The sequence below is a fragment of the Camelus bactrianus genome, chromosome 28 (assembly GCF_048773025.1).
Source record: "Camelus bactrianus isolate YW-2024 breed Bactrian camel chromosome 28, ASM4877302v1, whole genome shotgun sequence".
Classification (NCBI taxonomy): Eukaryota; Metazoa; Chordata; class Mammalia; order Artiodactyla; family Camelidae; genus Camelus; species Camelus bactrianus.
In genome coordinates, this window is record NC_133566.1 from 4,652,744 (window position 1) to 4,724,832 (window position 72,089).

Genomic DNA, 72,089 nt, shown 5'->3' on the forward strand with positions numbered 1-72,089 from the left:
GTTTTACAGTGAAAACTGCAGGAACTTCAAACCGTCACTAGGAACCATACTGAGAAACGAGAGTAAATGTTTCTCCTGCAACCCGTTCCCTTTGTGCTAGATGAACGAACGTCTCTCCACATGCTCAGTTCTGAGAGATAATTGTATGTGAAAGCCGTCCTTCACCAAGCTTTTTGGGAACACAAAGTTTCTCTTCAGTTGCAAACTCCATACCATACATATATATATGGGTAGGTACTAGCACCAACTCGGTTTTAAAGTGAAAACTGCAGGAACTTCAAACCGGCACTAGGAAACAGACTGAGAAACCAGAGTAAAAGTTTCTCCTGCAACCAGTTCCCTTTGTGCTAGATGAACGAACGTCTCTCCACATGCTCAGTTCTGACAGATAAGTGTGTGTTAAAGCCGTCCTTCACCTAGCTTGTTGGGAACACAAAGTTTCTCTTCAGTTGCAAACTACACTCCATACATTTATATGGGGAGGTACTAGCTCCAACTCGGTTTTACAGTGAAAACTGCAGGAACTTCAAACCGGCACTAGGAAACAGACTGAGAAACCAGAGTAAAAGTTTCTCCTGCACCCCGTTCCCTTTGTGCTAGATGAACGAACGTCTCTCCACATGCTCAGTTCTGAGAGATAAGTGTGTGTGAAAGCCGTCCTTCAACTATCTTGTTGGGAACACAAAGTTTCTCTTCAGTTGCAAACTCCACTCCATACATATATATGTGTAGGAACTAGCTCCAACTAGGTTTTACAATGAAAATTGGAGGAACTTCAAACCGGCACTAGGAAAAAGACTGAGAAACCAGAGTAAAAGTTTCTACTGCAACCCGTTCCCTTTGTGCTAGATGAACGATCGTCTCTCCACATGCTCAGTTCTGAGAGATAAGTGTGTGTGGAAGCCGTCCTTCACCTAGCTTGTTGGGAACACAAAGTTTCTCTTCAGATGCAAACTCCACTCCTTAAATATATATGGGGAAGTACTAGCTCCAACTCGGTTTTACAGTGAAAACTGCAGTAACTTCAAACCGGCACTAGGAAACAGACTGAGAAACCAGAGTAAAAGTTTCTCCTGCAACACATTCCCTTTGTGCTAGATGAACGAACGTCTCTCCACATGCTCAGTTCTGAGAGATAAGTGTGTGTTAAAGCCGTCCTTCACCTAACTTGTTGGGAACACAAAGTTTCTCTTCAGTTGCAAACTCCACTCCATACATATATATGGGGAGGTACTAGCTCCAAATCGGTTTTACAGTGAAAACTGCAGGAACTTCAAACCGGCACTAGGAAACAGACTGAGACACCAGAGCAAAAGTTTCTCCTGCAACCGTTTCCCTTTGTGCTAGATGAACGAAAGTCTCTCCACAATCTCAATTCGGAGAGATAAGTGTGTGTGAAAGCCGTCCTTCACCTTGCTTGTTGGGAACACAAAGTTTCTCTTCAGTTGCAAACTCCACTCCATACATATATACGGGAAGGTACAAGCTGCAACTCGGTTTTACAGTGAAAACTGCAGGAACTTCAAACCGGCAATAGGAATGAGACTGAGAAACCAGAGAAAAGTTTCTACTGCAACCCGTTCCCTTTGTGCTAGATGAACGAACGTCTCTCCACATGCTCAGTTCTGATATAAAAGGGTGTGTGAAAGCCTTCCTTCACCTAGCTTATTGGGAACACAAAATTTCTCTTCAGTTGTAAACTCCACTCCATACATATATATGGGGAGGTACTAGCTCCAACTCGGTTTTACAGTGAAAACTGGAGGAACTTCAAACCGGCACTAGGAAACAGCCTGAGAAACCAGAGTAAAAGTTTCTCCTGCAACCCGTTCCCTTTGTGCTAGATGAACGAACGTCTCTCCACATGCTCAGCTCTGAGAGATAAGTGTGTGTGAAAGCCTTCCTTCACCTAGCTTGTTGGGAACACAAAGTTTCTCTTCAGTTGTAAACTCCTCTCCATACATATATATGGGGAGGTACTAGCTCCAACTCGGTTTTACAGTGAAAACTGCAGGAACATCAAACAGGCACTAGGAAACAGACTGAGAAACCAGAGTAAAAGTTTCCCCTGCAACCCGTTCCCTTTGTGCTAGATGAACAAAAGTCTCTCCACATGCTCATTTCTGAGAGATAAGTGTGTGTGAAAGCCGTCCTTCAACTAGCTTGTTGGGAACACAAAGTTTCTCTTCAGTTGCAAAATCCACTCCATACATATATATGGGGAGGTACTAGCTCCAACTCGGTTTTACAGTGAAAACTGCAGGAACTTCAAGCCGGCACTAGGAAACAGACTGAGAAACCAGAGTAAAAGTTTCTCCTGCAACCCGTTCCCTTTGTGCTAGAAGAACGAACGTCTCTCCACATGCTCAGTTCTGAGTGATAATTGTGTGTGAAAGCCGTCCTTCACCTAGCTTGTTGGGAACAGAAAGATTCTCTTCAGTTGCAAACTCCTATCTATACATATATATGGGGAGATACTAGCTCCAACTCGGTTTTACAGTGAAAACTGCAGGAACTTCAAACCGGCACTAGGAAACAGACTGAGAAACCAGAGTAAAAGTTTTTCCAGCAACCCGTTCCCTTTTTGTTATATGAACGAATGTCTCTCCACATGCTAAGTTCTGAGAGATAAGTGTGTGTGAAAGCCGTCCTTCACCTAGCTTGTTGGGAACACAAAGTTTCTCTTCAGTTGCAAACTTCAGTCCATACATATATATGGGGAGGTACTAGCTCCAACTCGGTTTTACAGTGAAAACTGCAGGAACTTCAAACCGGCACTAGGAAACAGACAGAGAAACCGGAGTAAATGTTTCACCTGCAACCCGTTCCCTTTGTGCTAGATGAACGAACGTCTCTCCACAGGCTCAGTTCTGACAGATAAGTGTGTGTTAAAGCCGTCCTTCACCTAGCTTGTTGGGAACACAAAGTTTCTCTTCAGTTGCAAACGCCACTCCATACATATATATGGGGAGGTACAAGCTCCAACTCGGTTTTACAGTGAAAACTGAAGGAACTTCAAAACGACACTAGGAAACAGACTGAGAAAGCAGAGTAAAAGTTTCTCCTGCAACCCGTTCCCTTTGTGCTAGATGAACGAACGTCTCTCCACATGCTCAGTTCTGAGAGATAAGTGTGTGTGAAAGCCGTCCTTCACCTAGCTTGTTGGGAACACAAAGTTTCTCTTCAGTTGCAAACTCCACACCATTCATATATATGGGGAGGTACTAGCTCCAACTCGGTTTTACAGTGAAAACTGAAGGAACTTCAAACCGGCAGTAGGAAACAGACTTAGAAACCAGAGAAAAAGTTTCTCCTGCAACCCGTTCCCTTTGTGCTAGATGAACGAACGTCTCTCCACATGCTCAGTTCTGAGAGATAAGTGTGTGTGGAAGCCGTCCTTCACCTAGGTTGTTGGGAACACAAAGTTTCTCTTCAGTAGCAAAATCCACTCAATACATATATATGGGAGGTACGAACTCCAACTCGGTTTTACAGTGAAAACTGCAGGAACTTCAAACCGTCACTAGGAAACATACTGAGAAACCAGAGTAAATGTTTCTACTGCAACCCGTTCCCTTTGTGCTAGATGAACGAACGTCTCTCCACATGCTCAATTCTGACAGATAATTGTGTGTGAAAGCCGTCCTTCACCTAGCTTGTTGGGAACACAAAGTATCTCTTCAGTTTCAAACTCCATACCATACATATATATATGGGTAGGTACTAGCTCCAACTCGGATTTACAGTAAAAACTGCAGGAACTTCAAACCGGCACTAGGAAACAGACTGAGAAACCAGAGTAAAAGTTTCCCTGCAACCAGGTCCCTTTGTGCTAGATGAACGAACGTCTCTCCACATGCTCAGTTCTGAGAGATAAGTGTGTGTGAAAGCCGTCCTTCACCTAGCTTGTTGGGAACACAAAGTTTCTCTTCAGTTGCAATCTCCACTCCATACATATATATGGGGAGGTACGAGCTCCAACTCTGTTTTACAGTGAAAACTTCAGGAACTTCAAACCGGCACTAGGAAACAGACTGAGAAACCAGAGTAAAAGTTTCTCCTGCACCCCGTTCCCTTTGTGCTAGATGAACGAACGTCTCTCCACATGCTCAGTTCTGAGAGATAAGTGTGTGTGAAAGCCGTCCTTCAACTAGCTTGTTGGGAACACAAAGTTTCTCTTCAGTTGCAAACTCCACTCCATACATATATATGTGTAGGTACTAGCTCCAACTAGGTTTTACAATGAAAATTGGAGGAACTTCAAACCGGCACTAGGAAAAAGACTGAGAAACCAGAGTAAAAGTTTCTACTGCAACCCGTTCCCTTTGTGCTAGATGAACGAACGTCTCTCCACATGCTCAGTTCTGAGAGATAAGTGTGTGTGGAAGCCGTCCTTCACCTAGCTTGTTGGGAACACAAAGTTTCTCTTCAGTTGCAAACTCCACTCCATACATATATATGGGGAGGTACTAGCTCCAAATCGGTTTTACAGTGAAAACTGCAGGAACTTCAAACCGGCACTAGGAAACAGACTGAGACACCAGAGCAAAAGTTTCTCCTGCAACCGTTTCCCTTTGTGCTAGATGAACGAAAGTCTCTCCACAATCTCAATTCGGAGAGATAAGTGTGTGTGAAAGCCGTCCTTCACCTTGCTTGTTGGGAACACAAAGTTTCTCTTCAGTTGCAAACTCCACTCCATACATATATATGGGGAGGTACAAGCTGCAACTCGGTTTTACAGTGAAAACTGCAGGAACTTCAAACCGGCAATAGGAATGAGACTGAGAAACCAGAGAAAAGTTTCTACTGCAACCCGTTCCCTTTGCGCTAGATGAACGAACGTCTCTCCACATGCTCAGTTCTGATATAAAAGGGTGTGTGAAAGCCTTCCTTCACCTAGCTTATTGGGAACACAAAATTTCTCTTCAGTTGTAAACTCCACTCCATACATATATATGGGGAGGTACTAGCTCCAACTCGGTTTTACAGTGAAAACTGCAGGAACTTCAAACCGGCACTAGGAAACAGCCTGAGAAACCAGAGTAAAAGTTTCTCCTGCAACCCGTTCCCTTTGTGCTAGATGAACGAACGTCTCTCCACATGCTCAGCTCTGAGAGATAAGTGTGTGTGAAAGCCTTCCTTCACCTAGCTTGTTGGGAACACAAAGTTTCTCTTCAGTTGTAAACTCCTCTCCATACATATATATGGGGAGGTACTAGCTCCAACTCGGTTTTAAAGTGAAAACTGCAGGAACATCAAACAGGCACTAGGAAACAGACTGAGAAACCAGAGTAAAAGTTTCCCTGCAACCCGTTCCCTTTGTGCTAGATGAACAAAAGTCTCTCCACATGCTCATTTCTGAGAGATAAGTGTGTGTGAAAGCCGTCCTTCAACTAGCTTGTTGGGAACACAAAGTTTCTCTTCAGTTGCAAAATCCACTCCATACATATATATGGGGAGGTACTAGCTCCAACTCGGTTTTACAGTGAAAACTGCAGGAATTTCAAGCCGGCACTAGGAAACAGACTGAGAAACCAGAGTAAAAGTTTCTCCTGCAACCCGTTCCCTTTGTGCTAGAAGAACGAACGTCTCTCCACATGCTCAGTTCTGAGTGATAATTGTGTGTGAAAGCCGTCCTTCACCTAGCTTGTTGGGAACAGAAATATTCTCTTCTGTTGCAAACTCCTATCTATACATATATATGGGGAGGTACTAGCTCCAACTCGGTTTTACAGTGAAAACTGCAGGAACTTCAAACCGGCACTAGGAAACAGACTGAGAAACCAGAGTAAAAGTTTTTCCAGCAACCCGTTCCCTTTTTGTTATATGAACGAATGTCTCTCCACATGCTAAGTTCTGAGAGATAAGTGTGTGTGAAAGCCGTCCTTCACCTAGCTTGTTGGGAACACAAAGTTTCTCTTCAGTTGCAAACTTCACTCCATACATATATATGGGGAGGTACTAGCTCCAACTCGGTTTTACAGTGAAAACTGCAGGAACTTCAAACCGGCACTAGGAAACAGACTGAGAAACCGGAGTAAATGTTTCACCTGCAACCCGTTCCCTTTGTGCTAGATGAACGAACGTCTCTCCACAGGCTCAGTTCTGACAGATAAGTGTGTGTTAAAGCCGTCCTTCACCTAGCTTGTTGGGAACACAAAGTTTCTCTTCAGTTGCAAACGCCAATCCATACATATATATGGGGAGGTACAAGCTCCAACTCGGTTTTACAGTGAAAACTGAAGGAACTTCAAAACGACACTAGGAAACAGACTGAGAAAGCAGAGTAAAAGTTTCTCCTGCAACCCGTTCCCTTTGTGCTAGATGAACGAACGTCTCTCCACATGCTCAGTTCTGAGAGATAAGTGTGTGTGAAAGCCGTCCTTCACCTAGCTTGTTGGGAACACAAAGTTTCTCTTCAGTTGCAAACTCCACACCATTCATATATATGGGGAGGTACTAGCTCCAACTCGGTTTTACAGTGAAAACTGAAGGAACTTCAAACCGGCAGTAGGAAACAGACTTAGAAACCAGAGAAAAAGTTTCTCCTGCAACCCGTTCCCTTTGTGCTAGATGAACGAACGTCTCTCCACATGCTCAGTTCTGAGGGATAAGTGTGTGTGGAAGCCGTCCTTCACCTAGGTTGTTGGGAACACAAAGTTTCTCTTCAGTAGCAAAATCCACTCAATACATATATATGGGAGGTACGAACTCCAACTCGGTTTTACAGTGAAAACTGCAGGAACTTCAAACCGTCACTAGGAAACATACTGAGAAACCAGAGTAAATGTTTCTACTGCAACCCGTTCCCTTTGTGCTAGATGAACGAACGTCTCTCCACATGCTCAGTTCTGAGAGATAATTGTGTGTGAAAGCCGTCCTTCACCTAGCTTGTTGGGAACACAAAGTATCTCTTCAGTTTCAAACTCCATACCATACATATATATATGGGTAGGTACTAGCTCCAACTCGGATTTACAGTAAAAACTGCAGGAACTTCAATCCGGCACTAGGAAACAGACTGAGAAACCAGAGTAAAAGTTTCTCCTGCAACCAGGTCCCTTTGTGCTAGATGAACGAACGTCTCTCCACATGCTCAGTTCTGACAGATAAGTGTGTGTGAAAGCCGTCCTTCACCTAGCTTGTTGGGAACACAAAGTTTCTCTTCAGTTGCAATCTCCACTCCATACATATATATGGGGAGGTACGAGCTCCAACTCTGTTTTACAGTGAAAACTTCAGGAACTTCAAACCGGCACTAGGAAACAGACTGAGAAACCAGAGTAAAAGTTTCTCCTGCAACCCGTTCCCTTTGTGCTAGATGAACGAACGTCTATCCACATGCTCAGTTCTGACAGATAAGTGTGTGTGAAAGCCGTCCTTCACCTAGCTTTTTGGGAACACAAAGTTTCTCTTCAGTTGCAAACTCCACTCCATACATATATATGGGGAGGTACTAGCTCCAACTCGGTTTTACAGTGAAAACTGCAGGAACTTCAAGCCGGCACTAGGAAAAAGACTGAGAAACCAGAGTAAAAGTTTCTCCTGCAACCCTTTCCCTTTGTGCTAGAAGAAAGAACGTCTCTCCACATGCTCAGTTCTGAGTGATAATTGTGTGTGAAAGCCGTCCTTCACCTAGCTTGTTGGGAACAGAAAGATTCTCTTCAGTTGCAAACTCCTATCTATACATATATATGGGGAGGTACTAGCTCCAACTCGGTTTTACAGTGAAACTGCAGGAACTTAAAACCGGCACTAGGAAACAGACTGAGAAACCAGAGTAAAAGTTTTTCCAGCAACCCGTTCCCTTTTTGTTATATGAACGAACGTCTCTCCACATGCTAAGTTCTGAGAGATAAGTGTGTGTGAATGCCGTTCTTCACCTAGCTTGTTGGGAACACAAAGTTTCTCTTCAGTTGCAAACTTCACTCCATACATATATATGGGGAGGTACTAGCTCCAACTCGGTTTTACAGTGAAAACTGCAGGAACTTCAAACCGGCACTAGGAAACAGACTGAGAAACCGGAGTAAATGTTTCACCTGCAACCCGTTCCCTTTGTGCTAGATGAACGAACGTCTCTCCACAGGCTCAGTTCTGACAGATAAGTGTGTGTTAAAGCCGTCCTTCACCTAGCTTGTTGGGAACACAAAGTTTCTCTTCAGTTGCAAACGCCACTCCATACATATATATGGGGAGGTACAAGCTCCAACTCGGTTTTACAGTGAAAACTGAAGGAACTTCAAAACGGCACTAGGAAACAGACTGAGAAAGCAGAGTAAAAGTTTCTCCTGCAACCCGTTCCCTTTGTGCTAGATGAACGAACGTCTCTCCACATGCTCAGTTCTGAGAGATAAGTGTGTGTGAAAGCCGTCCTTCACCTAGCTTGTTGGGAACACAAAGTTTCTCTTCAGTTGCAAACTCAACTCCATACATATATATGGGGAGGTACTAGCTCCAACTCGGTTTTACAGTGAAAACTGCAGGAACTTCAAACCGGCACTAGGAAACAGACTGTGAAACCAGAGTAAAAGTTTCTCCTGCAACCCTTTCCCTTTGTGCTAGATGAACGAACGTCTCTCCACATGCTCAGTTCTGAGAGATATGTGTGTGTGAAAGCCGTCCTTCAACTAGCTTGTTGGGAACACAAAGTTTCTCTTCAGTTGCAAACTCCACTCCATACATATATATGGGGAGGTACTAGCTCCAACTCGGTTTTACAGTGAAAACTGCAGGAACTTCAAACCGGCACTAGGAAACAGACTGAGAAACCAGAGTAAAAGTTTCTACTGTAACCCGTTCCCTTTGTGCTAGATGAACGAACGTCTCTCCACATGCTCAGTTCTGAGAGATAGTTGTGTGTGGAAGCCGTCCTTCACCTAGCTTGTTGGGAACACAAAGTTTCTCTTAAGATGCAAACTCCACTCCATACATATATATGGGGAGGTACTAGCTCCAACTCGGTTTTACAGTGAAAACTGCAGGAACTTCAAACCGGCACTAGGAAACAGACTGAGAAACCAGAGTAAAAGTTTCTCCTGCAACCCTTTCCCTTTGTGCTAGATGAACGAACGTCTCTCCACATGCTCAGTTCTGAGAGATAAGTGTGTATGAAAGCCGTCCTTCACCTAGCTTGTTGGGAACACAAAGTTTCTCTTCAGTTGCAAACTCCACTCCATACATATATATGGGGAGGTACTAGCTCCAACACGGTTTTACAGTGAAAACTGCAGGAACTTCAAACCGGCACTAGGAAACAGACTGAGAAACCAGAGTAAAAGTTTCTCCTGCAACCCGTTCCCTTTTTGTTAGATGAACGAACGTCTCTCCACATGCTCAGTTCTGAGAGATAAGTGTGTGTGAAAGCCGTCCTTCACCTAGCTTGTTGGGAACACAAAGATTCTCTTCAGTTGCAAACTCCACTCCTTACATATATATGGGGAGGTACTAGCTGCAACTCGGTTTTACAGTGAAAACTGCAGGAACTTCAAACCGGCACTAGGAAACAGACTGAGAAACCAGCGTAAAAGTTTCACCTGCAACCCGTTCCCTTTGTGATAGAGGAACGAACGTCTCTCCACATGCTCAGTTCTGACAGATAAGTGTGTGTTAAAGCCGTCCTTCACCTAGCTTGTTGGGAACACAAAGTTTCTCTTCAGTTGCAAACGCCACTCCATACATATATATGGGGAGGTACAAGCTCCAACTCGGTTTTACAGTGAAAACTGAAGGAACTCCAAACCGGCACTAGGAAACAGACTGAGAAAGCAGAGTAAAAGTTTCTCCTGCAACCCGTTCCATTTGTGCTAGATGAACGAAAGTCTCTCCACATGCTCAGTTCTGAGAGATAAGTGTGTGTGAAAGCCGTCCTTCACCTAGCTTGTTGGGAACACAAAGTTTCTCTTCAGTTGCAAACTCCAAACCATTCATATATATGGGGAGGTACTAGCTCCAACTCGGTTTTACAGTGAAAACTGCAGGAACTTCAAACCGGCACTAGGAAACAGACTGAGAAACCAGAGTAAATGTTTCTCCTGCAACCCGTTCCCTTTGTGCTAGATGAACGAACGTCTCTCCACATGCTCGGTTCTGAGAGATAATTGTGTGTGAAAGCCGTCCTTCACGTAGCTTGTTGGGAACACAAAGTTTCTCTTCAGTTTCAAACTCCATACCATACATATATATATGGGTTGGTACTAGCTCCAACTCGGTTTTACAGTGAAAACTGCAGGAACTTCAAAACGTCACTAGGAAACATACTGAGAAACCAGAGTAAATGTTTCTCCTGCAACCCGTTCCCTTTGTGCTAGATGAACGAACGTCTCTCCACATGCTCGGTTCTGAGAGATAATTGTGTGTGAAAGCCGTCCTTCACGTAGCTTGTTGGGAACACAAAGTTTCTCTTCAGTTTCAAACTCCATACCATACATATATATATGGGTTGGTACTAGCTCCAACTCGGTTTTACAGTGAAAACTGCAGGAACTTCAAACCGGCACTAGGAAACAGACTGAGAAACCAGAGTAAAAGTTTCTCCTGCAATCCGTTCCCTTTGTGCTAGATGAACGAACGTCTCTCCACATGCTCAGTTCTGACAGATAAGTGTGTGTGAAAGCCGTCCTTCACCTAGCTTGTTGGGAACACAAAGTTTCTTTTCAGTTGCAAACTCCACTCCATACATATATATGGGGAAGTACAAGCTCCAACTCGGTTTTACAGTGAAAACTGCAGGAACTTCAAACCGGCACTAGGAAACAGACTGAGAAACCAGAGTAAATGTTTCTCCTGCACCCCGTTCCCTTTGTGCTAGATGAACGAACGTCTCTCCACATGCTCAGTTCTGAGAGATAAGTGTGTGTGAAAGCCGTCCTTCAACTAGCTTGTTGGGAACACAAAGTTTCTCTTCAGTTGCAAACTCCACTCCATACATATATATGGGGAGGTACTAGCTCGAACTCGGTTTTACAGTGAAAACTGCAGGAACTTCAAACCGGCACTAGGAAACAGACTGAGAAACCAGAGTAAAAGTTTCTCCTGCAACCCTTTCCCTTTGTGCTAGATGAACGAACGTCTCTCCACATGCTCAGTTCTGAGAGATAAGTGTGTGTGAAAGCCGTTCTTCACCTAGCTTGTTGGGAACACAAAGTTTCTCTTCAGTTGCAAACTCCACTCCATACATATATATGGGGAGGTACTAGCTCCAACTCGGTTTTACAGTGAAAAATTCAGGAACTTCAAACCGGCACTAGGAAACAGACTGAGAAACCAGAGTAAAAGTTTCTCCTGCACCCCGTTCCCTTTGTGCTAGATGAACGAACGTCTCTCCACATGCTCAATTCTGAGAGATAAGTGTGTGTGAAAGCCGTCCTTCACCTAGCTTGTTGGGAACACAAAGTTTCTCTTCAGTTGCAAACTCCACTCCATACATATATATGGGGAGGTACTAGCTCCAACTCGGTTTTACAGTGAAAACTGCAGGAACTTCAAACCGGCACTAGGAAACAGACTGAGAAACAAGAGTAAAAGTTTCTCCTGCAACCCGTTCCCTTTGTGCTAGATGAAGGAACGTCTCTCCACATGCTCAGTTCTGAGAGATAATTGTGTGTGAAAGCCGTACTTCACCTAGCTTGTTGGGAACACAAAGATTCTCTTCAGTTGCAAACTCCACTCCTTACATATATATGGGGAGGTACTAGCTGCAACTCGGTTTTACAGTGAAAACTGCAGGAACTTCAAACCGGCACTAGGAAACAGACTGAGAAACCAGAGTAAAAGTTTCTCCTGCAATCCGTTCCCTTTGTGCTAGATGAACGAACGTCTCTCCACATGCTCGGTTCTGAGAGATAATTGTGTGTGAAAGCCGTCCTTCACGTAGCTTGTTGGGAACACAAAGTTTCTCTTCAGTTTCAAACTCCATACCATACATATATATATGGGTTGGTACTAGCTCCAACTCGGTTTTACAGTGAAAACTGCAGGAACTTCAAACCGGCACTAGGAAACAGACTGAGAAACCAGAGTAAAAGTTTCTCCTGCAATCCGTTCCCTTTGTGCTAGATGAACGAACGTCTCTCCACATGCTCAGTTCTGACAGATAAGTGTGTGTGAAAGCCGTCCTTCACCTAGCTTGTTGGGAACACAAAGTTTCTTTTCAGTTGCAAACTCCACTCCATACATATATATGGGGAAGTACTAGCTCCAACTCGGTTTTACAGTGAAAACTGCAGGAACTTCAAACCGGCACTAGGAAACAGACTGAGAAACCAGAGTAAATGTTTCTCCTGCACCCCGTTCCCTTTGTGCTAGATGAACGAACGTCTCTCCACATGCTCAGTTCTGAGAGATAAGTGTGTGTGAAAGCCGTCCTTCAACTAGCTTGTTGGGAACACAAAGTTTCTCTTCAGTTGCAAACTCCACTCCATACATATATATGGGGAGGTACTAGCTCGAACTCGGTTTTACAGTGAAAACTGCAGGAACTTCAAACCGGCACTAGGAAACAGACTGAGAAACCAGAGTAAAAGTTTCTCCTGCAACCCTTTCCCTTTGTGCTAGATGAACGAACGTCTCTCCACATGCTCAGTTCTGAGAGATAAGTGTGTGTGAAAGCCGTTCTTCACCTAGCTTGTTGGGAACACAAAGTTTCTCTTCAGTTGCAAACTCCACTCCATACATATATATGGGGAGGTACTAGCTCCAACTCGGTTTTACAGTGAAAAATTCAGGAACTTCAAACCGGCACTAGGAAACAGACTGAGAAACCAGAGTAAAAGTTTCTCCTGCACCCCGTTCCCTTTGTGCTAGATGAACGAACGTCTCTCCACATGCTCAATTCTGAGAGATAAGTGTGTGTGAAAGCCGTCCTTCACCTAGCTTGTTGGGAACACAAAGTTTCTCTTCAGTTGCAAACTCCACTCCATACATATATATGGGGAGGTACTAGCTCCAACTCGGTTTTACAGTGAAAACTGCAGGAACTTCAAACCGGCACTAGGAAACAGACTGAGAAACAAGAGTAAAAGTTTCTCCTGCAACCCGTTCCCTTTGTGCTAGATGAAGGAACGTCTCTCCACATGCTCAGTTCTGAGAGATAAGTGTGTGTGAAAGCCGTCCTTCACCTAGCTTGTTGGGAACACAAAGATTCTCTTCAGTTGCAAACTCCACTCCTTACATATATATGGGGAGGTACTAGCTGCAACTCGGTTTTACAGTGAAAACTGCAGGAACTTCAAACCGGCACTAGGAAACAGACTGAGAAACCAGCGTAAAAGTTTCACCTGCAACCCGTTCCCTTTGTGATAGAGGAACGAACGTCTCTCCACATGCTCAGTTCTGACAGATAAGTGTGTGTTAAAGCCGTCCTTCACCTAGCTTGTTGGGAACACAAAGTTTCTCTTCAGTTGCAAACGCCACTCCATACATATATATGGGGAGGTACAAGCTCCAACTCGGTTTTACAGTGAAAACTGAAGGAACTCCAAACCGGCACTAGGAAACAGACTGAGAAAGCAGAGTAAAAGTTTCTCCTGCAACCCGTTCCATTTGTGCTAGATGAACGAAAGTCTCTCCACATGCTCAGTTCTGAGAGATAAGTGTGTGTGAAAGCCGTCCTTCACCTAGCTTGTTGGGAACACAAAGTTTCTCTTCAGTTGCAAACTCCACACCATTCATATATATGGGGAGGTACTAGCTCCAACTCGGTTTTACAGTGAAAACTGCAGGAACTTCAAACCGGCACTAGGAAACAGACTTAGAAACCAGAGTAAAAGTTTCTCCTGCAACCCGTTCCCTTTGTGCTAGATGAACGAACGTCTCTCCACATGCTCAGTTCTGAGAGCTAAGTGTGTGTGGAAGCCGTCCTTCACCTAGGATGTTGGGAACACAAAGTTTCTCTTCAGTAGCAAAATCCACTCAATACATATATATGGGAGGTACTAACTCCAACTCGGTTTTACAGTGAAAACTGCAGGAACTTCAAAACGTCACTAGGAAACAGACTGAGAAACCAGAGTAAATGTTTCTCCTGCAACCCGTTCCCTTTGTGCTAGATGAACGAACGTCTCTCCACATGCTCGGTTCTGAGAGATAATTGTGTGTGAAAGCCGTCCTTCACGTAGCTTGGTGGGAACACAAAGTTTCTCTTCAGTTTCAAACTCCATACCATACATATATATATGGGTTGGTACTAGCTCCAACTCGGTTTTACAGTGAAAACTGCAGGAACTTCAAACCGGCACTAGGAAACAGACTGAGAAACCAGAGTAAAAGTTTCTCCTGCAATCCGTTCCCTTTGTGCTAGATGAACGAACGTCTCTCCACATGCTCAGTTCTGACAGATAAGTGTGTGTGAAAGCCGTCCTTCACCTAGCTTGTTGGGAACACAAAGTTTCTTTTCAGTTGCAAACTCCACTCCATACATATATATGGGGAAGTACTAGCTCCAACTCGGTTTTACAGTGAAAACTGCAGGAACTTCAAACCGGCACTAGGAAACAGACTGAGAAACCAGAGTAAATATTTCTCCTGCACCCCGTTCCCTTTGTGCTAGATGAACGAACGTCTCTCCACATGCTCAGTTCTGAGAGATAAGTGTGTGTGAAAGCCGTCCTTCAACTAGCTTGTTGGGAACACAAAGTTTCTCTTCAGTTGCAAACTCCACTCCATACATATATATGGGGAGGTATTAGCTCGAACTCGGTTTTACAGTGAAAACTGCAGGAACTTCAAACCGGCACTAGGAAACAGACTGAGAAACCAGAGTAAAAGTTTCTCCTGCAACCCTTTCCCTTTGTGCTAGATGAACGAACGTCTCTCCACATGCTCAGTTCTGAGAGATAAGTGTGTGTGAAAGCCGTTCTTCACCTAGCTTGTTGGGAACACAAAGTTTCTCTTCAGTTGCAAACTCCACTCCATACATATATATGGGGAGGTACTAGCTCCAACTCGGTTTTACAGTGAAAAATTCAGGAACTTCAAACCGGCACTAGGAAACAGACTGAGAAACCAGAGTAAAAGTTTCTCCTGCACCCCGTTCCCTTTGTGCTAGATGAACGAACGTCTCTCCACATGCTCAATTCTGAGAGATAAGTGTGTGTGAAAGCCGTCCTTCACCTAGCTTGTTGGGAACACAAAGTTTCTCTTCAGTTGCAAACTCCACTCCATACATATATATGGGGAGGTACTAGCTCCAACTCGGTTTTACAGTGAAAACTGCAGGAACTTCAAACCGGCACTAGGAAACAGACTGAGAAACAAGAGTAAAAGTTTCTCCTGCAACCCGTTCCCTTTGTGCTAGATGAAGGAACGTCTCTCCACATGCTCAGTTCTGAGAGATAAGTGTGTGTGAAAGCCTTCCTTCACCTAGCTTGTTGGGAACACAAAGTTTCTCTTCAGTTGCAAACTCCACTCCATATATATATATTGGGAGGTACAAGCTCCAACTCGGTTTTACAGTGAAAACTGCAGGAACATCAAACCGGCAATAGGAAACAGACTGAGAAACCGGAGTAAATGTTTCACCTGCAACCCGTTCCCTTTGTGCTAGATGAACGAACGTCTCTCCACAGGCTCAGTTCTGACAGATAAGTGTGTGTTAAAGCCGTCCTTCACCTAGCTTGTTGGGAACACAAAGTTTCTCTTCAGTTGCAAACGCCACTCCATACATATATATGGGGAGGTACTAGCTCCAACTCGGTTTTACAGTGAAACTGCAGGAACTTAAAACCGGCACTAGGAAACAGACTGAGAAACCAGAGTAAAAGTTTTTCCAGCAACCCGTTCCCTTTTTGTTATATGAACGAACGTCTCTCCACATGCTAAGTTCTGAGAGATAAGTGTGTGTGAAAGCCGTCCTTCACCTAGGTTGTTGGGAACACAAAGTTTCTCTTCAGTAGCAAAATCCACTCAATACATATATATGGGAGGTACTAACTCCAACTCGGCTTTACAGTGAAAACTGCAGGAACTTCAAACCGTCACTAGGAAACATACTGAGAAACCAGAGTAAATGTTTCTACTGCAACCCGTTCCCTTTGTGCTAGATGAACGAACGTCTCTCCACATGCTCAGTTCTGAGAGATAATTGTGTGTGAAAGCCGTCCTTCACCTAGCTTGTTGGAAACACAAAGTATCTCTTCAGTTTCAAACTCCATACCATACATATATATATGGGTAGGTACTAGCTCCAACTCGGTTTTACAGTAAAAACTGCAGGAACTTCAAACCGGCACTAGGAAACAGACTGAGAAACCAGAGTAAAAGTTTCTCCTGCAACCAGGTCCCTTTGTGCTAGATGAACGAACGTCTCTCCACATGCTCAGTTCTGAGAGATAAGTGTGTGTGAAAGCCGTCCTTCACCTAGCTTGTTGGGAACACAAAGTTTCTCTTCAGTTGCAATCTCCACTCCATACATATATATGGGGAGGTACGAGCTCCAACTCTGTTTTACAGTGAAAACTTCAGGAACTTCAAACCGGCACTAGGAAACAGACTGAGAAACCAGAGTAAAAGTTTCTCCTGCAACCCGTTACCTTTGTGCTAGATGAACGAACGTCTATCCACATGCTCAGTTCTGACAGATAAGTGTGTGTGAAAGCCGTCCTTCACCTAGCTTGTTGGGAACACAAAGTTTCTCTTCAGTTGCAAACTCCACTCCATACATATATATGGGGAGGTACTAGCTCCAACTCGGTTTTACAGTGAAAACTGCAGGAACTTCAAACCGGCACTAGGAAACAGACTGAGAAACCAGAGTAAAAGTTTCTACTGCAACCCGTTCCCTTTGTGCTAGATGAACGAACGTCTCTCCACATGCTCAGTTCTGAGAGATAGTTGTGTGTGGAAGCCGTCCTTCACCTAGCTTGTTGGGAACACAAAGTTTCTCTTAAGATGCAAACTCCACTCCATACATATATATGGGGAGGTACTAGCTCCAACTCGGTTTTACAGTGAAAACTGCAGGAACTTCAAACCGGCACTAGGAAACAGACTGAGAAACCAGAGTAAAAGTTTCTCCTGCAACCCTTTCCCTTTGTGCTAGATGAACGAACGTCTCTCCACATGCTCAGTTCTGAGAGATAAGTGTGTATGAAAGCCGTCCTTCACCTAGCTTGTTGGGAACACAAAGTTTCTCTTCAGTTGCAAACTCCACTCCATACATATATATGGGGTGGTACTAGCTCCAACACGGTTTTACAGTGAAAACTGCAGGAACTTCAAACCGGCACTAGGAAACAGACTGAGAAACCAGAGTAAAAGTTTCTCCTGCAACCCGTTCCCTTTTTGTTAGATGAACGAACGTCTCTCCACATGCTCAGTTCTGAGAGATAAGTGTGTGTGAAAGCCTCCCTTCACCTAGCTTGTTGGGAACACAAAGTTTCTCTTCAGTTGCAAACTCCACTCCTTACATATATATGGGGAGGTACTAGCTGCAACTCGGTTTTACAGTGAAAACTGCAGGAACTTCAAACCGGCACTAGGAAACAGACTGAGAAACCAGCGTAAAAGTTTCACCTGCAACCCGTTCCCTTTGTTATAGAGGAACGAACGTCTCTCCACATGCTCAGTTCTGACAGATAAGTGTGTGTTAAAGCCGTCCTTCACCTAGCTTGTTGGGAACACAAAGTTTCTCTTCAGTTGCAAACGCCACTCCATACATATATATGGGGAGGTACAAGCTCCAACTCGGTTTTACAGTGAAAACTGAAGGAACTCCAAACCGGCACTAGGAAACAGACTGAGAAAGCAGAGTAAAAGTTTCTCCTGCAACCCGTTCCATTTGTGCTAGATGAACGAAAGTCTCTCCACATGCTCAGTTCTGAGAGATAAGTGTGTGTGAAAGCCGTCCTTCACCTAGCTTGTTGGGAACACAAAGTATCTCTTCAGTTGCAAACACCACACCATTCATATATATGGGGAGGTACTAGCTCCAACACGGTTTTACAGTGAAAACTGCAGGAACTTCATACCGGCACTAGGAAACAGACTTAGAAACCAGAGTAAAAGTTTCTCCTGCAACCCGATCCCTTTGTGCTAGATGAACGAACGTCTCTCCACATGCTCAGTTCTGAGAGATAAGTGTGTGTGGAAGCCGTCCTTCACCTAGGATGTTGGGAACACAAAGTTTCTCTTCAGTAGCAAAATCCACTCAATACATATATATGGGAGGTAGTAACTCCAACTCGGTTTTACAGTGAAAACTGCAGGAACTTCAAACCGTCACTAGGAAACATACTGAGAAACCAGAGTAAATGTTTCTCCTGCAACCCCTTCCCTATTTGCTAGATGAACGAATGTCTCTCCACATGCTCGGTTCTGAGAGATAAGTGTGTGTGAAAGCCGTCCTTCACCTAGCTTGTTGGGAACACAAAGTTTCTCTTCAGTTTCAAACTCCATACCATACATATATATATGGGTAGGTACTAGCTCCAACTCGGTTTTACAGTGAAAACTGCAGGAACTTCAAACCGGCACTAGGAAACAGACTGAGAAACCAGAGTAAAAGTTTCTCCTGCAATCCGTTCCCTTTGTGCTAGATGAACGAACGTCTCTCCACATGCTCAGTTCTGACAGATAAGTGTGTGTGAAAGCCGTCCTTCACCTAGCTTGTTGGGAACACAAAGTTTCTCTTCAGTTGCAAACTCCACTCCATACATATATATGGGGAAGTACTAGCTCCAACTCGGTTTTACAGTGAAAACTGCAGGAACTTCAAACCGGCACTAGGAAACAGACTGAGAAACCAGAGTAAATGTTTCTCCTGCACCCCGTTCCCTTTGTGCTAGATGAACGAACGTCTCTCCACATGCTCAGTTCTGAGAGATAATTGTGTGTGAAAGCCGTCCTTCAACTAGCTTGTTGGGAACACAAAGTTTCTCTTCAGTTGCAAACTCCACTCCATACATATATATGGGGAGGTACTAGCTCCAACTCGGTTTTACAGTGAAAACTGCAGGAACTTCAAACCGGCACTAGGAAACAGACTGAGAAACCAGAGTAAAAGTTTCTACTGCAACCCGTTCCCTTTGTGCTAGATGAACGTACCTCTCTCCACATGCTCAGTTCTGAGTGATAATTGTGTGTGAAAGCCGTCCTTCACCTAGCTTGTTGGGAACAGAAAGATTCTCTTCAGTTGCAAACTCCTATCTATACATATATATGGGGAGGTACTAGCTCCAACTCGGTTTTACAGTGAAACTGCAGGAACTTAAAACCGGCACTAGGAAACAGACTGAGAAACCAGAGTAAAAGTTTTTCCAGCAACCCGTTCACTTTTTGTTATATGAACGAAAGTCTCTCCACATGCTAAGTTCTGAGAGATAAGTGTGTGTGAAAGCCGTCCTTCACCTAGGTTGTTGGGAACACAAAGTTTCTCTTCAGTAGCAAAATCCACTCAATACATATATATGGGAGGTACTAACTCCAACTCGGCTTTACAGTGAAAACTGCAGGAACTTCAAACCGGCACTAGGAAACAGACTGAGAAACCAGAGTAAAAGTTTCTACTGCAACCCGTTCCCTTTGTGCTAGATGAACGAACGTCTCTCCACATGCTCAGTTCTGAGAGATAAGTGTGTGTGAAAGCCGTCCTTCACCTAGCTTGTTGGGAACACAAAGTTTCTCTTCAGTTGCAAACTCCACTCCATACATATATATGGGGAGGTACTAGCTCCAACTCGGTTTTACAGTGAAAACTGCAGGAACTTCAAACCGGCACTAGGAAACAGACTGAGAAACCAGAGTAAAAGTTTCTCCTGCAACCCGTTCCCTTTGTGCTAGATGAAGGAACGTCTCTCCACATGCTCAGTTCTGAGAGATAAGTGTGTGTGAAAGCCTTCCTTCACCTAGCTTGTTGGGAACACAAAGTTTCTCTTCAGTTGCAAACTCCACTCCATATATATATATTGGGAGGTACAAGCTCCAACTCGGTTTTACAGTGAAAACTGCAGGAACTTCAAACCGGCAATAGGAAACAGACTGAGAAACCAGAGTAAAAGTTTCTCCTGCAACCCGTTCCCTTTGTGCTAGATGAACGTACGTCTCTCCACATGCTCAGTTCTGAGAGATAAGTGAGTGTGAAAGCCGTCCTTCACCTAGCTTGTTGGGAACACAAAGTTTCTTTTCAGTTGCAAACTCCACTCCATACATATATATGGGGAGGTACAAGCTCCAACACGGTTTTACAGTGAAAACTGCAGGAACTTCAAACCGGCACTAGGAAACAGACTGAGAAACCAGAGTAAAATTTTCTCCTGCAAACCGTTCCCTTTGTGCTAGATGAACGAAACTCTCTCCACATGCTCAGTTCTGAGAGATAAGTGTGTGTGAAAGCCGTCCTTCACATAGCTTGTTGGGAACACAAAGTTTCTCTTCAAATGAAAACTCCACTCCATACATATATATGGGGAGGTACTAGCTCCAACTCGGTTTTACAGTGAAAACTGCAGGAACTTCAAACCGGCACTAGGAAACAGACTGAGGAACCAGAGTAAAAGTTTCTCCTGCAACCCGTTCCCTTTTTGCTAGATGAACGAACGTCTCTCCACATGCACAGTTCTGAGAGATAAGTGAGAGTGAAAGCCGTCCTTCACCTAGCTTGTTGGGAACACAAAGTTTCTCTTCAGTTGCAAACTCCACTCAATACATATATATGGGGAGGTAGTAGCTCCAACTCGGTTTTACAGTTAAAACTGCAGGAATTTAAAACCGACACTAGGAAACATACTGAGAAACCAGAGTAAAATTTGTCCAGCATCCCGTTCCCTTTGTGCTAGATGAACGAACGTCTCTCCACATGCTCAGTTCTGAGAGATAAGTGTGTGTGAAAGCCGTCCTTCACATACCTTGTTGGGAACACAAAGTTTCTCTTCAGTTGCAAACTCCACTCCATACATATATATGGGGAGGTACTAGCTCCAACTCGGTTTTACAGTGAGAACTGCAGGAACTTCAAACCGGCACTAGGAAACAGACTGAGAAACCAGAGTAAAATTTTCTCCTGCAAACCGTTCCCTTTGTGCTAGATGAACGAACCTCTCTCCACATGCTCAGTTCTGAGTGATAATTGTGTGTGAAAGCCGTCCTTCACCTAGCTTGTTGGGAACAGAAAGATTCTCTTCAGTTGCAAACTCCTATCTATACATATATATGGGGAGGTACTAGCTCCAACTCGGTTTTACAGTGAAACTGCAGGAACTTAAAACCGGCACTAGGAAACAGACTGAGAAACCAGAGTAAAAGTTTTTCCAGCAACCCGTTCACTTTTTGTTATATGAACGAAAGTCTCTCCACATGCTAAGTTCTGAGAGATAAGTGTGTGTGAAAGCCGTCCTTCACCTAGGTTGTTGGGAACACAAAGTTTCTCTTCAGTAGCAAAATCCACTCAATACATATATATGGGAGGTACTAACTCCAACTCGGCTTTACAGTGAAAACTGCAGGAACTTCAAACCGTCACTAGGAAACATACTGAGAAACCAGAGTAAATGTTTCTACTGCAACCCGTTCCCTTTGTGCTAGATGAACGAACGTCTCTCCACATGCTCAGTTCTGAGAGTTAATTGTGTGTGAAAGCCGTCCTTCACCTAGCTTGTTGGAAACACAAAGTATCTCTTCAGTTTCAAACTCCATACCATACATATATATATGGGTAGGTACTAGCTCCAACTCGGTTTTACAGTAAAAACTGCAGGAACTTCAAACCGGCACTAGGAAACAGACTGAGAAACCAGAGTAAAAGTTGCTCCTGCAACCAGGTCCCTTTGTGCTAGATGAACGAACGTCTCTCCACATGCTCAGTTCTGAGAGATAAGTGTGTGTGAAAGCCGTCCTTCACCTAGCTTGTTGGGAACACAAAGTTTCTCTTCAGTTGCAATCTTCACTCCATACATATATATGGGGAGGTACGAGCTCCAACTCTGTTTTACAGTGAAAACTTCAGGAACTTCAAACCGGCACTAGGAAACAGACTGAGAAACCAGAGTAAAAGTTTCTCCTGCAACCCGTTCCCTTTGTGCTAGATGAACGAACGTCTATCCACATGCTCAGTTCTGACAGATAAGTGTGTGTGAAAGCCGTCCTTCACCTAGCTTGTTGGGAACACAAAGTTTCTCTTCAGTTGCAAACTCCACTCCATACATATATATGGGGAGGTACTAGCTCCATCTCGGTTTTACAGTGAAAACTGCAGGAACTTCAAACCGGCACTAGGAAACAGACTGAGAAACCAGAGTAAAAGTTTCTACTGCAACCCGTTCCCTTTGTGCTAGATGAACGAACGTCTCTCCACATGCTCAGTTCTGAGAGATAGTTGTGTGTGGAAGCCGTCCTTCACCTAGCTTGTTGGGAACACAAAGTTTCTCTTCAGTTGCAAACTCCACTCCATACATATATATGGGGAGGTACTAGCTCCAACACGGTTTTACAGTGAAAACTGCAGGAACTTCAAACCGGCACTAGGAAACAGACTGAGAAACCAGAGTAAAAGTTTCTCCTGCAACCCGTTCCCTTTTTGTTAGATGAACGAACGTCTCTCCACATGCTCAGTTCTGAGAGATAAGTGTGTGTGAAAGCCGTCCTTCACCTAGCTTGTTGGGAACACAAAGTTTCTCTTCAGTTGCAAACTCCACTCCTTACATATATATGGGGAGGTACTAGCTGCAACTCGGTTTTACAGTGAAAACTGCAGGAACTTCAAACCGGCACTAGGAAACAGACTGAGAAACCAGCGTAAAAGTTTCACCTGCAACCCGTTCCCTTTGTTATAGAGGAACGAACGTCTCTCCACATGCTCAGTTCTGACAGATAAGTGTGTGTTAAAGCCGTCCTTCACCTAGCTTGTTGGGAACACAAAGTTTCTCTTCAGTTGCAAACGCCACTCCATACATATATATGGGGAGGTACAAGCTCCAACTCGGTTTTACAGTGAAAACTGAAGGAACTCCAAACCGGCACTAGGAAACAGACTGAGAAAGCAGAGTAAAAGTTTCTCCTGCAACCCGTTCCATTTGTGCTAGATGAACGAAAGTCTCTCCACATGCTCAGTTCTGAGAGATAAGTGTGTGTGAAAGCCGTCCTTCACCTAGCTTGTTGGGAACACAAAGTTTCTCTTCAGATGCAAACTCCACACCATTCATATATATGGGGAGGTACTAGCTCCAACTCGGTTTTACAGTGAAAACTGCAGGAACTTCAAACCGGCACTAGGAAACAGACTTAGAAACCAGAGTAAAAGTTTCTCCTGCAACCCTTTCCCTTTGTGCTAGATGAACGAACGTCTCTCCACATGCTCAGTTCTGAGAGATAAGTGTGTGTGGAAGCCGTCCTTCACCTAGGATGTTGGGAACACAAAGTTTCTCTTCAGTAGCAAAATCCACTCAATACATATATATGGGAGGTAATAACTCCAACTCGGTTTTACAGTGAAAACTGCAGGAACTTCAAACCGTCACTAGGAAACATACTGAGAAACCAGAGTAAGTGTTTCACCTGCAACCCGTTCCCTTTTTGCTAGATGAACGAATGTCTCTCCACATGCTCGGTTCTGAGAGATAATTGTGTGTGAAAGCCGTCCTTCACGTAGCTTGTTGGGAACACAAAGTTTCTCTTCAGTTTCAAACTCCATACCATACATATATATATGGGTAGGTACTAGCTCCAACTCGGTTTTACAGTGAAAACTGCAGGAACTTCAAACCGGCACTAGGAAACAGACTGAGAAACCAGAGTAAAAGTTTCTCCTGCAATCCGTTCCCTTTGTGCTAGATGAACGAACGTCTCTCCACATGCTCAGTTCTGACAGATAAGTGTGTGTGAAAGCCGTCCTTCACATACCTTGTTGGGAACACAAAGTTTCTCTTCAGTTGCAAACTCCACTCCATACATATATATGGGGAAGTACTAGCTCCAACTCGGTTTTACAGTGAAAACTGCAGGAACTTTAAACCGGCACTAGGAAACAGACTGAGAAACCAGAGTAAATGTTTCTCCTGCACCCCGTTCCCTTTGTGCTAGATGAACGAACGTCTCTCCACATGCTCAGTTCTGAGAGATAAGTGTGTGTGAAAGCCGTCCTTCAACTAGCTTGTTGGGAACACAAAGTTTCTCTTCAGTTGCAAACTCCACTCCATACATATATATGGGGAGGTACTAGCTCCAACTCGGTTTTACAGTGAAAACTGCAGGAACTTCAAACCGGCACTAGGAAACAGACTGAGAAACCAGAGTAAAAGTTTCTACTGCAACCCGTTCCCTTTGTGCTAGATGAACGAACGTCTCTCCACATGCTCAGTTCTGAGAGATAAGTGTGTGTGGAAGCCGTCCTTCACCTAGCTTCTTGGGAACACAAAGTTTCTCTTAAGATGCAAACTCCAATCCATACATATATATGGGGAGGTACTAGCTCCAACTCGGTTTTACAGTGAAAACTGCAGGAACTTCAAACCGGCACTAGGAAACAGACTGAGAAACCAGAGTAAAAGTTTCTCCTGCAACCCTTTCCCTTTGTGCTAGATGAACGAACGTCTCTCCACATGCTCAGTTCTGAGAGATAAGTGTGTGTGAAAGCCGTTCTTCACCTAGCTTGTTGGGAACACAAAGTTTCTCTTCAGTTGCAAACTCCACTCCATACATATATATGGGGAGGTACTAGCTCCAACTCGGTTTTACAGTGAAAAATTCAGGAACTTCAAACCGGCACTAGGAAACAGACTGAGAAACCAGAGTAAAAGTTTCTCCTGCACCCCGTTCCCTTTGTGCTAGATGAACGAACGTCTCTCCACATGCTCAATTCTGAGAGATAAGTGTGTGTGAAAGCCGTCCTTCACCTAGCTTGTTGGGAACACAAAGTTTCTCTTCAGTTGCAAACTCCACTCCATACATATATATGGGGAGGTACTAGCTCCAACTCGGTTTTACAGTGAAAACTGCAGGAACTTCAAACCGGCACTAGGAAACAGACTGAGAAACCAGAGTAAAGGTTTCTCCTGCAACCCGTTCCGTTTGTGCTAGATGAAGGAACGTCTCTCCACATGCTCAGTTCTGAGAGATAAGTGAGTGTGAAAGCCTTCCTTCACCTAGCTTGTTGGGAACAAAAAGTTTCTCTTCAGTTGCAAACTCCACTCCATATATATATATTGGGAGGTACATGCTCCAACTCGGTTTTACAGTGAAAACTGCAGGAACTTCAAACCGGCAATAGGAAACAGACTGAGAAACCAGAGTAAAAGTTTCTCCTGCAACCCGTTCCCTTTGTGCTAGATGAACGTACGTCTCTCCACATGCTCAGTTCTGAGAGATAAGTGAGTGTGAAAGCCGTCCTTCACCTAGCTTGTTGGGAACACAAAGTTTCTTTTCAGTTGCAAACTCCACTCCATACATATATATGGGGAGGTACAAGCTCCAACACGGTTTTACAGTGAAAACTGCAGGAACTTCAAACCGGCACTAGTAAACAGACTGAGAAACCAGAGTAAAATTTTCTCCTGCAAACCGTTCCCTTTGTGCTAGATGAACGAAACTCTCTCCACATGCTCAGTTCTGAGAGATAAGTGTGTGTGAAAGCCGTCCTTCACATAGCTTGTTGGGAACACAAAGTTTCTCTTCAAATGAAAACTCCACTCCATACATATATATGGGGAGGTACTAGCTCCAACTCGGTTTTACAGTGAAAACTGCAGGAACTTCAAACCGGCACTAGGAAACAGACTGAGGAACCAGAGTAAAAGTTTCTCCTGCAACCCGTTCCCTTTTTGCTAGATGAACGAACGTCTCTCCACATGCACAGTTCTGAGAGATAAGTGAGAGTGAAAGCCGTCCTTCACCTAGCTTGTTGGGAACACAAAGTTTCTCTTCAGTTGCAAACTCCAATCAATACATATATATGGGGAGGTAGTAGCTCCAACTCGGTTTTACAGTTAAAACTGCAGGAACTTAAAACCGGCACTAGGAAACATACTGAGAAACCAGTGTAAAATTTGTCCAGCATCCCGTTCCCTTTGTGCTAGATGAACGAACGTCTCTCCACATGCTCAGTTCTGAGAGATAAGTGTGTGTGAAAGCCGTCCTTCACATACCTTGTTGGGAACACAAAGTTTCTCTTCAGTTGCAAACTCCACTCCATACATATATATGGGGAGGTACTAGCTCCAACTCGGTTTTACAGTGAAAACTGCAGGAACTTCAAACCGGCACTAGGAAACAGACTGAGAAACCAGAGTAAAATTTTCTCCTGCAAACCGTTCCCTTTGTGCTAGATGAACGAACCTCTCTCCACATGCTCAGTTCTGAGAGATAAGTGTGTGTGAAAGCCGTCCTTCACATAGCTTGTTGGGTACACAAAGTTTCTCTTCAAATGAAAACTCCACTCCATATATATATATGGGGAGGTACTAGCTCCAACTCGGTTTTACAGTGAAAACTGCAGGAACTTCAAACCGGCACTAGGAAACAGACTGAGGAACCAGAGTAAAAGTTTCTCCTGCAACCCGTTCCCTTTGTGCTAGATGAACGAACGTCTCTCCACATGCTCTGTTCTGAGAGATAAGTGAGTGTGAAAGCCGTCCTTCACCGAGCTTGTTGGGAACACAAAGTTTCTCTTCAGTTGCAAACTCCACTCAATACATATATATGGGGAGGTATTAGCTCCAACTCGGTTTTACAGTTAAAACTGCAGGAACTTAAAACCGGCACTAGGAAACATACTGAGAAACCAGAGTAAAATTTGTCCAGCATCCCGTTCCCTTTGTGCTAGATGAACGAACGTCTCTCCACATGCTCAGTTCTGAGAGATAATTGTGTTTGAAAGCCGTCCTTCACATACCTTGTTGGGAACACAAAGTTTCTCTTCAGTTGCAAACTCCACTCCATACATATATATGTGTAGGTACTAGCTCCAACTAGGTTTTACAATGAAAATTGCAGGAAATTCAAACCGGCACTAGGAAAAAGACTGAGAAAGCAGAGTAAAAGTTTCTCCTGCACCCCGTTCCCTTTGTGCTAGATGAACGAACGTCTCTCCACATGCTCAGTTCTGAGAGATAAGTGTGTGTGTGGAAGCCGTCCTTCACCTAGCTTGTTGGGAACACCAAGTTTCTCTTCAGATGCAAACTCCACTCCTTAAATATATATGGGGAGGTACTAGCTCCAACTCGGTTTTACAGTGAAAACTGCAGGAACTTCAAACCGGCACTAGGAAACATACTGAGAAACCAGAGTAAAAGTTTCTCCTGCAACACATTCCTTTTTGCTAGATGAACGAACGTCTCTCCACATGCTCAGTTCTGAGAGATAAGTGTGTGTTAAAGCCGTCCTTCACCTAACTTGTTGGGAAAACAAAGTTTCTCTTCAGTTGCAATCTCCACTCCATACATATATATGGGTAGGTACTAGCTCCAAATCGGTTTTACAGTGAAAACTGCAGGAACTTCAAACCGGCACTAGGAAACAGACTGAGACACCAGAGCAAAAGTTTCTCCTGCAACCGTTTCCCTTTGTGCTAGATGAACGAAAGTCTCTCCACAATCTCAATTCGGAGAGATAATTGTGTGTGAAAGCCGTCCTTCACCTTGCTTGTTGGGAACACAAAGATTCTCTTCAGTTGCAAACTCCACTCCATACATATATATGGGGAGGTACAAGCTCCAACTCGGTTTTACAGTGAAAACTGCAGGAACTTCAAACCGGCAATAGGAATCAGACTGAGAAATCAGAGTAAAAGTTTCTACTGCAACCCGTTCCCTTTGTGCTAGATGAACGAACGTCTCTCCACATGCTCAGTTCTGAGATAAAAGGGTGTGTGGAAGCCTTCCTTCACCTAGCTTGTTGGGAACACAAAATTTCTCTTCAGTTGTAAACTCCACTCCATACATATATATGGGGAGGTACTAGCTCCAACTCGGTTTTACAGTGAAAACTGCAGGAACTTCAAACCGGCACTAGGAAACAGCCTGAGAAACCAGAGTAAAAGTTTCTCCTGCAACCCTTTCCATTTGTGCTAGATGAACGAACGTCTCTCCACATGCTCAGCTCTGAGAGATAAGTGTGTGTGAAAGCCTTCCTTCACCTAGCTTGTTGGGAACACAAAGTTTCTCTTCAGTTGTAAACTCCTCTCCATACATATATATGGGGAGGTACTAGCCCCAACTCGGTTTTAAAGTGAAAACTGCAGGAACATCAAACAGGCACTAGGAAACAGACTGAGAAACCAGAGTAAAAGTTTCTCCTGCAACCCGTTCCCTTTGTGCTAGAAGAACGAACGTCTCTCCACATGCTCAGTTCTGAGTGATAATTGTGTGTGAAAGCCGTCCTTCACCTAGCTTGTTGGGAACAGGAAGATTCTCTTCAGTTGCAAACTCCAATCTGTACATATATATGGGGAGGTACAAGCTCCAACTCGGTTTTACAGTGAAAACTGCAGGAACTTCAAACCGGCACTAGGAAACAGACTGAGAAACCAGAGTAAATATTTCTCCTGCACCCCGTTCCCTTTGTGCTAGATGAACGAACGTCTCTCCACATGCTCAGTTCTGAGAGATAAGTGTGTGTGAAAGCCGTCCTTCAACTAGCTTGTTGGGAACACAAAGTTTCTCTTCAGTTGCAAACTCCACTCCATACATATATATGGGGAGGTACTAGCTCCAACTCGGTTTTACAGTGAAAACTGCAGGAACTTCAAACCGGCACTAGGAAACAGACTGAGAAACCAGAGTAAAAGTTTCTACTGCAACCCGTTAACTTTGTGCTAGATGAACGAACGTCTCTCCACATGCTCAGTTCTGAGAGATAAGTGTGTGTGGAAGCCGTCCTTCACCTAGCTTCTTGGGAACACAAAGTTTCTCTTCAGATGCAAACTCCACTCCATACATATATATGGGGAGGTACTAGCTCCAACTCGGTTTTACAGTGAAAACTGCAGGAACTTCAAACCGGCACTAGGAAACAGACTGAGAAACCAGAGTAAAAGTTTCTCCTGCAACCCTTTCCCTTTGTGCTAGATGAACGAACGTCTCTCCACATGCTCAGTTCTGAGAGATAAGTGTGTGTGAAAGCCGTTCTTCACCTAGCTTGTTGGGAACACAAAGTTTCTCTTCAGTTGCAAACTCCACTCCATACATATATATGGGGAGGTACTAGCTCCAACTCGGTTTTACAGTGAAAAATTCAGGAACTTCAAACCGGCACTAGGAAACAGACTGAGAAACCAGAGTAAAAGTTTCTCCTGCACCCCGTTCCCTTTGTGCTAGATGAACGAACGTCTCTCCACATGCTCAATTCTGAGAGATAAGTGTGTGTGAAAGCCGTCCTTCACCTAGCTTGTTGGGAACACAAAGTTTCTCTTCAGTTGCAAACTCCACTCCATACATATATATGGGGAGGTACTAGCTCCAACTCGGTTTTACAGTGAAAACTGCAGGAACTTCAAACCGGCACTAGGAAACAGACTGAGAAACCAGAGTAAAAGTTTCTCCTGCAACCCGTTCCCTTTGTGCTAGATGAACGAACGTCTCTCCACATGCTCAGTTCTGACAGATAAGTGTGTGTGAAAGCCTTCCTTCACCTAGCTTGTTGGGAACACAAAGTTTCTCTTCAGTTGCAAACTCCACTCCATATATATATATTGGGAGGTACAAGCTCCAACTCGGTTTTACAGTGAAAACTGCAGGAACTTCAAACCGGCAATAGGAAACAGACTGAGAAACCAGAGTAAAAGTTTCTCCTGCAACCCGATCCCTTTGTGCTAGATGAACGTACGTCTCTCCACATGCTCAGTTCTGAGAGATAAGTGAGTGTGAAAGCCGTCCTTCACCTAGCTTGTTGGGAACACAAAGTTTCTTTTCAGTTGCAAACTCCACTCCATACATATATAAGGGGAGGTACAAGCTCCAACACGGTTTTACAGTGAAAACTGCAGGAACTTCAAACCGGCACTAGGAAACAGACTGAGAAACCAGAGTAAAATTTTCTCCTGCAAACCGTTCCCTTTGTGCTAGATGAACGAAACTCTCTCCACATGCTCAGTTCTGAGAGATAAGTGTGTGTGAAAGCCGTCCTTCACATAGCTTGTTGGGAACACAAAGTTTCTCTTCAAATGAAAACTCCACTCCATACATATATATGTGGAGGTACTAGCTCCAACTCGGTTTTACAGTGAAAACTGCAGGAACTTCAAACCGGCACTAGGAAACAGACTGAGGAACCAGAGTAAAAGTTTCTCCTGCAACCCGTTCCCTTTTTGCTAGATGAACGAACGTCTCTCCACATGCACAGTTCTGAGAGATAAGTGAGAGTGAAAGCCGTCCTTCACCTAGCTTGTTGGGAACACAAAGTTTCTCTTCAGTTGCAAACTCCACTCCATACATATATATGGGGAGGTACTAGCTCCATCTCGGTTTTACAGTGAAAAATTCAGGAACTTCAAACCGGCACTAGGAAACAGACTGAGAAACCAGAGTAAAAGTTTCTCCTGCACCCCGTTCCCTTTGTGCTAGATGAACGAACGTCTCTCCACATGCTCAATTCTGAGAGATAAGTGTGTGTGAAAGCCGTCCTTCACCTAGCTTGTTGGGAACACAAAGTTTCTCTTCAGTTGCAAACTCCACTCCATACATATATATGGGGAGGTACTAGCTCCAACTCGGTTTTACAGTGAAAACTGCAGGAACTTCAAACCGGCACTAGGAAACAGACTGAGAAACCAGAGTAAAAGTTTCTCCTGCAACCCGTTCCCTTTGTGCTAGATGAAGGAACGTCTCTCCACATGCTCAGTTCTGAGAGATAAGTGTGTGTGAAAGCCTTCCTTCACCTAGCTTGTTGGGAACACAAAGTTTCTCTTCAGTTGCAAACTCCACTCCATATATATATATTGGGAGGTACAAGCTCCAACTCGGTTTTACAGTGAAAACTGCAGGAACTTCAAACCGGCAATAGGAAACAGACTGAGAAACCAGAGTAAAAGTTTCTCCTGCAACCCGTTCCCTTTGTGCTAGATGAACGTACGTCTCTCCACATGCTCAGTTCTGAGAGATAAGTGAGTGTGAAAGCCGTCCTTCACCTAGCTTGTTGGGAACACAAAGTTTCTTTTCAGTTGCAAACTCCACTCCATACATTTATAAGGGGAGGTACAAGCTCCAACACGGTTTTACAGTGAAAACTGCAGGAACTTCAAACCGGCACTAGGAAACAGACTGAGAAACCAGAGTAAAATTTTCTCCTGCAAACCGTTCCCTTTGTGCTAGATGAACGAAACTCTCTCCACATGCTCAGTTCTGAGAGATAAGTGTGTGTGAAATCCGTCCTTCACATAGCTTGTTGGGAACACAAAGATTCTCTTCAGTTGCAAACTCCAGTCCATACATATATATGGGGTGGTACTAGCTCCAACTCGATTTTACAGTGAAAACTGCAGGAACTTCAAACCGGCACTAGGAAACAGACTGAGAAACCAGAGTAAACGTTTCTCCTGCAACCCGTTCCCTTTGTGCTAGATGAACGAACGTCTCTCCACATGCTCAGGTCTGAGAGATATGTGTGTGTGAAAGCCGTCCTTCACCTAGCTTGATGGGAACACAAAGTTTCTCTTCAGTTGCAAACTCCACTCCATACATATATATGGGTAGGTACTAGCTCCAACTCGGTTTTACAGTGAAAACTGCAGGAACTTCAAACCGGAACTAGGAAACAGACTGAGAAACCAGAGTAAAAATTTCTCCTGCAACCCGTTCCCTTTGTGCTAGATGAACGAACGTCTCTCCACATGCTCATTCCTGAGAGATATGTGTGTGTGAAAGCCGTCCTTCACATACCTTGTTGGGAACACAAAGTTTCTCTTCAGTTGCAAACTCCACTCCATACATATATATGTGTAGGTACTAGCTCCAACTAGGTTTTACAAAGAAAATTGCAGGAAATTCAAACCGGCACTAGGAAAAAGACTGAGAAAGCAGAGTAAAAGTTTCTCCTGCACCCCGTTCCCTTTGTGCTAGATGAACGAACGTCTCTCCACATGCTCAGTTCTGAGAGATAAGTGTGTGTGTGGAAGCCGTCCTTCACCTAGCTTGTTGGGAACACCAAGTTTCTCTTCAGATGCAAACTCCACTCCTTAAATATATATGGGGAGGTACTAGCTCCAACTCGGTTTTACAGTGAAAACTGCAGGAACTTCAAACCGGCACTAGGAAACATACTGAGAAACCAGAGTAAAAGTTTCTCCTGCAACACATTCCTTTTTGCTAGATGAACGAACGTCTCTCCACATGCTCAGTTCTGAGAGATAAGTGTGTGTTAAAGCCGTCCTTCACCTAACTTGTTGGGAAAACAAAGTTTCTCTTCAGTTGCAATCTCCACTCCATACATATATATGGGTAGGTACTAGCTCCAAATCGGTTTTACAGTGAAAACTGCAGGAACTTCAAACCGGCACTAGGAAACAGACTGAGACACCAGAGCAAAAGTTTCTCCTGCAACCGTTTCCCTTTTTGCTAGATGAACGAAAGTCTCTCCACAATCTCAATTCGGAGAGATAATTGTGTGTGAAAGCCGTCCTTCACCTTGCTTGTTGGGAACACAAAGATTCTCTTCAGTTGAAAACTCCACTCCATACATATATATGGGGAGGTACAAGCTCCAACTCGGTTTTACAGTGAAAACTGCAGGAACTTCAAACCGGCAATAGGAATCAGACTGAGAAATCAGAGTAAAAGTTTCTACTGCAACCCGTTCCCTTTGTGCTAGATGAACGAACGTCTCTCCACATGCTCAGTTCTGAGATAAAAGGGTGTGTGGAAGCCTTCCTTCACCTAGCTTGTTGGGAACACAAAATTTCTCTTCAGTTGTAAACTCCACTCCATACATATATATGGGGAGGTACTAGCTCCAACTCGGTTTTACAGTGAAAACTGCAGGAACTTCAAACCGGCACTAGGAAACAGCCTGAGAAACCAGAGTAAAAGTTTCTCCTGCAACCCTTTCCATTTGTGCTAGATGAACGAACGTCTCTCCACATGCTCAGCTCTGAGAGATAAGTGTGTGTGAAAGCCTTCCTTCACCTAGCTTGTTGGGAACACAAAGTTTCTCTTCAGTTGTAAACTCCTCTCCATACATATATATGGGGAGGTACTAGCCCCAACTCGGTTTTAAAGTGAAAACTGCAGGAACATCAAACAGGCACTAGGAAACAGACTGAGAAACCAGAGTAAAAGTTTCTCCTGCAACCCGTTCCCTTTGTGCTAGAAGAACGAACGTCTCTCCACATGCTCAGTTCTGAGTGATAATTGTGTGTGAAAGCCGTCCTTCACCTAGCTTGTTGGGAACAGGAAGATTCTCTTCAGTTGCAAACTCCAATCTGTACATATATATGGGGAGGTACAAGCTCCAACTCGGTTTTACAGTGAAAACTGCAGGAACTTCAAACCGGCACTAGGAAACAGACTGAGAAACCAGAGTAAATGTTTCTCCTGCACCCCGTTCCCTTTGTGCTAGATGAACGAACGTCTCTCCACATGCTCAGTTCTGAGAGATAAGTGTGTGTGAAAGCCGTCCTTCAACTAGCTTGTTGGGAACACAAAGTTTCTCTTCAGTTGCAAACTCCACTCCATACATATATATGGGGAGGTACTAGCTCCAACTCGGTTTTACAGTGAAAACTGCAGGAACTTCAAACCGGCACTAGGAAACAGACTGAGAAACCAGAGTAAAAGTTTCTACTGCAACCCGTTAACTTTGTGCTAGATGAACGAACGTCTCTCCACATGCTCAGTTCTGAGAGATAAGTGTGTGTGGAAGCCGTCCTTCACCTAGCTTCTTGGGAACACAAAGTTTCTCTTCAGATGCAAACTCCACTCCATACATATATATGGGGAGGTACTAGCTCCAACTCGGTTTTACAGTGAAAACTGCAGGAACTTCAAACCGGCACTAGGAAACAGACTGAGAAACCAGAGTAAAAGTTTCTCCTGCAACACGTACCCTTTGTGCTAGATGAACGAACGTCTCTCCACATGCTCAGTTCTGAGAGATAAGTGTGTGTGAAAGCCGTTCTTCACCTAGCTTGTTGGGAACACAAAGTTTCTCTTCAGTTGCAAACTCCACTCCATACATATATATGGGGAGGTACTAGCTCCAACTCGGTTTTACAGTGAAAAATTCAGGAACTTCAAACCGGCACTAGGAAACAGACTGAGAAACCAGAGTAAAAGTTTCTCCTGCAACCCGTTCCCTTTGTGCTAGATGAACGAACGTCTCTCCACATGCTCAATTCTGAGAGATAAGTGTGTGTGAAAGCCGTCCTTCACCTAGCTTGTTGGGAACACAAAGTTTCTCTTCAGTTGCAAACTCCACTCCATACATATATATGGGGAGGTACTAGCTCCAACTCGGTTTTACAGTGAAAACTGCAGGAACTTCAAACCGGCACTAGGAAACAGACTGAGAAACCAGAGTAAAAGTTTCTCCTGCAACCCGTTCCCTTTGTGCTAGATGAACGAACGTCTCTCCACATGCTCAGTTCTGACAGATAAGTGTGTGTGAAAGCCTTCCTTCACCTAGCTTGTTGGGAACACAAAGTTTCTCTTCAGTTGCAAACTCCACTCCATATATATATATTGGGAGGTACAAGCTCCAACTCGGTTTTACAGTGAAAACTGCAGGAACTTCAAACCGGCAATAGGAAACAGACTGAGAAACCAGAGTAAAAGTTTCTCCTGCAACCCGATCCCTTTGTGCTAGATGAACGTACGTCTCTCCACATGCTCAGTTCTGAGAGATAAGTGAGTGTGAAAGCCGTCCTTCACCTAGCTTGTTGGGAACACAAAGTTTCTTTTCAGTTGCAAACTCCACTCCATACATATATAAGGGGAGGTACAAGCTCCAACACGGTTTTACAGTGAAAACTGCAGGAACTTCAAACCGGCACTAGGAAACAGACTGAGAAACCAGAGTAAAATTTTCTCCTGCAAACCGTTCCCTTTGTGCTAGATGAACGAAACTCTCTCCACATGCTCAGTTCTGAGAGATAAGTGTGTGTGAAAGCCGTCCTTCACATAGCTTGTTGGGAACACAAAGTTTCTCTTCAAATGAAAACTCCACTCCATACATATATATGTGGAGGTACTAGCTCCAACTCGGTTTTACAGTGAAAACTGCAGGAACTTCAAACCGGCACTAGGAAACAGACTGAGGAACCAGAGTAAAAGTTTCTCCTGCAACCCGTTCCCTTTTTGCTAGATGAACGAACGTCTCTCCACATGCACAGTTCTGAGAGATAAGTGAGAGTGAAAGCCGTCCTTCACCTAGCTTGTTGGGAACACAAAGTTTCTCTTCAGTTGCAAACTCCACTCCATACATATATATGGGGAGGTACTAGCTCCATCTCGGTTTTACAGTGAAAAATTCAGGAACTTCAAACCGGCACTAGGAAACAGACTGAGAAACCAGAGTAAAAGTTTCTCCTGCACCCCGTTCCCTTTGTGCTAGATGAACGAACGTCTCTCCACATGCTCAATTCTGAGAGATAAGTGTGTGTGAAAGCCGTCCTTCACCTAGCTTGTTGGGAACACAAAGTTTCTCTTCAGTTGCAAACTCCACTCCATACATATATATGGGGAGGTACTAGCTCCAACTCGGTTTTACAGTGAAAACTGCAGGAACTTCAAACCGGCACTAGGAAACAGACTGAGAAACCAGAGTAAAAGTTTCTCCTGCAACCCGTTCCCTTTGTGCTAGATGAAGGAACGTCTCTCCACATGCTCAGTTCTGAGAGATAAGTGTGTGTGAAAGCCTTCCTTCACCTAGCTTGTTGGGAACACAAAGTTTCTCTTCAGTTGCAAACTCCACTCCATATATATATATTGGGAGGTACAAGCTCCAACTCGGTTTTACAGTGAAAACTGCAGGAACTTCAAACCGGCAATAGGAAACAGACTGAGAAACCAGAGTAAAAGTTTCTCCTGCAACCCGTTCCCTTTGTGCTAGATGAACGTACGTCTCTCCACATGCTCAGTTCTGAGAGATAAGTGAGTGTGAAAGCCGTCCTTCACCTAGCTTGTTGGGAACACAAAGTTTCTTTTCAGTTGCAAACTCCACTCCATACATATATAAGGGGAGGTACAAGCTCCAACACGGTTTTACAGTGAAAACTGCAGGAACTTCAAACCGGCACTAGGAAACAGACTGAGAAACCAGAGTAAAATTTTCTCCTGCAAACCGTTCCCTTTGTGCTAGATGAACGAAACTCTCTCCACATGCTCAGTTCTGAGAGATAAGTGTGTGTGAAATCCGTCCTTCACATAGCTTGTTGGGAACACAAAGATTCTCTTCAGTTGCAAACTCCAGTCCATACATATATATGGGGTGGTACTAGCTCCAACTCGATTTTACAGTGAAAACTGCAGGAACTTCAAACCGGCACTAGGAAACAGACTGAGAAACCAGAGTAAACGTTTCTCCTGCAACCCGTTCCCTTTGTGCTAGATGAACGAACGTCTCTCCACATGCTCAGGTCTGAGAGATATGTGTGTGTGAAAGCCGTCCTTCACCTAGCTTGATGGGAACACAAAGTTTCTCTTCAGTTGCAAACTCCACTCCATACATATATATGGGTAGGTACTAGCTCCAACTCGGTTTTACAGTGAAAACTGCAGGAACTTCAAACCGGAACTAGGAAACAGACTGAGAAACCAGAGTAAAAATTTCTCCTGCAACCCGTTCCCTTTGTGCTAGATGAACGAACGTCTCTCCACATGCTCATTCCTGAGAGATATGTGTGTGTGAAAGCCGTCCTTCACCTAGCTTGTTGGGAACACAAAGTTTCTCTTCAGTTGCAAACTCCAACCCATACATATATATATGGTGTGGTACTAGCTCGAAATCGGTTTTACAGTGAAAATTGCAGGAACTTCAAACCGTCACTAGGAAACATACTGAGAAACCAGAGTAAATGTTTCTCCGGCAACCCGTTCCCTTTGTGCTAGATGAACGAACGTCTCTCCACATGCTCAGTTCTGAGAGATAATTGTGTGTGAAAGCCGTCCTTCACCTAGCTTGTTGGGAACACAAAGTTTCTCTTCAGTTGCAAACTCCACTCCATACATATATATGGGGAGGTACTAGCTCCAACCCGGTTTTACAGTGAAAACTGCAGGAACTTCAAACCGGCACTAGGAAACAGACTGAGAAAACAGAGCAAAAGTTTCCCTTACAACCCGTTCCCTTTGTGCTAGATGAACGAAAGTCTCGCCACATGCTCAATTCTGAGAGATAAGTTTGTGTGAAAGCCGTCCTTCACCTAGCTTGTTGGGAACACAAAGTTTCTCTTCAGTTGAAAACTCCACTCCATACATATATATGGGGAAGTACTAGCTCCAACTCGGTTTTACAGTGAAAACTGCAGGAACTTCAAACCGGCACTAGGAAACAGACTGAGAAACCAGAGTAAAAGTTTCTCCTGCAAACCGTTCTCTTTGTGCTAGATGAACGAACGTCTCTCCACATGCTCAGTTCTGAGAGATAAGTGTGTGTGAAAGCCGTCCTTCACATAGCTTGTTGGGAACACAAAGTTTCTCTTCAGTTGCAAACTCCACTCCATATATATATAAGGGGAGGTACTAGCTCCAACTCGGTTTACAATGAAAACTGCAGGAAATTCAAACCGGCACTAGGAAACAGACTGAGAAACCAGAGTAAAAGTTTCTCCTGCAACCCGTTCCCTTTGTGCTAGATGAACGAACGTCTCTCCACATGCTCAGTTCTGAGAGATAAGTGTGTGTGAAAGCCGTCCTTCACCTAGCTTGTTGGGAACACAAAGTTTCTCTTCAGTTGCAAACTCCACTTCATACATATGTATGGGGATTTACTTGCTCCAACTCGGTTTTACAGTGAAAACTGCAGGAACTTCAAACCGGCACTAGGAAACAGACTGAGAAACCAGAGTAAATGTTTCTCCTGCAAACCGTTCCCTTTGTGCTAGATGAACGAACGTCTCTCCACATGCTCAGTTCTGAGAGATAATTGTGTGTGAAAGCCGTATTTCACCTAGGTTGTTGGGAACACAAAGTTTCTCTTCAGTTGCAAACTCCACTCCATACATATATATGGGGAGGTATTAGCTCCAACTCGGTTTTACAGTGAAAACTGCAGGAACTTCAAACCGGCACTAGGAAACAGACTGAGAAACCAGAGTAAAAGTTTCTCCTGCAACCCGTTCCATTTGTGCTAGATGAAAGAACGTCTCTCCACATGCTCATTTCTGAGAGATAATTGTGTGTGAAAGCTGTCCTTCACCTAGCTTGTTGGGAACACAAAGTTTATCTTCAGTTGCAAACGCCACTCCATACATATATATGGGGAGGTACTAGCTCCAACTCGGTTTTACACTGAAAACTGCAGGGAATTCAAACCGGCACTAGGAAACAAACTGAGAAACCAGAGTAAATGTTTCTCCTGCAAACCGTTCCTTTGTGCTAAATGAACGAACGTCTCTCCACATGCTCAGTTCTGAGAGATAAGTGTGTGTGAAAGCCGTGCTTCATCTAGCTTGTTGGGAACACAAAGTTTCTCTTCAGTTGCAATCTCCACTCCAAATATATATATGGGGAGGTACTAGCTCCAACTCGATTTTATAGTGAAAATTGCAGGAACTTCAAACCGGCACTAGGAAACAGACTGAGAAACCAGAGTAAAAGTTTCTCCTGCAACACGTACCCTTTGTGCTAGATGAACGAACGTCTCTCCACATGCTCAGTTCTGAGAGATAATTGTGTGTGAAAGCCGTATTTCACCTAGCTTGTTGGGAACACAAAGTTTCTCTTCAGTTGCAAACTCCACTCCATACATATATATGGGGAGGTATTAGCTCCAACTCGGTTTTACAGTGAAAACTGCAGGAACTTAAAACCGGCACTAGGAAACAGACTGAGAAACCAGAGTAAAAGTTTCTCCTGCAACCCGTTCCATTTGTGCTAGATGAAAGAACGTCTCTCCACATGCTCATTTCTGAGAGATAATAGTGTGTGAAAGCTGTCCTTCACCTAGCTTGTTGGGAACACAAAGTTTATCTTCAGTTGCAAACGCCACTCCATACATATATATGGGGAGGTACTAGCTCCAACTCGGTTTTACACTGAAAACTGCAGGGAATTCAAACCGGCACTAGGAAACAAACTGAGAAACCAGAGTAAATGTTTCTCCTGCAAACCGTTCCTTTGTGCTAAATGAACGAACGTCTCTCCACATGCTCAGTTCTGAGAGATAAGTGTGTGTGAAAGCCGTGCTTCATCTAGCTTGTTGGGAACACAAAGTTTCTCTTCAGTTGCAATCTCCACTCCAAATATATATATGGGGAGGTACTAGCTCCAACTCGATTTTATAGTGAAAATTGCAGGAACTTCAAACCGGCACTAGGAAACAGACTGAGAAACCAGAGTAAAAGTTTCTCCTGCAACACGTACCATTTGTGCTAGATGAACGAACGTCTCTCCACATGCTCAGGCCTGAGAGATAAGTGTGTGTGAAAGCCGTCCTTCAACTAGCTTGTTGGGAACACAAAGATTCTCTTCAGTTGCAAACTCCACTCCATACATATATATGGGGAGGTACTAGCTCCAACTCGGTTTTACTTTGAAAACTGCAGGAATTTCAAACCGGCACTAGGAAACAGACTGAGAAACCAGAGTAAAAGTTTCTCCTGCAACCCTTTCCTTTTGTGCTAGATGAACGAACGTCTCTCCACATGCTCAGTTCTGGGAGATATGTGTGTGTGAAAGCCGTCCTTCACCTAGCTTGTTGGGAACACAAAGTTCTCTTCAGTTGCAAACTCCGCTCCATACATATATTTATGGTGTGGTACTAGCTCGAACTCGGTTTTACAGTGAAAACTGCAGGAACTTAAAACCGGCACTAGGAAACAGACTGAGAAACCAGAGTAAAAGTTTCTCCTGCAACCCGTTCCATTTGTGCTAGATGAAAGAACGTCTCTCCACATGCTCATTTCTGAGAGATAATAGTGTGTGAAAGCTGTCCTTCACCTAGCTTGTTGGGAACACAAAGTTTATCTTCAGTTGCAAACGCCACTCCATACATATATATGGGGAGGTACTAGCTCCAACTCGGTTTTACACTGAAAACTGCAGGGAATTCAAACCGGCACTAGGAAACAAACTGAGAAACCAGAGTAAATGTTTCTCCTGCAAACCGTTCCTTTGTGCTAAATGAACGAACGTCTCTCCACATGCTCAGTTCTGAGAGATAAGTGTGTGTGAAAGCCGTGCTTCATCTAGCTTGTTGGGAACACAAAGTTTCTCTTCAGTTGCAATCTCCACTCCAAATATATATATGGGGAGGTACTAGCTCCAACTCGATTTTATAGTGAAAATTGCAGGAACTTCAAACCGGCACTAGGAAACAGACTGAGAAACCAGAGTAAAAGTTTCTCCTGCAACACGTACCATTTGTGCTAGATGAACGAACGTCTCTCCACATGCTCAGGCCTGAGAGATAAGTGTGTGTGAAAGCCGTCCTTCAACTAGCTTGTTGGGAACACAAAGATTCTCTTCAGTTGCAAACTCCACTCCATACATATATATGGGGAGGTACTAGCTCCAACTCGGTTTTACTTTGAAAACTGCAGGAATTTCAAACCGGCACTAGGAAACAGACTGAGAAACCAGAGTAAAAGTTTCTCCTGCAACCCTTTCCTTTTGTGCTAGATGAACGAACGTCTCTCCACATGCTCAGTTCTGGGAGATATGTGTGTGTGAAAGCCGTCCTTCACCTAGCTTGTTGGGAACACAAAGTTCTCTTCAGTTGCAAACTCCGCTCCATACATATATTTATGGTGTGGTACTAGCTCGAACTCGGTTTTACAGTGAAAATTGCAGGAACTTCAAACCGGCACTAGGAAACAGACTGAGAAACCAGAGTAAAAGTTTTTCCTGCAACCCGTTCCATTGTGCTAGATGAACGAACGTCTCTCCACATGCTCAGTTCTGAGAGATAATTGTGTGTGAAAGCCGTCCTTCACCTAGCTTGTTGGGAACACAAAGTTTCTCTTCAGTTGCAAACTCCACTCCATAAATATATATGGGGAGGTACTAGCTCCAACTCGGTTTTACAGTGAAAACTGCAGGAACTTCAAACCGGCACTAGGAAACAGACTGAGAAACCAGAGTAAAAGTTTCTCCTGCAACCCATTCCCTTTGTGCTAGATGAACGAACGTCTCTCCACATGCTCAGTTCTGAGAGATAATTGTGTGTGAAAGCCGTCCTTCACCTAGCTTGTTGGGAACCCAAAGTTTCTCTTCAGTTGCAAACTCCACTCCATACATATATATGGTGATGTACTAACTCCAACTCGGTTTTACAGTGAAAACTGCAGGAACTTCAAACCGGCACTAGGAAACAGACTGAGAAAATAGAGTAAAAGTTTCTCCTGCAACCCGTTCCCTTTGTGCTAGATGAATGAACGTCTCTCCACATGCTCAATTCTGAGAGATAAGTGTGTGTGAAAGCCGTCCTTCACCTAGCTTGTTGGGAACAAAAGTTTCTCCTCAGTTGCAAACTCCACTCCATACATATATATGGGGAGGTACTAGCTCCAACTCGGTTTTACAGTGAAAACTGCAGGAACTTGAAACCGGCACTAGGAAACAGACTGAGAAACCAGAGTAAAAGTTTCTCCTGCAACCCGTTCCCTTTGTGCTAGATGAACGAACGTCTCTCCACATGCTCATTTCTGAGAGATAAGTGTGTGTGAAAGCCGTCCTTCACCTAGCTTGTTGGGAACACAAAGTTTCTCTTCAGTTGCAAACTCCACTCCATACATATATATGGTGATGTACTAACTCCAACTCGGTTTTACAGTGAAAACTGCAGGAACTTGAAACCGGTACTAGGAAACAGACTGAGAAAATAGAGTAAAAGTTTCCCCTGCAACCCGTTCATTTTGTGCTAGATGAATGAACGTCTCTCCACATGCTCAATTCTGAGAGATAAGTGTGTGAAAGCCGTCCTTCACCTAGCTTGTTGGGAACAAAAGTTTCTCCTCATTTGCAAACTCCACTCCATACATATATATGGGGAGGTACTAGCTCCAACTCTGTTTTACAGTGAAAACTGCAGGAACTTGAAACCGGCACTAGGAAACAGACTGAGAAACCAGAGTAAAAGTTTCTCCTGCAACCCGTTCCCTTTATGCTAGATGAACGAACGTCTCTCCACATGCTCATTTCTGAGAGATAAGTGTGTGTGAAAGCCGTCCTTCACCTAGCTTGTTGGGAACACAAAGTTTCTCTTAAGTTGCAAACTCCACTCCATACATATATATGGGGAGGTATTAGCTCCAACTCGGTTTTACAGTGAAAACTGCAGGAACTTGAAACCGGCACTAGGAAACAGACTGAGAAACCAGAGTAAAATTTTCTCCTGCAACCTATTCCCTTTTTGCGAGATGAACGAACGTCTCTCCACATGCTCAGTTCTGAGAGATAAGTGTGTGTGAAAGCCGTCCTTCACCTAGCTTGTTGGGAACACAAAGTTTCTCTTCAGTTGCAAACTCCACTCAATACATATATATGGGGAGGTACTAGCCCCAACTCGGTTTTACACTGAAAACTGCAGGAACTTCAAACCGGCACTAGGAAACAGACTGAGAAACAGAAGTAAAATTTCTCCTGCAACCCGTTCCCTTTGTGCTAGATGAACGAACGTCTCTCCACATGCTCAGTTCTGAGAGATAATTGTGTGTGAAAGCCGTCCTTCACCTAGCTTGTTGGGAACACAAAGTTTCTCTTCAGTTGCAAACTCTACTCCATACATATATATGGGGAGGTACAAGCTCCAACTCGGTTTTACAGTGAAAACTGCAGGAACTTCAAACCGGCACTAGGAAACAGACTGAGAAACCAGAGTAAAAGTTTCTCCTGCAAACCGTTCCCTTTGTGTTAAATGAACGAACGTCTCTCCACATGCTCAGTGCTTAGAGATAAGTGTGTGTGAAAGCCGTCCTTCACCTAGCTTGTTGGGAACACAGTTTCTCTTTAGTTGCAACCTCCACTCCATACATATATATGGGGAGGTACTAGCTCCAACTCGGTTTTACAGTGAAAACTGCAGGAAGTTCAAACCGGCACAAGGAAACAGACTGAGAAACCAGAGTAAAAGTTTCTCCTGCAACCAGTTCCCTTTGTGCTAGATGAACGAACGTCTCTCCACATGCTCAGTTCTGAGAGATAAGTGTGTGTGAAAGCCGTCCTTCACCTAGCTTGTTGGGAACAAAAGTTTCTCCTCATTTGCAAACTCCACTCCATACATATGTATGGGGAGGTACTAGCTCCAACTCTGTTTTACAGTGAAAACTGCAGGAACTTGAAACCGGCACTAGGAAACAGACTGAGAAACCAGAGTAAAAGTTTCTCCTGCAACCCGTTCCCTTTGTGCTAGATGAACGAACGTCTCTCCACATGCTCATTTCTGAGAGATAAGTGTGTGTGAAAGCCTTCCTTCACCTAGCTTGTTGGGAACACAAAGTTTCTCTTAAGTTGCAAACTCCACTCCATACATATATATGGGGAGGTATTAGCTCCAACTCGGTTTTACAGTGAAAACTGCAGGAACTTGAAACCGGCACTAGGAAACAGACTGAGAAACCAGAGTAAAATTTTCTCCTGCAACCTATTCCCTTTTTGCGAGATGAACGAACGTCTCTCCACATGCTCAGTTCTGAGAGATAAGTGTGTGTGAAAGCCGTCCTTCACCTAGCTTGTTGGGAACACAAAGTTTCTCTTCAGTTGCAAACTCCACTCAATACATATATATGGGGAGGTACTAGCCCCAACTCGGTTTTACACTGAAAACTGCAGGAACTTCAAACCGGCACTAGGAAACAGACTGAGAAACAGAAGTAAAAGTTTCTCCTGCAACCCGTTCCCTTTGTGCTAGATGAACGAACGTCTCTCCACATGCTCAGTTCTGAGAGATAATTGTGTGTGAAAGCCGTCCTTCACCTAGCTTGTTGGGAACACAAAGATTCTCTTCAGTTGCAAACTCTACTCCATACATATATATGGGGAGGTACAAGCTCCAACTCGGTTTTACAGTGAAAACTGCAGGAACTTCAAACCGGCACTAGGAAACAGACTGAGAAACCAGAGTAAAAGTTTCTCCTGCAAACCGTTCCCTTTGTGTTAGATGAACGAACGTCTCTCCACATGCTCAGTGCTTAGAGATAAGTGTGTGTGAAAGCCGTCCTTCACCTAGCTTGTTGGGAACACAGTTTCTCTTAAGTTGCAACCTCCACTCCATACATATATATGGGGAGGTACTAGCTCCAACTCGGTTTTACAGTGAAAACTGCAGGAAGTTCAAACCGGCACAAGGAAACAGACTGAGAAACCAGAGTAAAAGTTTCTCCTGCAACCAGTTCCCTTTGTGCTAGATGAACGAACGTCTCTCCACATGCTCAGTTCTGAGAGATAAGTGTGTGTGAAAGCCGTCCTTCACCTAGCTTGTTGGGAACACAAAGTTTCTCTTCAGTTGCAAACTCCACTCAATACATATATATGGGGAGGTACTAGCCCCAACTCGGTTTTACACTGAAATCTGCAGGAACTTCAAACCGGCACTAGGAAACAGACTGAGAAACAGAAGTAAAAGTTTCTCCTGCAACCCGTTCCCTTTGTGCTAGATGAACGAACGTCTCTCCACATGCTCAGTTCTGAGAGATAATTGTGTGTGAAAGCCGTCCTTCACCTAGCTTGTTGGGAACACAAAGTTTCTCTTCAGTTGCAAACTCTACTCCATACATATATATGGGGAGGTACAAGCTCCAACTCGGTTTTACAGTGAAAACTGCAGGAACTTCAAACCGGCACTAGGAAACAGACTGAGAAACCAGAGTAAAAGTTTCTCCTGCAAACCGTTCCCTTTGTGTTAGATGAACGAACGTCTCTCCACATGCTCAGTGCTTAGAGATAAGTGTGTGTGAAAGCCGTCCTTCACCTAGCTTGTTGGGAACACAGTTTCTCTTTAGTTGCAACCTCCACTCCATACATATATATGGGGAGGTACTAGCTCCAACTCGGTTTTACAGTGAAAACTGCAGGAAGTTCAAACCGGCACAAGGAAACAGACTGAGAAACCAGAGTAAAAGTTTCTCCTGCAACCAGTTCCCTTTGTGCTAGATGAACGAACGTCTCTCCACATGCTCAGTTCTGAGAGATAAGTTTGTGTGAAAGCCGTCCTTCAACTAGCTTGTTGGAAACACAAAGTTTCTCTTCAGTTGCAAACTCCACTCCATACATATATATGGGGAGGTACTAGCTCCATCTCGGTTTTACTGTGAAAACTGCAGGAACTTCAAACCGGCACTAGGAAACAGACTGTGAATCCAGAGTAAAAGTTTCTCCTTCAACCCGTTCCCTTTGTGCTAGATGAACGAACGTCTCTCCACATGCTCAGTGCTGAGAGATAATTGTGTGTGAAAGCCGTCCTTCACCTATCTTGTTGGGAGCACTAAGTTCCTCTTCAGTTGCAAACTCCAATCCATACATATATATATGTGGTGGTACTAGCTCCAAATCGGTTTTACACTGAAAACTGCAGGAACTTCAAACCGGCACTAGGAAACAGACTGAGAAACCAGAGTAAAAGTTTCTCCTGCAACCCGTTCCCTTTGTGCTAGATGAACGAACGTCTCTCCACATGCTCAGTGCTGAAAGATAAGTGTGTGTGAAAGCCGTCCTTCACCTAGCTTGTTGGGAACCCAAAGTTTCTCTTCAGTTGCAAACTCCACTCCATACATTTATATGGGGAGGTACTAGCTCCAACTCGGTTTTACAGTGAAAACTGCAGGAACTTCAAACCGGCACTAGGAAACAGACTGAGGAACCAGAGTAAAAGTTTCTCCAGCAACCCGTTCCCTTTGTGCTAGATGAACGAACGTCTCTCCACATGCTCAGGCCTGAGAGATAATTGTGTGTGAAAGCCGTCCTACACCTAGCTTGTTGGGAACACAAAGATTCTCTTCAGTTGCAAACTCCACTCCATACATATATATGGGGAGGTACTAGCTCCAACTCGATTTTACAGTGAAAACTGCAGGAACTTAAAACCGGCACTAGGAAATAGACTGAGAATCCAGAGTAAAAGTTTCTCCTGCAACCCGTTCCCTTTGTGCTAGATGAACGAACGTCTCTCCACATGCTAAGTTCTGAGAGATAAGTGTGTGTGAAAACCGTCCTTCACCTAGCTTGTTGGGAACACAAAGTTTCTCTTCAGTTGCCAACTCCACTCCATACATATATATGGGGAGTTACTAGCTCCAACTCGCTTTTACAGTGAAAACTGAAGGAAATTCAAACCGGCACTAGGAAACAGACTGAGAAACCAGAGTAAAAGTTTCTCCTGCAACCCGTTCCCTTTGTGCTAGATGAACGAACGTCTCTCCTCATGCTCAGTGCTGAGAGATAAGTGTGTGTGAAAGCCGTCCTTCACCTAGCTTGTTGGGAACACAAAGTTTCTCTTCAGTTGCAAACTCCACTCCATACATATATATGGGGAGGTACAAGCTCCAAGTCGGTTTTACAGTGAAAACTGCAGGAACTTCAAACCGGCACTAGGAAACAGACTGAGAAACCAGAGTAAAAGTTTCTCCTGCAACCCGTTCCCGTTGTGCTAGATGAACGAACGTCTCTCCACATGCTCAGTGCTGAGAGATAAGTGTGTGGGATAGCCGTCCTTCACCTAGCTTTTTGGAAACACAAAGTTTCTCTCCAGTTGCAAACTCCACTCCATACATATATATGGGGAGGTACTAGTTCCAACTCGGTTTTACAGTGAAAACTGCAGGAACTTCAAACCGGCACTAGGAAACAGACTGAGAAACCAGAGTAAAAGTTTCTCCTGCACCCCGTTCCCTTTGTGCTAGATGAACGAACGTCTCTCCACATGCTCAGTTCTGAGAGATAAGTGTGTGTGAAAACCGTCCTTCACCTAGCTTGTTGGGAACACAAAGTTTCTCTTCAGTTGCCAACTCCACTCCATACATATATATGGGGAGTTACTAGCTCCAACTCGCTTTTACAGTGAAAACTGAAGGAAATTCAAACCGGCACTAGGAAACAGACTGAGAAACCAGAGTAAAAGTTTCTCCTGCAAACCGTTCCCTTTGTGCTAGATGAACGAACGTCTATCCACATGCTCAGTTCTGACAGATAAGTGTGTGTGAAAGCCGTCCTTCACCTAGCTTGTTGGGAACACAAAGTTTCTCTTCAGTTGCAAACTCCACACCATACATATATATGGGGAGGTACTAGCTCCAACTCGTTTTTACAGTGAAAACTGCAGGAACTTCAAGCCGGCACTAGGAAAAAGACTGAGAAACCAGAGTAAAAGTTTCTCCTGCAACCCTTTCCCTTTGTGCTAGAAGAACGAACGTCTCTCCACATGCTCAGTTCTGAGTGATAATTGTGTGTGAAAGCCGTCCTTCACCTAGCTTGTTGGGAACAGAAAGATTCCCTTCAGTTGCAAACACCTATCTATACATATATATGGGGAGGTACTAGCTCCAACACGGTTTTACAGTGAAACTGCAGGAACTTAAAACCGGCACTAGGAAACAGACTGAGAAACCAGAGTAAAAGTTTTTCCAGCAACCCGTTCCCTTTTTGTTATATGAACGAACGTCTCTCCACATGCTAAGTTCTGAGAGATAAGAGTGTGTGAATGCCGTCCTTCACGTAGCTTGTTGGGAACACAAAGTTTCTCTTCAGTTGCAAACTTCACTCCATACATATATATGGGGAGGTACTAGCTCAAACTCGGTTTTACAGTGAAAACTGCAGGAACTTCAAACCGGCACTAGGAAACAGACTGAGAAACCGGAGTAAATGTTTCACCTGCAACCCGTTCCCTTTGTGCTAGATGAACGAACGTCTCTCCACAGGCTCAGTTCTGACAGATAAGTGTGTGTTAAAGCCGTCCTTCACCTAGCTTGTTGGGAACACAAAGTTTCTCTTCAGTTGCAAACGCCACTCCATACATATATATGGGGAGGTACAAGCTCCAACTCGGTTTTACAGTGAAAACTGAAGGAACTTCAAAACGGCACTAGGAAACAGACTGAGAAAGCAGAGTAAAAGTTTCTCCTGCAACCCGTTCCCTTGGTGCTAGATGAACGAACGTCTCTCCACATGCTCAGTTCTGAGAGATAAGTGTGTGTGAAAGCCGTCCTTCACCTAGCTTGTTGGGAACACAAAGTTTCTCTTCAGTTGCAAACTCCACACCATTCATATATTTGGGGAGGTACTAGCTCCAACTCGGTTTTACAGTGAAAACTGAAGGAACTTCAAACCGGCAGTAGGAAACAGACTTAGAAACCAGAGAAAAAGTTTCTCCTGCAACCCGTTCCCTTTGTGCTAGATGAACGAACGTCTCTCCACATGCTCAGTTCTGAGAGATAAGTGTGTGTGGAAGCCGTCCTTCACCTAGGTTGTTGGGAACACAAAGTTTCTCTTCAGTAGCAAAATCCACTCAATACATATATATGGGAGGTACTAACTCCAACTCGGTTTTACAGTGAAAACTGCAGGAACTTCAAACCGTCACTAGGAAACATACTGAGAAACCAGAGTAAATGTTTCTACTGCAACCCGTTCCCTTTGTGCTAGATGAACGAACGTCTCTCCACATGCTCAGTTCTGAGAGATAATTGTGTGTGAAAGCCGTCCTTCACCTAGCTTGTTGGAAACACAAAGTATCTCTTCAGTTTCAAACTCCATACCATACATATATATATGGGTAGGTACTAGCTCCAACTCGGTTTTACAGTAAAAACTGCAGGAACTTCAAACCGGCACTAGGAAACAGACTGAGAAACCAGAGTAAAAGTTTCTCCTGCAACCAGGTCCCTTTGTGCTAGATGAACGAACGTCTCTCCACATGCTCAGTTCTGAGAGATAAGTGTGTGTGAAAGCCGTCCTTCACCTAGCTTGTTGGGAACACAAAGTTTCTCTTCAGTTGCAATCTCCACTCCATACATATATAAGGGGAGGTACGAGCTCCAACTCTGTTTTACAGTGAAAACTTCAGGAACTTCAAACCGGCACTAGGAAACAGACTGAGAAACCAGAGTAAAAGTTTCTCCTGCAACCCGTTCCCTTTGTGGTAGATGAACGAACGTCTATCCACATGCTCAGTTCTGACAGATAAGTGTGTGTGAAAGCCGTCCTTCACCTAGCTTGTTGGGAACACAAAGTTTCTCTTCAGTTGCAAACTGCACTCCATACATATATATGGGGAGGTACTAGCTCCAACTCGGTTTTACAGTGAAAACTGCAGGAACATCAAACCGGCACTAGGAAACAGACTGTGAAACCAGAGTAAAAGTTTCTCCTGCAACCCTTTCCCTTTGTTCTAGATGAACGAACGTCTCTCCACATGCTCAGTTCTGAGAGATAAGTGTGTGTGAAAGCCGTCCTTCAACTAGCTTGTTGGGAACACAAAGTTTCTCTTCAGTTGCAAACTCCACTCCATACATATATATGGGGAGGTACTAGCTCCAACTCGGTTTTACAGTGAAAACTGCAGGAACTTCAAACCGGCACTAGGAAACAGACTGAGAAACCAGAGTAAAAGTTTCTACTGCAACCCGTTCCCTTTGTGCTAGATGAACGAACGTCTCTCCACATGCTCAGTTCTGAGAGATAGTTGTGTGTGGAAGCCGTCCTTCACCTAGCTTGTTGGGAACACAAAGTTTCTCTTAAGATGCAAACTCCACTCCATACATATATATGGGGAGGTACTAGCTCCAACTCGGTTTTACAGTGAAAACTGCAGGATCTTCAAACCGGCACTAGGAAACAGACTGAGAAACCAGAGTAAAAGTTTCTCCTGCAACCCTTTCCCTTTGTGCTAGATGAACGAACGTCTCTCCACATGCTCAGTTCTGAGAGATAAGTGTGTATGAAAGCCGTCCTTCACCTAGCTTGTTGGGAACACAAAGTTTCTCTTCAGTTGCAAACTCCACTCCATACATATATATGGGGAGGTACTAGCTCCAACACGGTTTTACAGTGAAAACTGCAGGAACTTCAAACCGGCACTAGGAAACAGACTGAGAAACCAGAGTAAAAGTTTCTCCTGCAACCCGTTCCCTTTTTGTTAGATGAACGAACGTCTCTCCACATGCTCAGTTCTGAGAGATAAGTGTGTGTGAAAGCCGTTCTTCACCTAGCTTGTTGGGAACACAAAGATTCTCTTCAGTTGCAAACTCCACTCCTTACATATATATGGGGAGGTACTAGCTGCAACTCGGTTTTACAGTGAAAACTGCAGGAACTTCAAACCGGCACTAGGAAACAGACTGAGAAACCAGCGTAAAAGTTTCACCTGCAACCCGTTCCCTTTGTGATAGAGGAACGAACGTCTCTCCACATGCTCAGTTCTGACAGATAACTGTGTGTTAAAGCCGTCCTTCACCTAGCTTGTTGGGAACACAAAGTTTCTCTTCAGTTGCAAACGCCAGTCCATACATATATATGGGGAGGTACAAGCTCCAACTCAGTTTTACAGTGAAAACTGAAGGAACTCCAAACCGGCACTAGGAAACAGACTGAGAAAGCAGAGTAAAAGTTTCTCCTGCAACCCGTTCCATTTGTGCTAGATGAACGAAAGTCTCTCCACATGCTCAGTTCTGAGAGATAAGTGTGTGTGAAAGCCGTCCTTCACCTAGCTTGTTGGGAACACAAAGTTTCTCTTCAGTTGCAAACCCCACACCATTCATATATATGGGGAGGTACTAGCTCCAACTCGGTTTTACAGTGAAAACTGCAGGAACTTCAAACCGGCACTAGGAAACAGACTTAGAAACCAGAGTAAAAGTTTCTCCTGCAACCCGTTCCCTTTGTGCTAGATGAACGAACGTCTCTCCACATGCTCAGTTCTGAGAGATAAGTGTGTGTGGAAGCCGTCCTTCACCTAGGATGTTGGGAACACAAAGTTTCTCTTCAGTAGCAAAATCCACTCAATACATATATATGGGAAGTACTAACTCCAACTCGGTTTTACAGTGAAAACTGCAGGAACTTCAAAACGTCACTAGGAAACATACTGAGAAACCAGAGTAAATGTTTCTCCTGCAACCCGTTCCCTTTGTGCTAGATGAACGAACGTCTCTCCACATGCTCGGTTCTGAGAGATAATTGTGTGTGAAAGCCGTCCTTCACGTAGCTTGTTGGGAACACAAAGTTTCTCTTCAGTTTCAAACTCCATACCATACATATATATATGGGTAGGTACTGGCTCCAACTCGGTTTTACAGTGAAAACTGCAGGAACTTCAAACCGGCACTAGGAAACAGACTGAGAAACCAGAGTAAAAGTTTCTCCTGCAATCCGTTCCCTTTGTGCTAGATGAACGAACGTCTCTCCACATGCTCAGTTCTGACAGATAAGTGTGTGTGAAAGCCGTCCTTCACCTAGCTTGTTGGGAACACAAAGTTTCTTTTCAGTTGCAAACTCCACTCCATACATATATATGGGGAAGTACTAGCTCCAACTCGGTTTTACAGTGAAAACTGCAGGAACTTCAAACCGGCACTAGGAAACAGACTGAGAAACCAGAGTAAATGTTTCTCCTGCACCCCGTTCCCTTTGTGCTAGATGAACGAACGTCTCTCCACATGCTCAGTTCTGAGAGATAAGTGTGTGTGAAAGCCGTCCTTCAACTAGCTTGTTGGGAACACAAAGTTTCTCTTCAGTTGCAAACTCCACTCCATACCTATATATGGGGAGGTACTAGCTCCAACTCGGTTTTACAGTGAAAACTGCAGGAACTTCAAACCGGCACTAGGAAACAGACTGAGAAACCAGAGTAAAAGTTTCTACTGCAACCCGTTCCCTTTGTGCTAGATGAACGAACGTCTCTCCACATTCTCAGTTCTGACAAATAAGTGTGTTTGAAAGCAATACTTCACCTAGCTTGTTGGGAACACAAAGTTCCTCTTCAGTTGCAAACTCCACTCCATAAATATATATGGGGAGGTAATAGCTCCAATTCGGTTTTACAGTGAAAACTGCCGGAACTTCAAACCGGCACCAGGAAACAGACTGAGAAACCAGAGTAAAGTTTCTCCTGCAACCCGTTCCATTTGTGCTAAATGAACGAACCTCTCTCCACATGCTCAGTTCTGAGAAATAATTGTGTGTGAAAGCCGTCCTTCACCTAGCTTGTTGGGAACAGAAAGATTCTCTTCAGTTGCAAACTCCACTCTATACATATATATGGGGTGGTACTAGCTCCAACTCGGTTTTACTGTGAAAACTGCAGGAACTTCAAACCGGCACTAGGAAACAGACTTAGAAACCAGAGTAAAAGTTTCCCCTGCAACCAGTTCCCTTTGTGCTAGATGAACGAACGTCTCTCCACATGCTCATTTCTGAGAGATAAGTGTGTGTGGAAGCCGTCCTTCACATAGCTTGTAGGGAACACAAAGTTTCTCTTCAGTTGCAAACTCCACTCCATACATATATATGGGAGTTACTAACTCCAACTCGGTTTTACAGTGAAAACTGCAGGAACTTCAAACCGTCACTAGGAAACATACTGAGAAACGAGAGTAAATGTTTCTCCTGCAACCCGTTCCCTTTGTGCTAGATGAACGAACGTCTCTCCACATGCTCAGTTCTGAGAGATAATTGTATGTGAAAGCCGTCCTTCACCAAGCTTTTTGGGAACACAAAGTTTCTCTTCAGTTGCAAACTCCATACCATACATATATATATGGGTAGGTACTAGCACCAACTCGGTTTTAAAGTGAAAACTGCAGGAACTTCAAACCGGCACTAGGAAACAGACTGAGAAACCAGAGTAAAAGTTTCTCCTGCAACCAGTTCCCTTTGTGCTAGATGAACGAACGTCTCTCCACATGCTCAGTTCTGACAGATAAGTGTGTGTTAAAGCCGTCCTTCACCTAGCTTGTTGGGAACACAAAGTTTCTCTTCAGTTGCAAACTACACTCCATACATATATATGGGGAGGTACTAGCTCCAACTCGGTTTTACAGTGAAAACTGCAGGAACTTCAAACCGGCACTAGGAAACAGACTGAGAAACCAGAGTAAAAGTTTCTCCTGCACCCCGTTCCCTTTGTGCTAGATGAACGAACGTCTCTCCACATGCTCAGTTCTGAGAGATAAGTGTGTGTGAAAGCCGTCCTTCAACTATCTTGTTGGGAACACAAAGTTTCTCTTCAGTTGCAAACTCCACTCCATACATATATATGTGTAGGTACTAGCTCCAACTAGGTTTTACAATGAAAATTGGAGGAACTTCAAACCGGCACTAGGAAAAAGACTGAGAAACCAGAGTAAAAGTTTCTACTGCAACCCGTTCCCTTTGTGCTAGATGAACGATCGTCTCTCCACATGCTCAGTTCTGAGAGATAAGTGTGTGTGGAAGCCGTCCTTCACCTAGCTTGTTGGGAACACAAAGTTTCTCTTCAGATGCAAACTCCACTCCTTAAATATATATGGGGAAGTACTAGCTCCAACTCGGTTTTACAGTGAAAACTGCAGTAACTTCAAACCGGCACTAGGAAACAGACTGAGAAACCAGAGTAAAAGTTTCTCCTGCAACACATTCCCTTTGTGCTAGATGAACGAACGTCTCTCCACATGCTCAGTTCTGAGAGATAAGTGTGTGTTAAAGCCGTCCTTCACCTAACTTGTTGGGAACACAAAGTTTCTCTTCAGTTGCAAACTCCACTCCATACATATATATGGGGAGGTACTAGCTCCAAATCGGTTTTACAGTGAAAACTGCAGGAACTTCAAACCGGCACTAGGAAACAGACTGAGACACCAGAGCAAAAGTTTCTCCTGCAACCGTTTCCCTTTGTGCTAGATGAACGAAAGTCTCTCCACAATCTCAATTCGGAGAGATAAGTGTGTGTGAAAGCCGTCCTTCACCTTGCTTGTTGGGAACACAAAGTTTCTCTTCAGTTGCAAACTCCACTCCATACATATATACGGGAAGGTACAAGCTGCAACTCGGTTTTACAGTGAAAACTGCAGGAACTTCAAACCGGCAATAGGAATGAGACTGAGAAACCAGAGAAAAGTTTCTACTGCAACCCGTTCCCTTTGTGCTAGATGAACGAACGTCTCTCCACATGCTCAGTTCTGATATAAAAGGGTGTGTGAAAGCCTTCCTTCACCTAGCTTATTGGGAACACAAAATTTCTCTTCAGTTGTAAACTCCACTCCATACATATATATGGGGAGGTACTAGCTCCAACTCGGTTTTACAGTGAAAACTGGAGGAACTTCAAACCGGCACTAGGAAACAGCCTGAGAAACCAGAGTAAAAGTTTCTCCTGCAACCCGTTCCCTTTGTGCTAGATGAACGAACGTCTCTCCACATGCTCAGCTCTGAGAGATAAGTGTGTGTGAAAGCCTTCCTTCACCTAGCTTGTTGGGAACACAAAGTTTCTCTTCAGTTGTAAACTCCTCTCCATACATATATATGGGGAGGTACTAGCTCCAACTCGGTTTTACAGTGAAAACTGCAGGAACATCAAACAGGCACTAGGAAACAGACTGAGATACCAGAGTAAAAGTTTCCCCTGCAACCCGTTCCCTTTGTGCTAGATGAACAAAAGTCTCTCCACATGCTCATTTCTGAGAGATAAGTGTGTGTGAAAGCCGTCCTTCAACTAGCTTGTTGGGAACACAAAGTTGCTCTTCAGTTGCAAAATCCACTCCATACATATATATGGGGAGGTACTAGCTCCAACTCGGTTTTACAGTGAAAACTGCAGGAACTTCAAGCCGGCAATAGGAAACAGACTGAGAAACCAGAGTAAAAGTTTCTCCTGCAACCCGTTCCCTTTGTGCTAGAAGAACGAACGTCTCTCCACATGCTCAGTTCTGAGTGATAATTGTGTGTGAAAGCCGTCCTTCACCTAGCTTGTTGGGAACAGAAAGATTCTCTTCAGTTGCAAACTCCTATCTATACATATATATGGGGAGATACTAGCTCCAACTCGGTTTTACAGTGAAAACTGCAGGAACTTCAAACCGGCACTAGGAAACAGACTGAGAAACCAGAGTAAAAGTTTTTCCAGCAACCCGTTCCCTTTTTGTTATATGAACGAATGTCTCTCCACATGCTAAGTTCTGAGAGATAAGTGTGTGTGAAAGCCGTCCTTCACCTAGCTTGTTGGGAACACAAAGTTTCTCTTCAGTTGCAAACTTCAGTCCATACATATATATGGGGAGGTACTAGCTCCAACTCGGTTTTACAGTGAAAACTGCAGGAACTTCAAACCGGCACTAGGAAACAGACAGAGAAACCGGAGTAAATGTTTCACCTGCAACCCGTTCCCTTTGTGCTAGATGAACGAACGTCTCTCCACAGGCTCAGTTCTGACAGATAAGTGTGTGTTAAAGCCGTCCTTCACCTAGCTTGTTGGGAACACAAAGTTTCTCTTCAGTTGCAAACGCCACTCCATACATATATATGGGGAGGTACAAGCTCCAACTCGGTTTTACAGTGAAAACTGAAGGAACTTCAAAACGACACTAGGAAACAGACTGAGAAAGCAGAGTAAAAGTTTCTCCTGCAACCCGTTCCCTTTGTGCTAGATGAACGAACGTCTCTCCACATGCTCAGTTCTGAGAGATAAGTGTGTGTGAAAGCCGTCCTTCACCTAGCTTGTTGGGAACACAAAGTTTCTCTTCAGTTGCAAACTCCACACCATTCATATATATGGGGAGGTACTAGCTCCAACTCGGTTTTACAGTGAAAACTGAAGGAACTTCAAACCGGCAGTAGGAAACAGACTTAGAAACCAGAGAAAAAGTTTCTCCTGCAACCCGTTCCCTTTGTGCTAGATGAACGAAAGTCTCTCCACATGCTCAGTTCTGAGAGATAAGTGTGTGTGGAAGCCGTCCTTCACCTAGGTTGTTGGGAACACAAAGTTTCTCTTCAGTAGCAAAATCCACTCAATACATATATATGGGAGGTACGAACTCCAACTCGGTTTTACAGTGAAAACTGCAGGAACTTCAAACCGTCACTAGGAAACATACTGAGAAACCAGAGTAAATGTTTCTACTGCAACCCGTTCCCTTTGTGCTAGATGAACGAACGTCTCTCCACATGCTCAATTCTGAGAGATAATTGTGTGTGAAAGCCGTCCTTCACCTAGCTTGTTGGGAACACAAAGTATCTCTTCAGTTTCAAACTCCATACCATACATATATATATGGGTAGGTACTAGCTCCAACTCGGATTTACAGTAAAAACTGCAGGAACTTCAAACCGGCACTAGGAAACAGACTGAGAAACCAGAGTAAAAGTTTCTCCTGCAACCAGGTCCCTTTGTGCTAGATGAACGAACGTCTCTCCACATGCTCAGTTCTGAGAGATAAGTGTGTGTGAAAGCCGTCCTTCACCTAGCTTGTTGGGAACACAAAGTTTCTCTTCAGTTGCAATCTCCACTCCATACATATATATGGGGAGGTACGAGCTCCAACTCTGTTTTACAGTGAAAACTTCAGGAACTTCAAACCGGCACTAGGAAACAGACTGAGAAACCAGAGTAAAAGTTTCTCCTGCACCCCGTTCCCTTTGTGCTAGATGAACGAACGTCTCTCCACATGCTCAGTTCTGAGAGATAAGTGTGTGTGAAAGCCGTCCTTCAACTAGCTTGTTGGGAACACAAAGTTTCTCTTCAGTTGCAAACTCCACTCCATACATATATATGTGTAGGTACTAGCTCCAACTAGGTTTTACAATGAAAATTGGAGGAACTTCAAACCGGCACTAGGAAAAAGACTGAGAAACCAGAGTAAAAGTTTCTACTGCAACCCGTTCCCTTTGTGCTAGATGAACGAACGTCTCTCCACATGCTCAGTTCTGAGAGATAAGTGTGTGTGGAAGCCGTCCTTCACCTAGCTTGTTGGGAACACAAAGTTTCTCTTCAGTTGCAAACTCCACTCCATACATATATATGGGGAGGTACTAGCTCCAAATCGGTTTTACAGTGAAAACTGCAGGAACTTCAAACCGGCACTAGGAAACAGACTGAGACACCAGAGCAAAAGTTTCTCCTGCAACCGTTTCCCTTTGTGCTAGATGAACGAAAGTCTCTCCACAATCTCAATTCGGAGAGATAAGTGTGTGTGAAAGCCGTCCTTCACCTTGCTTGTTGGGAACACAAAGTTTCTCTTCAGTTGCAAACTCCACTCCATACATATATATGGGGAGGTACAAGCTGCAACTCGGTTTTACAGTGAAAACTGCAGGAACTTCAAACCGGCAATAGGAATGAGACTGAGAAACCAGAGAAAAGTTTCTACTGCAACCCGTTCCCTTTGCGCTAGATGAACGAACGTCTCTCCACATGCTCAGTTCTGATATAAAAGGGTGTGTGAAAGCCTTCCTTCACCTAGCTTATTGGGAACACAAAATTTCTCTTCAGTTGTAAACTCCACTCCATACATATATATTGGGAGGTACTAGCTCCAACTCGGTTTTACAGTGAAAACTGCAGGAACTTCAAACCGGCACTAGGAAACAGCCTGAGAAACCAGAGTAAAAGTTTCTCCTGCAACCCGTTCCCTTTGTGCTAGATGAACGAACGTCTCTCCACATGCTCAGCTCTGAGAGATAAGTGTGTGTGAAAGCCTTCCTTCACCTAGCTTGTTGGGAACACAAAGTTTCTCTTCAGTTGTAAACTCCTCTCCATACATATATATGGGGAGGTACTAGCTCCAACTCGGTTTTAAAGTGAAAACTGCAGGAACATCAAACAGGCACTAGGAAACAGACTGAGAAACCAGAGTAAAAGTTTCCCTGCAACCCGTTCCCTTTGTGCTAGATGAACAAAAGTCTCTCCACATGCTCATTTCTGAGAGATAAGTGTGTGTGAAAGCCGTCCTTCAACTAGCTTGTTGGGAACACAAAGTTTCTCTTCAGTTGCAAAATCCACTCCATACATATATATGGGGAGGTACTAGCTCCAACTCGGTTTTACAGTGAAAACTGCAGGAACTTCAAGCCGGCACTAGGAAACAGACTGAGAAACCAGAGTAAAAGTTTCTCCTGCAACCCGTTCCCTTTGTGCTAGAAGAACGAACGTCTCTCCACATGCTCAGTTCTGAGTGATAATTGTGTGTGAAAGCCGTCCTTCACCTAGCTTGTTGGGAACAGAAATATTCTCTTCTGTTGCAAACTCCTATCTATACATATATATGGGGAGGTACTAGCTCCAACTCGGTTTTACAGTGAAAACTGCAGGAACTTCAAACCGGCACTAGGAAACAGACTGAGAAACCAGAGTAAAAGTTTTTCCAGCAACCCGTTCCCTTTTTGTTATATGAACGAATGTCTCTCCACATGCTAAGTTCTGAGAGATAAGTGTGTGTGAAAGCCGTCCTTCACCTAGCTTGTTGGGAACACAAAGTTTCTCTTCAGTTGCAAACTTCACTCCATACATATATATGGGGAGGTACTAGCTCCAACTCGGTTTTACAGTGAAAACTGCAGGAACTTCAAACCGGCACTAGGAAACAGACTGAGAAACCGGAGTAAATGTTTCACCTGCAACCCGTTCCCTTTGTGCTAGATGAACGAACGTCTCTCCACAGGCTCAGTTCTGACAGATAAGTGTGTGTTAAAGCCGTCCTTCACCTAGCTTGTTGGGAACACAAAGTTTCTCTTCAGTTGCAATCTCCACTCCATACATATATATGGGGAGGTACGAGCTCCAACTCTGTTTTACAGTGAAAACTTCAGGAACTTCAAACCGGCACTAGGAAACAGACTGAGAAACCAGAGTAAAAGTTTCTCCTGCACCCCGTTCCCTTTGTGCTAGATGAACGAACGTCTCTCCACATGCTCAGTTCTGAGAGATAAGTGTGTGTGAAAGCCGTCCTTCACCTAGCTTGTTGGGAACACAAAGTTTCTCTTCAGTTGCAAACTCCACTCCATACATATATATGTGTAGGTACTAGCTCCAACTAGGTTTTACAATGAAAATTGGAGGAACTTCAAACCGGCACTAGGAAAAAGACTGAGAAACCAGAGTAAAAGTTTCTACTGCAACCCGTTCCCTTTGTGCTAGATGAACGAACGTCTCTCCACATGCTCAGTTCTGAGAGATAAGTGTGTGTGGAAGCCGTCCTTCACCTAGCTTGTTGGGAACACAAAGTTTCTCTTCAGTTGCAAACTCCACTCCATACATATATATGGGGAGGTACTAGCTCCAAATCGGTTTTACAGTGAAAACTGCAGGAACTTCAAACCGGCACTAGGAAACAGACTGAGACACCAGAGCAAAAGTTTCTCCTGCAACCGTTTCCCTTTGTGCTAGATGAACGAAAGTCTCTCCACAATCTCAATTCGGAGAGATAAGTGTGTGTGAAAGCCGTCCTTCACCTTGCTTGTTGGGAACACAAAGTTTCTCTTCAGTTGCAAACTCCACTCCATACATATATATGGGGAGGTACAAGCTGCAACTCGGTTTTACAGTGAAAACTGCAGGAACTTCAAACCGGCAATAGGAATGAGACTGAGAAACCAGAGAAAAGTTTCTACTGCAACCCGTTCCCTTTGCGCTAGATGAACGAACGTCTCTCCACATGCTCAGTTCTGATATAAAAGGGTGTGTGAAAGCCTTCCTTCACCTAGCTTATTGGGAACACAAAATTTCTCTTCAGTTGTAAACTCCACTCCATACATATATATGGGGAGGTACTAGCTCCAACTCGGTTTTACAGTGAAAACTGCAGGAACTTCAAACCGGCACTAGGAAACAGCCTGAGAAACCAGAGTAAAAGTTTCTCCTGCAACCCGTTCCCTTTGTGCTAGATGAACGAACGTCTCTCCACATGCTCAGCTCTGAGAGATAAGTGTGTGTGAAAGCCTTCCTTCACCTAGCTTGTTGGGAACACAAAGTTTCTCTTCAGTTGTAAACTCCTCTCCATACATATATATGGGGAGGTACTAGCTCCAACTCGGTTTTAAAGTGAAAACTGCAGGAACATCAAACAGGCACTAGGAAACAGACTGAGAAACCAGAGTAAAAGTTTCCCTGCAACCCGTTCCCTTTGTGCTAGATGAACAAAAGTCTCTCCACATGCTCATTTCTGAGAGATAAGTGTGTGTGAAAGCCGTCCTTCAACTAGCTTGTTGGGAACACAAAGTTTCTCTTCAGTTGCAAAATCCACTCCATACATATATATGGGGAGGTACTAGCTCCAACTCGGTTTTACAGTGAAAACTGCAGGAACTTCAAGCCGGCACTAGGAAACAGACTGAGAAACCAGAGTAAAAGTTTCTCCTGCAACCCGTTCCCTTTGTGCTAGAAGAACGAACGTCTCTCCACATGCTCAGTTCTGAGTGATAATTGTGTGTGAAAGCCGTCCTTCACCTAGCTTGTTGGGAACAGAAATATTCTCTTCTGTTGCAAACTCCTATCTATACATATATATGGGGAGGTACTAGCTCCAACTCGGTTTTACAGTGAAAACTGCAGGAACTTCAAACCGGCACTAGGAAACAGACTGAGAAACCAGAGTAAAAGTTTTTCCAGCAACCCGTTCCCTTTTTGTTATATGAACGAATGTCTCTCCACATGCTAAGTTCTGAGAGATAAGTGTGTGTGAAAGCCGTCCTTCACCTAGCTTGTTGGGAACACAAAGTTTCTCTTCAGTTGCAAACTTCACTCCATACATATATATGGGGAGGTACTAGCTCCAACTCGGTTTTACAGTGAAAACTGCAGGAACTTCAAACCGGCACTAGGAAACAGACTGAGAAACCGGAGTAAATGTTTCACCTGCAACCCGTTCCCTTTGTGCTAGATGAACGAACGTCTCTCCACAGGCTCAGTTCTGACAGATAAGTGTGTGTTAAAGCCGTCCTTCACCTAGCTTGTTGGGAACACAAAGTTTCTCTTCAGTTGCAAACGCCAATCCATACATATATATGGGGAGGTACAAGCTCCAACTCGGTTTTACAGTGAAAACTGAAGGAACTTCAAAACGACACTAGGAAACAGACTGAGAAAGCAGAGTAAAAGTTTCTCCTGCAACCCGTTCCCTTTGTGCTAGATGAACGAACGTCTCTCCACATGCTCAGTTCTGAGAGATAAGTGTGTGTGAAAGCCGTCCTTCACCTAGCTTGTTGGGAACACAAAGTTTCTCTTCAGTTGCAAACTCCACACCATTCATATATATGGGGAGGTACTAGCTCCAACTCGGTTTTACAGTGAAAACTGAAGGAACTTCAAACCGGCAGTAGGAAACAGACTTAGAAACCAGAGAAAAAGTTTCTCCTGCAACCCGTTCCCTTTGTGCTAGATGAACGAACGTCTCTCCACATGCTCAGTTCTGAGGGATAAGTGTGTGTGGAAGCCGTCCTTCACCTAGGTTGTTGGGAACACAAAGTTTCTCTTCAGTAGCAAAATCCACTCAATACATATATATGGGAGGTACGAACTCCAACTCGGTTTTACAGTGAAAACTGCAGGAACTTCAAACCGTCACTAGGAAACATACTGAGAAACCAGAGTAAATGTTTCTACTGCAACCCGTTCCCTTTGTGCTAGATGAACGAACGTCTCTCCACATGCTCAGTTCTGAGAGATAATTGTGTGTGAAAGCCGTCCTTCACCTAGCTTGTTGGGAACACAAAGTATCTCTTCAGTTTCAAACTCCATACCATACATATATATAAGGGTAGGTACTAGCTCCAACTCGGATTTACAGTAAAAACTGCAGGAACTTCAAACCGGCACTAGGAAACAGACTGAGAAACCAGAGTAAAAGTTTCTCCTGCAACCAGGTCCCTTTGTGCTAGATGAACGAACGTCTCTCCACATGCTCAGTTCTGACAGATAAGTGTGTGTGAAAGCCGTCCTTCACCTAGCTTGTTGGGAACACAAAGTTTCTCTTCAGTTGCAATCTCCACTCCATACATATATATGGGGAGGTACGAGCTCCAACTCTGTTTTACAGTGAAAACTTCAGGAACTTCAAACCGGCACTAGGAAACAGACTGAGAAACCAGAGTAAAAGTTTCTCCTGCAACCCGATCCCTTTGTGCTAGATGAACGAACGTCTATCCACATGCTCAGTTCTGACAGATAAGTGTGTGTGAAAGCCGTCCTTCACCTAGCTTGTTGGGAACACAAAGTTTCTCTTCAGTTGCAAACTCCACTCCATACATATATATGGGGAGGTACTAGCTCCAACTCGGTTTTACAGTGAAAACTGCAGGAACTTCAAGCCGGCACTAGGAAAAAGACTGAGAAACCAGAGTAAAAGTTTCTCCTGCAACCCTTTCCCTTTGTGCTAGAAGAACGAACGTCTCTCCACATGCTCAGTTCTGAGTGATAATTGTGTGTGAAAGCCGTCCTTCACCTAGCTTGTTGGGAACAGAAAGATTCTCTTCAGTTGCAAACTCCTATCTATACATATATATGGGGAGGTACTAGCTCCAACTCGGTTTTACAGTGAAACTGCAGGAACTTAAAACCGGCACTAGGAAACAGACTGAGAAACCAGAGTAAAAGTTTTTCCAGCAACCCTTTCCCTTTTTGTTATATGAACGAACGTCTCTCCACATGCTAAGTTCTGAGAGATAAGTGTGTGTGAATGCCGTCCTTCACCTAGCTTGTTGGGAACACAAAGTTTCTCTTCAGTTGCAAACTTCACTCCATACATATATATGGGGAGGTACTAGCTCCAACTCGGTTTTACAGTGAAAACTGCAGGAACTTCAAACCGGCACTAGGAAACAGACTGAGAAACCGGAGTAAATGTTTCACCTGCAACCCGTTCCCTTTGTGCTAGATGAACGAACGTCTCTCCACAGGCTCAGTTCTGACAGATAAGTGTGTGTTAAAGCCGTCCTTCACCTAGCTTGTTGGGAACACAAAGTTTCTCTTCAGTTGCTAACGCCACTCCATACATATATATGGGGAGGTACAAGCTCCAACTCGGTTTTACAGTGAAAACTGAAGGAACTTCAAAACGGCACTAGGAAACAGACTGAGAAAGCAGAGTAAAAGTTTCTCCTGCAACCCGTTCCCTTTGTGCTAGATGAACGAACGTCTCTCCACATGCTCAGTTCTGAGAGATAAGTGTGTGTGAAAGCCGTCCTTCACCTAGCTTGTTGGGAACACAAAGTTTCTCTTCAGTTGCAAACTCAACTCCATACATATATATGGGGAGGTACTAGCTCCAACTCTGTTTTACAGTGAAAACTTCAGGAACTTCAAACCGGCACTAGGAAACAGACTGTGAAACCAGAGAAAAAGTTTCTCCTGCAACCCTTTCCCTTTGTGCTAGATGAACGAACGTCTCTCCACATGCTCAGTTCTGAGAGATATGTGTGTGTGAAAGCCGTCCTTCAACTAGCTTGTTGGGAACACAAAGTTTCTCTTCAGTTGCAAACTCCACTCCATACATATATATGGGGAGGTACTAGCTCCAACTCGGTTTTACAGTGAAAACTGCAGGAACTTCAAACCGGCACTAGGAAACAGACTGAGAAACCAGAGTAAAAGTTTCTACTGCAACCCGTTCCCTTTGTGCTAGATGAACGAACGTCTCTCCACATGCTCAGTTCTGAGAGATAGTTGTGTGTGGAAGCCGTCCTTCACCTAGCTTGTTGGGAACACAAAGTTTCTCTTAAGATGCAAACTCCACTCCATACATATATATGGGGAGGTACTAGCTCCAACTCGGTTTTACAGTGAAAACTGCAGGAACTTCAAACCGGCACTAGGAAACAGACTGAGAAACCAGAGTAAAAGTTTCTCCTGCAACCCTTTCCCTTTGTGCTAGATGAACGAACGTCTCTCCACATGCTCAGTTCTGAGAGATAAGTGTGTATGAAAGCCGTCCTTCACCTAGCTTGTTGGGAACACAAAGTTTCTCTTCAGTTGCAAACTCCACTCCATACATATATGAGGGGAGGTACTAGCTCCAACACGGTTTTACAGTGAAAACTGCAGGAACTTCAAACCGGCACTAGGAAACAGACTGAGAAACCAGAGTAAAAGTTTCTCCTGCAACCCGTTCCCTTTTTGTTAGATGAACGAACGTCTCTCCACATGCTCAGTTCTGAGAGATAAGTGTGTGTGAAAGCCGTCCTTCACCTAGCTTGTTGGGAACACAAAGATTCTCTTCAGTTGCAAACTCCACTCCTTACATATATATGGGGAGGTACTAGCTGCAACTCGGTTTTACAGTGAAAACTGCAGGAACTTCAAACCGGCACTAGGAAACAGACTGAGAAACCAGCGTAAAAGTTTCACCTGCAACCCGTTCCCTTTGTGATAGAGGAACGAACGTCTCTCCACATGCTCAGTTCTGACAGATAAGTGTGTGTTAAAGCCGTCCTTCACCTAGCTTGTTGGGAACACAAAGTTTCTCTTCAGTTGCAAACGCCACTCCATACATATATATGGGGAGGTACAAGCTCCAACTCGGTTTTACAGTGAAAACTGAAGGAACTCCAAACCGGCACTAGGAAACAGACTGAGAAAGCAGAGTAAAAGTTTCTCCTGCAACCCGTTCCATTTGTGCTAGATGAACGAAAGTCTCTCCACATGCTCAGTTCTGAGAGATAAGTGTGTGTGAAAGCCGTCCTTCACCTAGCTTGTTGGGAACACAAAGTTTCTCTTCAGTTGCAAACTCCACACCATTCATATATATGGGGAGGTACTAGCTCCAACTCGGTTTTACAGTGAAAACTGCAGGAACTTCAAACCGGCACTAGGAAACAGACTGAGAAACCAGAGTAAATGTTTCTCCTGCAACCCGTTCCCTTTGTGCTAGATGAACGAACGTCTCTCCACATGCTCGGTTCTGAGAGATAATTGTGTGTGAAAGCCGTCCTTCACGTAGCTTGTTGGGAACACAAAGTTTCTCTTCAGTTTCAAACTCCATACCATACATATATATATGGGTTGGTACTAGCTCCAACTCGGTTTTACAGTGAAAACTGCAGGAACTTCAAAACGTCACTAGGAAACATACTGAGAAACCAGAGTAAATGTTTCTCCTGCAACCCGTTCCCTTTGTGCTAGATGAACGAACGTCTCTCCACATGCTCGGTTCTGAGAGATAATTGTGTGTGAAAGCCGTCCTTCACGTAGCTTGTTGGGAACACAAAGTTCTCTTCAGTTTCAAACTCCATACCATACATATATATATGGGTTGGTACTAGCTCCAACTCGGTTTTACAGTGAAAACTGCAGGAACTTCAAACCGGCACTAGGAAACAGACTGAGAAACCAGAGTAAAAGTTTCTCCTGCAATCCGTTCCCTTTGTGCTAGATGAACGAACGTCTCTCCACATGCTCAGTTCTGACAGATAAGTGTGTGTGAAAGCCGTCCTTCACCTAGCTTGTTGGGAACACAAAGTTTCTTTTCAGTTGCAAACTCCACTCCATACATATATATGGGGAAGTACTAGCTCCAACTCGGTTTTACAGTGAAAACTGCAGGAACTTCAAACCGGCACTAGGAAACAGACTGAGAAACCAGAGTAAATGTTTCTCCTGCACCCCGTTCCCTTTGTGCTAGATGAACGAACGTCTCTCCACATGCTCAGTTCTGAGAGATAAGTGTGTGTGAAAGCCGTCCTTCAACTAGCTTGTTGGGAACACAAAGTTTCTCTTCAGTTGCAAACTCCACTCCATACATATATATGGGGAGGTACTAGCTCGAACTCGGTTTTACAGTGAAAACTGCAGGAACTTCAAACCGGCACTAGGAAACAGACTGAGAAACCAGAGTAAAAGTTTCTCCTGCAACCCTTTCCCTTTGTGCTAGATGAACGAACGTCTCTCCACATGCTCAGTTCTGAGAGATAAGTGTGTGTGAAAGCCGTTCTTCACCTAGCTTGTTGGGAACACAAAGTTTCTCTTCAGTTGCAAACTCCACTCCATACATATATATGGGGAGGTACTAGCTCCAACTCGGTTTTACAGTGAAAAATTCAGGAACTTCAAACCGGCACTAGGAAACAGACTGAGAAACCAGAGTAAAAGTTTCTCCTGCACCCCGTTCCCTTTGTGCTAGATGAACGAACGTCTCTCCACATGCTCAATTCTGAGAGATAAGTGTGTGTGAAAGCCGTCCTTCACCTAGCTTGTTGGGAACACAAAGTTTCTCTTCAGTTGCAAACTCCACTCCATACATATATATGGGGAGGTACTAGCTCCAACTCGGTTTTACAGTGAAAACTGCAGGAACTTCAAACCGGCACTAGGAAACAGACTGAGAAACAAGAGTAAAAGTTTCTCCTGCAACCCGTTCCCTTTGTGCTAGATGAAGGAACGTCTCTCCACATGCTCAGTTCTGAGAGATAATTGTGTGTGAAAGCCGTCCTTCACCTAGCTTGTTGGGAACACAAAGATTCTCTTCAGTTGCAAACTCCACTCCTTACATATATATGGGGAGGTACTAGCTGCAACTCGGTTTTACAGTGAAAACTGCAGGAACTTCAAACCGGCACTAGGAAACAGACTGAGAAACCAGAGTAAAAGTTTCTCCTGCAATCCGTTCCCTTTGTGCTAGATGAACGAACGTCTCTCCACATGCTCGGTTCTGAGAGATAATTGTGTGTGAAAGCCGTCCTTCACGTAGCTTGTTGGGAACACAAAGTTTCTCTTCAGTTTCAAACTCCATACCATACATATATATATGGGTTGGTACTAGCTCCAACTCGGTTTTACAGTGAAAACTGCAGGAACTTCAAACCGGCACTAGGAAACAGACTGAGAAACCAGAGTAAAAGTTTCTCCTGCAATCCGTTCCCTTTGTGCTAGATGAACGAACGTCTCTCCACATGCTCAGTTCTGACAGATAAGTGTGTGTGAAAGCCGTCCTTCACCTAGCTTGTTGGGAACACAAAGTTTCTTTTCAGTTGCAAACTCCACTCCATACATATATATGGGGAAGTACTAGCTCCAACTCGGTTTTACAGTGAAAACTGCAGGAACTTCAAACCGGCACTAGGAAACAGACTGAGAAACCAGAGTAAATGTTTCTCCTGCACCCCGTTCCCTTTGTGCTAGATGAACGAACGTCTCTCCACATGCTCAGTTCTGAGAGATAAGTGTGAGTGAAAGCCGTCCTTCAACTAGCTTGTTGGGAACACAAAGTTTCTCTTCAGTTGCAAACTCCACTCCATACATATATATGGGGAGGTACTAGCTCGAACTCGGTTTTACAGTGAAAACTGCAGGAACTTCAAACCGGCACTAGGAAACAGACTGAGAAACCAGAGTAAAAGTTTCTCCTGCAACCCTTTCCCTTTGTGCTAGATGAACGAACGTCTCTCCACATGCTCAGTTCTGAGAGATAAGTGTGTGTGAAAGCCGTTCTTCACCTAGCTTGTTGGGAACACAAAGTTTCTCTTCAGTTGCAAACTCCACTCCATACATATATATGGGGAGGTACTAGCTCCAACTCGGTTTTACAGTGAAAAATTCAGGAACTTCAAACCGGCACTAGGAAACAGACTGAGAAACCAGAGTAAAAGTTTCTCCTGCACCCCGTTCCCTTTGTGCTAGATGAAAGAACGTCTCTCCACATGCTCAATTCTGAGAGATAAGTGTGTGTGAAAGCCGTCCTTCACCTAGCTTGTTGGGAACACAAAGTTTCTCTTCAGTTGCAAACTCCACTCCATACATATATATGGGGAGGTACTAGCTCCAACTCGGTTTTACAGTGAAAACTGCAGGAACTTCAAACCGGCACTAGGAAACAGACTGAGAAACAAGAGTAAAAGTTTCTCCTGCAACCCGTTCCCTTTGTGCTAGATGAAGGAACGTCTCTCCACATGCTCAGTTCTGAGAGATAAGTGTGTGTGAAAGCCGTCCTTCACCTAGCTTGTTGGGAACACAAAGATTCTCTTCAGTTGCAAACTCCACTCCTTACATATATATGGGGAGGTACTAGCTGCAACTCGGTTTTACAGTGAAAACTGCAGGAACTTCAAACCGGCACTAGGAAACAGACTGAGAAACCAGCGTAAAAGTTTCACCTGCAACCCGTTCCCTTTGTGATAGAGGAACGAACGTCTCTCCACATGCTCAGTTCTGACAGATAAGTGTGTGTTAAAGCCGTCCTTCACCTAGCTTGTTGGGAACACAAAGTTTCTCTTCAGTTGCAAACGCCACTCCATACATATATATGGGGAGGTACAAGCTCCAACTCGGTTTTACAGTGAAAACTGAAGGAACTCCAAACCGGCACTAGGAAACAGACTGAGAAAGCAGAGTAAAAGTTTCTCCTGCAACCCGTTCCATTTGTGCTAGATGAACGAAAGTCTCTCCACATGCTCAGTTCTGAGAGATAAGTGTGTGTGAAAGCCGTCCTTCACCTAGCTTGTTGGGAACACAAAGTTTCTCTTCAGTTGCAAACTCCACACCATTCATATATATGGGGAGGTACTAGCTCCAACTCGGTTTTACAGTGAAAACTGCAGGAACTTCAAACCGGCACTAGGAAACAGACTTAGAAACCAGAGTAAAAGTTTCTCCTGCAACCCGTTCCCTTTGTGCTAGATGAACGAACGTCTCTCCACATGCTCAGTTCTGAGAGCTAAGTGTGTGTGGAAGCCGTCCTTCACCTAGGATGTTGGGAACACAAAGTTTCTCTTCAGTAGCAAAATCCACTCAATACATATATATGGGAGGTACTAACTCCAACTCGGTTTTACAGTGAAAACTGCAGGAACTTCAAAACGTCACTAGGAAACATACTGAGAAACCAGAGTAAATGTTTCTCCTGCAACCCGTTCCCTTTGTGCTAGATGAACGAACGTCTCTCCACATGCTCGGTTCTGAGAGATAATTGTGTGTGAAAGCCGTCCTTCACGTAGCTTGTTGGGAACACAAAGTTTCTCTTCAGTTTCAAACTCCATACCATACATATATATATGGGTTGGTACTAGCTCCAACTCGGTTTTACAGTGAAAACTGCAGGAACTTCAAACCGGCACTAGGAAACAGACTGAGAAACCAGAGTAAAAGTTTCTCCTGCAATCCGTTCCTTTGTGCTAGATGAACGAACGTCTCTCCACATGCTCAGTTCTGACAGATAAGTGTGTGTGAAAGCCGTCCTTCACCTAGCTTGTTGGGAACACAAAGTTTCTTTTCAGTTGCAAACTCCACTCCATACATATATATTGGGAAGTACTAGCTCCAACTCGGTTTTACAGTGAAAACTGCAGGAACTTCAAACCGGCACTAGGAAACAGACTGAGAAACCAGAGTAAATGTTTCTCCTGCACCCCGTTCCCTTTGTGCTAGATGAACGAACGTCTCTCCACATGCTCAGTTCTGAGAGATAAGTGTGTGTGAAAGCCGTCCTTCAACTAGCTTGTTGGGAACACAAAGTTTCTCTTCAGTTGCAAACTCCACTCCATACATATATATGGGGAGGTACTAGCTCGAACTCGGTTTTACAGTGAAAACTGCAGGAACTTCAAACCGGCACTAGGAAACAGACTGAGAAACCAGAGTAAAAGTTTCTCCTGCAACCCTTTCCCTTTGTGCTAGATGAACGAACGTCTCTCCACATGCTCAGTTCTGAGAGATAAGTGTGTGTGAAAGCCGTACTTCACCTAGCTTGTTGGGAACACAAAGTTTCTCTTCAGTTGCAAACTCCACTCCATACATATATATGGGGAGGTACTAGCTCCAACTCGGTTTTACAGTGAAAAATTCAGGAACTTCAAACCGGCACTAGGAAACAGACTGAGAAACCAGAGTAAAAGTTTCTCCTGCACCCCGTTCCCTTTGTGCTAGATGAACGAACGTCTCTCCACATGCTCAATTCTGAGAGATAAGTGTGTGTGAAAGCCGTCCTTCACCTAGCTTGTTGGGAACACAAAGTTTCTCTTCAGTTGCAAACTCCACTCCATACATATATATGGGGAGGTACTAGCTCCAACTCGGTTTTACAGTGAAAACTGCAGGAACTTCAAACCGGCACTAGGAAACAGACTGAGAAACAAGAGTAAAAGTTTCTCCTGCAACCCGTTCCCTTTGTGCTAGATGAAGGAACGTCTCTCCACATGCTCAGTTCTGAGAGATAAGTGTGTGTGAAAGCCTTCCTTCACCTAGCTTGTTGGGAACACAAAGTTTCTCTTCAGTTGCAAACTCCACTCCATATATATATATTGGGAGGTACAAGCTCCAACTCGGTTTTACAGTGAAAACTGCAGGAACATCAAACCGGCAATAGGAAACAGACTGAGAAACCGGAGTAAATGTTTCACCTGCAACCCGTTCCCTTTGTGCTAGATGAACGAACGTCTCTCCACAGGCTCAGTTCTGACAGATAAGTGTGTGTTAAAGCCGTCCTTCACCTAGCTTGTTGGGAACACAAAGTTTCTCTTCAGTTGCAAACGCCACTCCATACATATATATGGGGAGGTACTAGCTCCAACTCGGTTTTACAGTGAAAACCGAAGGAACTTCAAAACGACACTAGGAAACAGACTGAGAAAGCAGAGTAAAAGTTTCTCCTTCAACCCGTTCCCTTTGTGCTAGATGAACGAACGTCTCTCCACATGCTCAGTTCTGAGAGATAAGTGTGTGTGGAAGCCGTCCTTCACCTAGGTTGTTGGGAACACAAAGTTTCTCTTCAGTAGCAAAATCCACTCAATACATATATATGGGAGGTACGAACTCCAACTCGGTTTTACAGTGAAAACTGCAGGAACTTCAAACCGTCACTAGGAAACATACTGAGAAACCAGAGTAAATGTTTCTACTGCAACCCGTTCCCTTTGTGCTAGATGAACGAACGTCTCTCCACATGCTCAGTTCTGAGAGATAATTGTGTGTGAAAGCCGTCCTTCACCTAGCTTGTTGGGAACACAAAGTATCTCTTCAGTTTCAAACTCCATACCATACATATATATATGGGTAGGTACTAGCTCCAACTCGGATTTACAGTAAAAACTGCAGGAAATTCAAACCGGCACTAGGAAACAGACTGAGAAACCAGAGTAAAAGTTTCTCCTGCAACCAGGTCCCTTTGTGCTAGATGAACGAACGTCTCTCCACATGCTCAGTTCTGAGAGATAAGTGTGTGTGAAAGCCGTCCTTCACCTAGCTTGTTGGGAACACAAAGTTTCTCTTCAGTTGCAATCTCCACTCCATACATATATATGGGGAGGTACGAGCTCCAACTCTGTTTTACAGTGAAAACTTCAGGAACTTCAAACCGGCACTAGGAAACAGACTGAGAAACCAGAGTAAAAGTTTCTCCTGCAACCCGTTCCCTTTGTGCTAGATGAACGAACGTCTATCCACATGCTCAGTTCTGACAGAAAAGTGTGTGTGAAAGCCGTCCTTCACCTAGCTTGTTGGGAACACAAAGTTTCTCTTCAGTTGCAAACTCCACTCCATACATATATATGGGGAGGTACTAGCTCCAACTCGGTTTTACAGTGAAAACTGCAGGAACTTCAAGCCGGCACTAGGAAACAGACTGAGAAACCAGAGTAAAAGTTTCTCCTGCAACCCGTTCCCTTTGTGCTAGAAGAACGAACGTCTCTCCACATGCTCAGTTCTGAGTGATAATTGTGTGTGAAAGCCGTCCTTCACCTAGCTTGTTGGGAACAGAAAGATTCTCTTCAGTTGCAAACTCCTATCTATACATATATATGGGGAGGTACTAGCTCCAACTCGGTTTTACAGTGAAACTGCAGGAACTTAAAACCGGCACTAGGAAACAGACTGAGAAACCAGAGTAAAAGTTTTTCCAGCAACCCGTTCCCTTTTTGTTATATGAACGAACGTCTCTCCACATGCTAAGTTCTGAGAGATAAGTGTGTGTGAAAGCCGTCCTTCACCTAGGTTGTTGGGAACACAAAGTTTCTCTTCAGTAGCAAAATCCACTCAATACATATATATGGGAGGTACTAACTCCAACTCGGCTTTACAGTGAAAACTGCAGGAACTTCAAACCGTCACTAGGAAACATACTGAGAAACCAGAGTAAATGTTTCTACTGCAACCCGTTCCCTTTGTGCTAGATGAACGAACGTGTCTCCACATGCTCAGTTCTG